At 34.6% G+C, this 60,948-nt stretch overlaps 1 protein-coding gene across 1 annotated transcript; it reads left to right on the top strand.

Moving 5' to 3' along the window:
• The first annotated feature begins 8,846 nt into the window (after positions 1-8,846).
• On the top strand, positions 8,847-30,867 carry slbo (CCAAT enhancer binding protein alpha slow border cells). The gene is made up of 2 exons (XM_076129310.1): positions 8,847-9,892; positions 27,842-30,867. The coding sequence occupies exon 1, from the start codon at positions 9,053-9,055 to the stop codon at positions 9,884-9,886; it is 834 nt and encodes a 277-aa protein (XP_075985425.1). The 5' UTR covers positions 8,847-9,052; the 3' UTR covers positions 9,887-9,892; positions 27,842-30,867.
• The last annotated feature ends 30,081 nt before the right edge of the window (positions 30,868-60,948 follow it).

Here is a 60,948-nt window from a genome sequence, read left to right as displayed (position 1 = left end):
ATTCGCAAACGTTTATACCATTAAGTACGTTTGAAAAGTCTTAAGTACTTAATATCTTTTATAACTATTACATATTAATTAATAGCTTCTCCCCGCGACTTTGTTTGTGAAAAGATTTTCCGGGGTAAAAGGATCCTATAAGCTAATGCCAGGTTATAAGCTATCATTGTAACACATTTCAGTAAAATTCGTCTAGTAGTTTTTTCATGAAAGAGCAACATACATACATCCATACTTATAAAGTTTTGCATTTGTAATATTTTTTTCAGAATTCCTATACTGTCCCACTTGCCTATGATAGAAAGGTCAAGCTGTGTGTCTACCATGCTGGAAGGTAATGTTAAGAGACCAGACCTCAATAACAAGCTTCGCTTCTAACTTTTTGCTTAGTTCTTTAATGAAAGGTAAAGTGCATCCTATATGACAATATGTATGGAAGTGAATGAGACTAGGAAAGTTTGTAAGGATCGTACCAAGTGGCGTTCTTTGGTCTACCTCTAAGAGAAAAATTCGGGATATTATGTATTAGGTCGGGGAAAAAGTCTTTTCGCATTATAGTATGTATGAACTTGTAATAAAAGCTCTTTGGCTTCAAGAATCACAAATGAGTACACGGTTCATTAGGTTTCTTTCAGTGAGCTCGTGAAGTACCCAAATATCGAGCCTTTTTATGTAGAGAAAACATTTTATTACAAGTTCATACATATGTAGGTACTATAATGCGGAAAGACTTTTTCCCCGACCTAATAATATGTACTTTTTTTTTTTTTTTTTTTTTTTTTTTCTTTTTTTTTTTTTTTTTTTTTTTCTTAAAAAAGACAACTCCCGCACTAAGAATTGCTCTTGTGTCGCGGGGACTTTTACAAACATACAAACAACGGACACAAAGCACGACCAGACCCGAAGCAATTATTTGTGGATCGCACAAATAATTGCTCCGTGTGGGAATCGAACCCACGACCTCCCGTTGCAGTGGTATCGGCGTGGCGACCTAAACCACTGCGCCACGGAGGCAGTCATGATAGTACGTATGATATTTGAATCCCTATTTTTAAGATAATCCTGATTAAATCCAAGTATTTAATAAAATGTTAGTAATCTTCCGAGGTAGTAGGAAATACCGTATCCCCTCCACGGCGCGGCGTGTGGGTATGACACACTTTCGCTTGAAACGATCACGTTCCACTCGTATTTGAATATGGCGTACACAATGTTTAGGATGTATTTGATGGAGTTGAAGTACTTCTTCACTGAAGAGACGCTTTGTAAGTAATATATTAATATGCGAATTAACGAGTTCGTGTAATATTTGCCATGAGTCACCTGATGTTCCAGCCAGGTTGGTTTGGCTGTAGTTGACAGCAACCACAAGATTTCTGGCTGATTTTATTAAGTACGTAAAATGTCCACCTTTTTAAGAAAATACCTGCACTTTCATTCACTCATGAAGAAGTTTAGGAGTAAATCATACATAGGTAAGCATACTACAAGTACTGTGGGAAGATCTTCAACGATTATTAGTTCCGTAAGAGAATTAGGCATCGAATTACATTTCCCAGCGCGCATTGAAAGGGACTTACGACTTCATCGATCATTGTATGAATACCATGGAAATTGCAAGTAAAGATCAGTCGTGCAGTGCTTATATTTTTTTTACAGCAAAAATAAATAAAGTAAATTCAATTGTGAAATATTAAATAATATCTAATATCTATGAATGAACTACAAAACAAACAAGAAATAGTAATTGATCCAAAATAGTAGAAAAGATCAGATTAAGCAATCATTTCACAAATCACGTTTTTGCTTTACTTTTGTAAAAAACAACGGTTAACATAGTAGCCATAACAAACAATAAATTGAATAAAATAATGCTCGGAGCAAAAATTTCGAAATACGGTTATTCAACAGTTAATTTATCGGTAAGTTAACCGTTTCAAGATGGACGAAATCGATGATTTTTTTGTCTTTTTTGTTATTATTACGAAGCGAGTCAAGTACTAGGCGATAAGCGCGCGGTAGGAGGTTGATGATATTAGACCGAGGCACAAAGCTCCGCGCGGCCTCACCTCGCGAAAGTGAGAGTAGGCTTGTTGCGTAACACCGTTCGACTCATGACGCCTTAGTACTTGGCGTGGTTACCTACATTCGACATCTTTTTGTCTAGAACTATTTTGATGGCTTAGTTTTTGTATAGATCTAGTTTTTGTTTGAATCTAGGTAAAACTAGTTTTAAATTAACTTTCGCGCTTCTTTACGTTTTTAGGATAATTGAAACTTTATTTTAGTTTTTGTTACTAGAAAATTGATAAGCAGGAAAATTAAGTAGAGACATTTTGTAAAAAGATTATTTGAGGATTATTTATCGGACAAATTTTACCTGCTCTTAACTGACAGTTCCTGAAAATAGTTTTTTACAACATTACACATACAACCCGAGGATATAGACCGAAGTATATAAAGCACACATATTATACTTCAATAGAAATCAGGAAAATCGAATATAAGACTTGATAACTCAAGATCCTGTTATCAACAGTAGTTAACACTATTCGGCCCGTAGTAGGACAGATACAAGCAGTCACGCTGCGTACTTTCCCAGTATATTACACAATATGGTGACACGTCCATTATAGTGCTGGCCAGGGCTGAGACGATTCATCGGCGAATAATTAAGATCCGTATGATTATTCTATGTGAATCATTTAGGTTAAGTTAACGGTAGTTTTAATGAGGATTTGGGTCATATTTTGATCAATGCAGTTGTTGAAAAAGGACGTTTTTTGATAGAGTTTGGAAATGTAAAAGACAGAACAAATAGCAGTAAGTAAACTTTAGGCCTCAAGACGTTGATAACGTTATGACCCAGTACTTATAAGTACTACAAACAACTACACCTCTTTCCCACGAGGGTGGGTTAGCTTAGGTAGTGACCTAAGAATGCCACTTACTACGATACTCATAAACTTCCTCTGCTTTATTCACATTAATCCATCTTGTCATACAAGATATTAAAGTCACATATTATTTATAGCAATGTGTTTTCAAAAGCTGGGATTTACAGTTTTACTAAAAAAATATACATATTTTTGTTACCCTTTTTGAAGATGTTCCGTTTACATGAATTGTACTTAATTATGATTTATTGTATTAATCTGCTTTGTCTCCAAAGAATATACCGTGAACTTGCCGAAATCATAGAACACTACCAGGATATCATGATTGGATAGCGTTATAGCGACAATGTGTCAAGGGTCACGTAGACAGAGTCGGACCTACTCAGTGCAGTTGTAGTACATAGAGAAATATAACTCCTTGTTTCCTTTAAATAGAAACTACAGGCACACCGTTAATATGTACCAATTGACTTAACTTCTATTGAAAAAACCATCACTATTAAGGCAATAAATAATAAAAAAACTATGGGAATTCTTATTTCAGTTTTATTTTCCTTCAGTCTTGTTCCACGTGACCTTCAACACATCTTCATTACCACCTCTTAGTCATAGTTTCCTGGTACACAGATCATCATTGTACACAAAAGTCGGCCGCACTTTCTTAAGTAAATCACCATCATTATTCATTGATGAATCGCTATGTATGCCAAATGAAATGGAGAGTATATAAGCACTTTTACTTGCTAACAAGATCATGGTTATTTATTTGTTTGAGAGTAGGCAATTGTGAGACGAACTTAGTGCCAAAGGATTCTTTATCTGAATATTGGCATCAAAGGAAGTCAGATATCTCTTATTATTGATAAGTTAGAAGATAATATTAAGTTTATAGCTCTGATCTTTTCTTCTCTTTATAACTACCAGTATTGAAATGTTCTGCAAAATATCATATTCCCGGGAATACAATAGTCGCCGAAAAGCCTCCATTGCCAAATATTTGGATCGTCTGATAGATACTCGAACTTAAGTAAACCTGGTACATAACTTAAGTGACCATTCGAGACTGGGTGTGTACGTTTTCATTCCGTGTTTAGGAGACTCCTCCTACAGGATATGTAACCTCCTCGTACCGATATGCTAACCTGAACCTCTTCGTGTGAAAATACCCAATTTTCTTAAATGCTTTGGATGCTATGCAGCTAAGTTGCTATGTATGGCAGTCGGTTGTTCCAGCGAGGGCCTGAGAAATCCAGGCCCAGCTGGATCTCCCCTCCAGTGACTCGAAGACTACCATCCTCTTGTACGGCACGGTAACTGGGTTACTGGCGTAGTTGAATACTGAATGTTTCCCCACGCATAGAATATCTTCCTACAGGATATGTAATCCTGGTAGCTAGACACTAAAGTGGAAGCCTCATTTGCAGAATATGTGGAATTATATGCATTCTTCCTGTAGAGGATTGCTATGTCAACAACCTAAGGGTTGTTGTAGGTTGTTCCAGCGGCCTGAGAACCCCTGACCCAGCTGCCTCCCCCCTCCAGTGACGTGGAGACCACCATCGTCTGGTACGGCACGGTGACTGGGTTACCGGCGCGGTTGCGTCACCACAACCACTTTCTGCGCTGTCGCTCGCCTACTTATCCATTCACTGAGACGTGAGTCCGCTGTAGGTTGGCCGTGGTTGCTGCTTAGTAGGGCATTTAATAAAAGTAGCCTAAAAAGATAAAGCGTTAGGTAATTTGTTATTTTTTTGGTTACGTAGAGTACTTTGTAAAGGTTTTCTATTGTCATGTAAATACACAACTAAGATTTTTTTTGATAACTTAGTTTTTCTAAGCATTGTTAGATTAGCCAGTGAGTAGTTTATAATACTGTACTGTATTCAAGCATAATCGTAAAGGTAAAGTTAATATAATAAAAAACGTGATAAACGTATAAGGGAGGAGATTTATGCCCCTAGTGGGTTTGAACAAGCTGCACATGATGTTGATAAAAGTGCTATAAGATAGATTGTTATTTAATCCAATTTAGGTCTCCTAAAGACCTTACTTATATTATACCCTTCCCCGCTTGGTAGGATACCACTGCCTTGTAGTGGGACAATAATGGGTTAAAAAAGACCTTACTTATGTTATACCCCTCCCCCGTTTGGGGGGATGCCCTTGCCATGCAGTGGGACAGTAATGGGTTTAAAAAGACCTTATTTGAGTCAGCCCCTCTCTTACAACTGTACCTTTTCATAATAACCATAAATATTTTACCAACTTAACAAAAATCAACGTTCCACCTAGCCCACGTAACACCGTACCAACGCCAACTCAACTCTCGCTCACTACATAGCGCAGGCGCAACATTGCGTCACAGAGCGCAGTCGGGCCGCTCACCGCACCCCCCTCCCCCACGCTGGGGGGGGGGACTGTTACTAGGTCTTAGTATTCACTGGCTAAGGAAATTGTGCTATAATATCGGTAATACCAAGTATGAATGTGGGTTTCAACTAGTGGAGTTAGGTTCGATTCCCAGTCGATGTAGGCCTTGTTGATATTGTTTTTAACTTAGTACTTAAGTATGTAACGATGAATGTTTTTCGTATTAGTTAATGTAGGTTCGATTTGATATTCCTGATTCCCAGTCTTAAGATAATTAAGTAATGCGTTTTCCTCCTAAGTTTGATATCGCAGTTACAACAAAATGCTGAAGCAATTTTGTTAAAATTTGACTGACGACAGATTATGTGCTAGGAAATAGACAGTCGTGTGGTACTTCTGAGCCAATACTAGTGCTTTAATAAAATAAGGACTCATAAATTGGCCATTCGATCAAAGGTCAGAAGTAGTTCCCGATCGAAACAACGTGTCCAAATATATGATACTGTTCTCCGAGGCACGGAGGTCTACAACCTCAACTTCCTAACTCCGAGCAGTTTCTAAGAAATTCATAACAGAAAATCTCATAAAAGACTTTTTGGCTCGACCCAGGATTCGACCCCAAACCTCTCATGCGGCAGTAGCACACACTACCGACCGCGCCACAGAGGCAGTTTTATTCTATGTAGTGATTTATATTTGTTTAACCCGGTAATCGAATCCGGACACCACGGGAACTGCAGTCTCGTGATCTTCAAAAAAATACTCAAAAATAATTGTTTTATGTCATGTACGAATGTGGTACAAATAAAAAAGGTGTGTATATTCGTAATACGTGACATTCCACAGTTTTTGTTAAATTGCATACATGTATGAAATATGAGAATTACAATCATTACATTTTTAAAAATTATGATTATTTTTTTCAAATAAAGTGATATCGGTGTTTTATCATTGAGCTTGTTATACCCGAAGGTATAGACAGATATATATAAAGAAGGACCTTGTTATGTATTGTAGGGAAAAAATACAGAACATTTTAAGGTCTACTAAAGTATCGTGACAGACCAATCGGGCTGCTGTAGCCCGCTTTTCAAAAATTTTGGGACCATTCTATCAGGAAATTTCTACCTATAAATCGATCCTACAGTCCTCTCGCTTAAAATACAACAGCACGGGCTAGAAAAAAACAGATGATTTCTTTCAACATCGTATAAGTGGAAATAACATAATAATATACGTGGAATAAATGTTCGGTCCTTAGATTAGAACCTTAGACCAGACTAGCCAAGACATATGCTTAACCACTGAACCATCAGCTTACTTTTTAAGTAAGTTTCCTCACTATTATATAATAATAAAATACCTAAACAAATAATACTAATTGTACAATTCACGTTAATCACGTTTTAATATCAAATTGTGCACATCACGCACTATGCAGTGTTCAAGTGCTAAAATTGACATTGTAAGTAATATACTGGGTCAACACGTGTTTAGTTAGGTATTTGTTGCTATATTATGTTCTATTAGTACAATATATTTGGGGATTCTAATAATATCTAAAGTTCTTTAGTATAATGACTTGTACACATAATACTAAATAGCTAAACAGGTCTCATAGATGAGTGTTTTCAGGTTAGCGATACTTTTTTTACAGCCCAGTAGTGATTAACAATTATTGGGCAGCAAATAAGGTATCGTTAATCTAGTATTCACCAGATTGCCGTGAAAGCGTCACAAACAGACATACATATATTATCTTCCTATTTTGTATATTATACTCGTAGAAGACTTTTTGATTGAAATTGAGGGCAAATTACGCCTTCAAAAGCTATTTAAAGAAAACCTAACACAACACCGAAGGTTTCCCTACAATGTTTTCGGTTACCATAAAATATATATTTATTTTTTAAACATCATGCAAGAAAACATATCGTTACCTTTTAAGAACCGTTTAGTTACGTATTAAGAATTTTATATAAACATTTCGAGCCGTGTACCAAAATCTCTCACAAATCGATTACCCACGTACAACGCGATAGTGTTGCTATATCGATTGTTTTACCGATTATATCGATTGCGTAGCTCGCGTACTATCGATAGAGCGTTCGTGATGATAACTGTATTGTACGTACAGAGGGTAGGCACGTGTGCCAGTCACATGTTGCCAGTTACAGGAATTTTAATTGTTTTTGTTAATTGGTGTTGATTATGATTAAGTTAAGGTATGCTTGGTGAGGTCTGTTTTGAGATGGGTGACCGTTTTGAAAGAGGTTTTTTGTTCTGTGTTTCGGAGGTACAAAAATGGTTTTTAATTAAAATATTTTGATTGTATCTGTGGTGCTGTTGGGTATTCGACTGGTGATCACTATTTCTCGAGTTCGATTCCCGAGTCATATTCTTAAGCTTTAACTTAGAGTATATTTTGTTATTGTATTAGAGTATGTTAAGTAGTTATACGTTTGACTGTCAGTAAGCTACGTTGCTAATGTCAATTTGAAATGGGTGACCGATTCAAAAAATGTTTTGTGTGGTGTTTCGAAGATACAAAGGTTAAGTGTTTACACATTTGTCCGTCTGTAAGTTACGATTTTTAAGGTCAATTTTGAGATGGGTAAGCGTTTTAAACAAAGGTCCAATGTGGATATACAAAGAGTATACCGCCACAAGCTTTGAAATGTTTCTATTTCTTTACCGAATCATGTGTACGTCAGACAGATTAGAAGGAGAGGAGGAAGACCTTTGCCCAGCATTGGGACACATAAAGGACTAAAGAATACGAAAGAAGAATCAAGACAGTGCAGTGGTTAAAAGTTACCATGTGTGTACGAACGTGTTTGTACATGTCACCAATTCGATTCCCGTGCGTATAGATAAGTGTTTGAGTCAGAAATAAGGACTTCCGTTTTTTATGTTAGGTAGATAGATTAATTACAGTTTTATACAATAACATGTTCACAAAAATCCCGACCAAAGAGTTTCTATTTTATCTATAGAAAAATATCTACTCCATTTATTAAAATTAACTATTAAGTCGGAAATCCGAATCATATTTCTTCAAATTCGTTTAAAATGTCTCCATAATTAGTTTTACTGAACTTAAATTAAGTGATAAAGGTTTGACTATAACGCACTAATTACGACTTAAGACTAAAGTACTTACGTAATTGTTTCTACTTAACGCAATTATTTAATTACTTGTTCTTATATTTTATACTGTTTAAAACCTTTAGAATAAATCTAACTTACTGATAGATAAAAGCATTTAAAAAAAAAAATTCTAATAGTGAAAAATGCTAGCACACAATAAATATAATAACCTACTTACATGTTTTTACTCAAAAACTGATACAGAATTCAAATCAAATTTAAAAGCCATCCAACTCTACAGTAGTCCTTTCTCAAACAAAACTAATAAAGAAACACAAAAATCTAAAAATAAAATTTCGCACCCATTGATAAATTAAAAGGGTAAACATCGTGGGGCGGAGGCGGCGCGCAAACTTTTACCGGCGAACTTTCAGCCGTAACTTCAGCGCTTCCTTCCGGCCAACCTTGCGTGTAGTGCGCGGGCGGCGCGGCGCGGCAGTACGCGCTCGACCGCCGTAGCGCCCGCACGCGCGCCATCGCCCGCTCCGCCCCGACACGTGACTACACGCGACACACACACACTCACAGGATTTACCCGCGGTGCATGTTGTGCTTTAGTGACGGCTTCTCAGTGCTTTGAAGTGGAGGCACGGGCTACCAGCGCCGCTGGGCCCGTGATAGGCCCGAGCGGCGGTATGGAATCCCCACAGATGTACGACGCGGCGGCAGCCCCGCCGCCACCACCACAACCGGACCTCAAGAAGGCAGTCGAGGATAAACGTCAAGCTTTCCCGCCGCCAGACCTAGACGAGCTCAATGGACAGGAAATTAGTTTGGATTTGCAACACCTCATCGAGGACCAATTCAGGAGCGAGGAGAGCATGGCTCTCTTCCAGGAGATACTTCCTGGTGGAAAGTCTCCCCAGCCGAGGTACAACCGGACGACGCTGGCGTACATGCCGCAGCCGGTACACTCTGGGGCGTCGTTCGCTCCCGTGCAGGCCAGCCAGGGGCACGAGCAGGCACCTCCCATAAAGGAGGAGCCTCCCGAGCCCCATGACTACCGACGATCGGTGACATGTGCGCAATATACAGGCCAATACAATCCTCAGCCGACCGTAGGTGTCAGTGGACCCTACGGGGGAGGATTCACACCGCTGCCTCCTCTAGGGGCACCTCTTCTTCCTCCTCTCCTCAAACACAAGCCGGCGCCGGCTCGACGTTCCTCAGGGAAAGTGATAGACAAAGGCACAGACGAGTACAGAAGGCGACGTGAACGCAACAACATAGCCGTGAGGAAATCTCGTGAGAAAGCCAAAGTGCGTTCGCGGGAAGTCGAGGAGAAGGTGAAGACGCTGTTGAGGGAGAAAGAGGTGTTACTAAAGAGGCTGGAGGCGGTGTCTGGAGAGTTGAGCTTACACAAACAGATGTACGTGCATCTGATTAACTTGAACCACCCGGAGATCACGGAGCTGTGCCGATCGATGCTGCAGCTCGGAGCACCGCAAGCGCCGGACCACACGCTCTGACCATAGGTGAGTCTATTCATACATGACGTCTATGTGTGTGTCCACTGCAGTTCAAATCTGTAACAGTGTGCGATATATGTGTGTGTTTATTTTCGTGTAAGCATGGAAAGCCGTAAATCACGTGGTGTAAAGAGAAAAAGGTTTTTTGTTATTTTATGAGTTCGTTACGCAATTATTTTATTGTACTGTGTCGTTTTTGTTGGGTGAAGTGTTTGGTTGTAAAAACGATCAATGGATTTATTGAGGGCACTACTTTTACTAACTTGAAGAGCAGATTTACACATTATTCTGAAGTTTCTCATACTAAAAAACGATCACTAGACAACTTTTACGATGATTCAGTTGCATCAGAAATGTCATCATAATTAGTATATTGCTTAATTAAGTCGTAGTAACTCATTCATCATAATTATAGTAAATGAATGATTGTGCTAAACTAATTTGTGTCATCTTCGGTCTTGCAGTTATTAATTAGAGTTAAGCTTTAAGTTGAAAATTATCCAATTACTAGGAATCATATTAGGAGTATAAATAATGACATTTTGTGAGAAAATTACGGGATTCTATGTGATAATTTTAGATTGATTATGGCTAAGTTAACTACAAGTTTTTCAGTTTTTTAAACTTTGTTTATGTTTTAAATGTTGGGAAATGCAGTATCAGTAGCGCAGTACAATAAAAATCTCTGCTTATATTTTGGTTGAGTCTGTAAGCCACTTGCATCATCCACATTCATAAACCTTTGTACATATTCCATAGTTCATCTTTCACGCAATGATGACAAGAAATTTTCTCCAATAAGTTGTTCAGACAAAATCATTAGCTGTACCTAATAGACTTATTGCAAAGCCGTGTTGAAACTAGTGATAGATTGATAATCAACTCTAGTAGTTAGCTTTTTTCGTATAGTATGGGATAGAAATCAATTTTAGTGTTAAGTAACTTAGAATAATTATTTTTTTGGTCGTACGTCGATTATCAAAGATTTTGTACTTCTAGTTCGTTATGATGTTATGCAATTTAAAGTACTGGCTACAGTTAAAAATATACTGGTTACGGTATTCCAAATTCTAAACCACTTTTAGAAAATATGTACAAAACGGATACAATACTAAAACCGGAACAACTATGCAAAATACAATTTTGCTCGGTGTGGGAACCGAACCGAAACAAGTTTGTTAGCATGCCAAATATAAAAACTTTTACTTTTAACAATTTATTATGTAAATCTAGGTTAATATTAAAAACAACGTGAATGAAATTGTGTAAGGTCAGTCTTAGTACATTGGAATCAAAGTACCAGGATGTTATGAAAGTCGAAGAGTAAACTAAATATTACTAAGATTTCCATTCACGTGTTTCACTCTCATAATGTTTTTTCAAAACTTGTATTACGTTATACACGTGATCTTCGTAATACGGTCACGTTTTTAGTTTTGAATCATAGTGAAAGTTTATAATATATTTCGCTAATGTTAAAGATCCTATAGAAGTATTTATTAGCAGTGCTTTGCGGATCACGACTTCGTTTTGTATGTAAAATACAAGCGTCGGAGTACTAGGCACTCATTAGAGCCAAGGAGTTATCTCTATAGCAACAATAGGCGCACGAATTAACAAGACGTTCTACTTTTTATTTAAATTCGTTGAAGTGCTAACTCGTTTTTTAATTGTGTTTGGGTTTATGACAGGTCGCTATTGTTTTCTAACGGTTGTTCACTTACGATAGCGCTACCACTTTTAACTTATAGAATCCTGGTGCATAGTTTCAATTTTAGACTATGTTAAGAAATAAAATTGTTCTAGACTTGTATTAAGTAGCGATTCAATTGTTTTGCTTCGGAAATGCAACATATTCAAAACGCATATTACAATAAACATCCTTGTCTAACTTACCATGTGAGACAAGGACACGAGATTCAAATTTGTGAAAGGACTTCACCTACTTTTGTTTGTTTATTTTTTCAATTTTACGATGTGATGAAAATCACGCATGCTTCCCATTGTTTATATTGGGTCTTATTGCAAGGGATTAAGGTTGAATATTAGTATAAATGTTTTAAGTATGAGTAGTACGCGCTTTGCGAACCAAATGAAGACACTGTCACTTTCGCAGCGACCATGTGTTGCTGTATGTGATTAGATTACAATATGGGCTTGTCACATTGTCATACAAGCTTCAAGGATTATAAAAGTGAGAATTGAAGTCGACTATTCTAATTTTATCGTAAAAGTTTGAAAAATCAATGGAGTTTATGCATGACGAAAATTCATCCACTAATTACAAAAAAATGTGGTGTATGTTTTGTTTTTCTTTCAAATAAACAATAACAAAACACGATTAGAAGAGAGTAAACAGCTATCCGTAAAACATACCTCTTGAACAATCATGCTATCCTAGTACACTTACTACAAACATTTGCATCATCGAAACAAAAAATTAGCATTATAAAAGTAAAAATAACACTGTTCCAAATTCCAACTGGAAAATTATCAAGTAAACAAAAACTTGTTTTACTTCCTAAATACGGCCTTAACCCTACATAGATAATTCAGGTGTTATATAAACGATAAGTGAGTATTTGCGAAAACGATTATCTACGAAATGGCAATGGCCTAACGCGATAATACTCGGTAGCGGAAAATTGGGAATAAACTGTTTTTAAACTTCCTTCCTTCCTTCTTATGCTGTCCTAGTATCCTGAAATGAATTTTCCTTTCATTTTTAGTAAATTGCACTTATTTGATGCAACGAAACGATATTTGCCGCGTGTTTTCTAATTCTTATAGTTAACTTTATAAAGCCTAATATTTATGAAAGAAAGAAGTGTTCTTAATTAATATTCAAGTTATAAAAAAACAGTTTGTCGTAGACAAACTGTTTTAAATAGGTTTTCACTTGTGCAAGGTTACAATTTATTTCCTTTCTTATACATAATATTTTAAAAGTATTGCATCAAATTAGAATCGAACGCGCTAGTCGGTCGGTCAATACCACTAGGCCATCTTTGTCTTACGTAATAGTCAATCACGCTTACTATACGATCATTGAGGTTAACAGGTCTTCGTGAGTATTGATTACATATTGGTGCTTGAGTTGAGCTTAAGTTCTTTTGAGGGTACGTAAATATGTGCTTCTCAAATACTGTAGGAACTATACAGGACGTTGCTTTTCCAAAGCTGAAAATTCCATGAAAAAGTAATTTATACTGTAATTTTGTTTTTAACACGACTTTTGTACTAGCAATGGTGCTTATTCGTCAAGTATATACACCCTTTCTCAACTCACTCTCATTCCTCTCTTAAACACCTTCACAACAATTTCTGCATCACCCTAAGGTAGACTGGGAAAAAATGCCCCTGGCATTAGGTACGCCTTTATACAGCTCTGTATATAAAGTTCTAAATAAATAACTTCAAAACATTCAAATTTTGCTGTAGTGTTGTTCCGCTCTTAGCACATTTATCACTAGGTGGAAAGGATACTGACCGCCAGATCACACCAGTCTTACTCTGCCATTTTTATCATAGATTCATCTCATCATATTTGCAGCACTGCATGTTTTCTCATACACAAGGAACACCTTCTGTCATTGCTTCATCTAGCTAAGTAGAGTACTTATCTATATTACAATTTTATATTACTTTTAATTTTCATATAGGTGTGTGTATTTTTAGGGTAAATAATGGTTACTTTTGATAAGAAAGAATGTAGTATTCTATCGTTAACGGAGTTATTTAAAAATAAAAAATTCTCAAAAAAGTCAAGCAGTTTAGTATGCAATCGGATAAAAAACACACTATCGTAGTTATAATATTAGTACAGCTACGATTTAATCCTTACTTAGCAATAATATTGACGCACTGTGACGTCAAACGAATTGCCGACTACTAATTACAATAATGGGCTAATTGGGCTAAATACCTTCTTAACTTCAATATGTTTATGATGCAGTTATTATAAAAACTAGACAAATATTTGACCTTTACTCGAACATTAACATTAATCGAGTCGTTCTTATTCCTGAAAACAAAGTTAGAACTTTTGGTTCGTCCCAAATTAAGAAAAAAATAATTATCAAGTGAAAATTACATGAGCAGTTTTTATTTGTTTGTTTGAAGTAGGTATATAGTATTTTGAAACCTGGATAAACTGGAAATAAACCTTGTTAGGTTTGAAAAAAGTATTGAAAATGTATGAAAAAATATACATAATGAATTGAACAGAATCCATATATTTCAAACGTTTTTATTAACAACCTAATTTGAATGAAACGACAGAGAAAGTGATAAATGTTAATGTTATATTTGGCTTTGAGGTACCAGGCTGTCATGAATCGTAGAGAGCTTTATATAGGCTTTGTAGAGATCGAGAGCTTAGACGTGTGTTAGGCCGACGTGTGCGCAATTTTCATAAAGCTAGTTTTTGCTCAAGAATCACACATGAAAATAGTCTTTTCAATTAGTTATTTCAACCCTTATTTTAAAGCTGTTCATTAGAAGAGAGCTTAGTAAAAAACCCTAGACCGACTTTAGCTAAAAGTGCGTAGATCAAAATGACAATACTTAACCATTGACAATAGGATTTCTCTTCGCGATTGACAATGACAAACATATGTTATGTACACGTCACAAAAATACATTGTCCTTGAATTTTCTCCAAGACAAAAAGGACAATTTAGAAAATAATTATTTGAAAAACTATTGAAAAAACTTCATGGTGTCAAAAGGCCTATTTGAAAAGGAGCACTCTTTAATGCCGGATCGAAATATTTAGTATTCAAATTCGTTTGTGCAAAACGTTGTCTGACGGCAACTTTCGTTTTCACCGCTGTTCAATAGCCGAACAAAACCGGACCTTATCGTTGTAATGTTAAGTCACTTTTTCGACTGTCAAAGTTGAAATTTTCGCCTCTCGTGCCCTACTTATTGGCTTCCGTCGGTTTGACTTGTTGATTTTAACTATTTTATGTTTGCACGTTTATGGAACAATAGTTGGGCAGGATTTTGAATATAGAAACTAAAAAACCTAGACCTTAGGAAGAACACAGTGGACATCTCAATTTTAGGGAAACATTATTCCATCTCTTCTAGACTTATTTCACCCTGGTATCTTAGAAGAAGTTAGCGCAACTGCTGTATTCCTGGGGAACTCCTTGTCCACAGCATAGGTCAATATTTTCAGAGTCTTAAAGATAGTTTCTAAGTGAACTATTTATCCTCTTCTTTCCAAGTTATGTCTTGTAAATATTTTCCTATATTTTGAAATAAAAACATCAACAACTGTCATGTCAAACATAATTTTATTGAACACGTTAACACCATTCGAAGTGCCGCTATTCTAACCTAAAAACAAGTATGTCATGAAAATACTAAAGTGAGCCTAACAGAAATTATCACCGAAACATTGTTGCATAAAATTAAAAAAGAAAATATACGAATCCTCTTATCTGTCACTGTTGCAAATGAGTACACACTTTCTAGTTTAAATAACTCTTTTTCGTTCATGGTTTCCTGGTACTCTTTACCTAAGAGCGCTATATGATATACAAAAAATATTTATTTGCTTTTCGCTTTCTATAGCTAAAAGTGATATTACAGGGCGTTTTTTTATGATTAATCCAACACAACATCCCAGGTTTGATGTGTGAGTCAATTAGTAAGCATTTTCATAGAGATTCCGTTAACCGTCTAAAATTCATAATTCTACCTCCAAAATGATTTCGGTTGATTATAATTATTTTAGCGGAGTATGTGCTTGTATGTTGTGGTAGGTCAGTTTAAAACGTTTGCTAAATTCTAATTTGTACTACTTGAGCTGTGGACCCTAGCAAGTTAAAAGTCGGTCTCAGTAGTCAACTGGGATAACACGCGTTAAGCCATATCATAGGCATTTTGGGCGGCTGAAACTATTTGAAGTAGAACACATATTTATTTTACTTGTGGCTGGCTACCCCTCTCCTGAGCAAGGGTCTTCTCCCGAACGAGGGAGGGGTAAGGCCTTGAGTACACGAAACTGGACATAATAAATTACATAAATATTATATGATTTAAAGAGTTTTTTATAAAACTATGTCCAATTTTCTTCGTGTGCTGTGATACGCAAGTTGCATGCGCTATGGTCGGCATTAGGCAGTCAAAGCGAATAGAAGCGATTAAAAATTGCGCGTGGGCGCACAAAACATAACGGGACTTACTTTCGCGACATATCGTTTTATTTATTAGTAGTTTCTTTTTTATAGCTTTTTATTCAAACAAAACATATTATTTTGCGTTTAAAATGACGCCTTTTTTCCGTAGGTAGAGGCTAGGGAACACCACTTGGTACGATCCTTAACATTTTTTTTTTTGCTTCATTCAAATACATATTATAGCTTACGAGAACTATGGAACATAGTAGTTTTTTATAATATTAGAGGTAGAGTATTTTTTATTTCAATTATAGCAAAGTAAAAAGTACCAATGAAAAGTAAACGCTGTGGAAAAGTTAATAAAAGGTTATGTAGTTTTAATAGTCAAAGTTAAAAAAATAATATTTCTAGGTTTTTCCTCCTAAAATCCCTTAAAATAATATTATTACTAACTAATTAAAATAATAATATTTAACATAAACAATTAAATATTAGAAAAACAAATACGATTGAGCTGATTTTTCCGGATTATATTTACTTTGTAATCGATTTCTCACATAATCTTAGTTCATTATACAAATTCAAATGTACCGCATTTGCATATCTTTGTGGACATAATAAATATACTGCCTACACTCGATGAATCAACTATTACAGAGATTGTAAACCTTAGGCTCATTTAATTTGCAATATTATGACTTTGACGCTACGACAAAAAAAATAAGAGTTGATCAACGACCAGTATAACAAATATCGCTTCTAAAAATCACTTACTTCAGTTTATAAAGTCCTTTGTAGCCAGTTAAAGCCCGACTACGAATCGTCTATTTAAAAGTATCAATCGACTTATAAAGAGACGTTGTATAAACAATTTTTCATGTATTTCATTGCATACATTGTATTCTCAACTCAATAGCTTCAACAAAATTGTATAACAATTTATAATATCGATAGTTGCCAAGCCCTTTTCTATACAAAACTTGTTCCAAAACGTAATGTCAAAAGGTTCACGATCCCTGTACCGAGAGATTAACAGGCTATGCGTATACGTGCGTATGTGGGCGTGTCTGTGCGTGTGTGCGTGAGCCTCAAACCAACTTTCACTTTTTTTCGTTAATATGCCTTTTGTGTTTTTGGACGACGTTATGTAGTATGAAATCATGGCGTTAAATCTTTATTACTGTTAAATTAACCAGTTTTAAATGTTTTATAGCTTTATGTGGTATAATTTAATTGTTTGACACGGATTGTGAAAAACAATGGCAGTTAAAATGTACATAATAAAAAAAACTTCTTAATTGCACTAGTCTACGGCTATATGCTTTTCCATGTGATCAAAATTGGACTATAAGTGTCCAACAAAAATATTTCAGAAAACGTGAGTGTAATTATTTTCTTTTTTACAAAACTATCGCCGCATTTTACGGCCAATTTAGATTCTAGAATCCACCAGACATCCGATTACTTACAAAACTTGCTAAGCAGAACGTACAGGGCCGACGGTTGGTGCCAGACGCCGCCGCGCGCCGTTTGCGCAACGCAATAGAATGTGTGTCAAACGATCGACGGACGACTTATGTCATCCTGGTGAATGCGTCGAGTTTATTTGTTTTGATTTGATTGTTTTACGATATGTTTGATTAAATTTATTTATTTAATCGATTAGACGTATTAGAAAAAGTAGTTCATTTCGCAACCGACACAATTCGGTAGACAGTACCTGCGCAATACACTAATAATTATCGCTGTTTTTATCTTTTGTTAATAAAGGTTCTCCTGACCCCTAAAGAGCTAATTAGGCAGTATAAATTCACATTCTAAAGCCCTCAAGTCCCAAGTTTGTCGGTATATTCTTAGAATTATCAAGATTTTAATTTGTTTCTTATTTTTTTGCGAGTCGATCCAAAAGTTAACGCTAATAGTTTTCTTTTTTTGGCTTTTTTTTTGTTTCAATTTATACTATACCAAGGTATAATAAAACAATACAGGTCATTATCTACGCCCATACAAATTCAATTTTAAAAAACTGTCATGGTTCAGTTATTGCATAACACCGGTGGCGCAGGAGCGGCGCGGTTGGAAAGTTTTCGGCGATGTCCGGGGAAATCTGTGACGTGTATTCGCTTGTGTATCTATCAGTCAACTCTTTTGTCCTCTGCGCGCCTGGTAGTGGGAGAAATATGCGTAGGTTTTTTTTAAGGATGTTGAATGATTGTCAAAATTAAAAAACGTTTTTTGAGCAATTTGGAGCGATTGTTATAAATTAATATAATGAGAGAGATAGTCTATTAATTGCTAAATTCTCTAATATTCAACAAAACTATGTCACTTGATTGACAGTTATTAAAGTAATCGAGACTGTTTTCCAAACTGTCATATAAAAATTAAATTATGAACTTTTAAAGCCAAAAATAGGCTACAAAGAAGTATGAAAAACATACAATCAAGAAATTACAAAACTAACAATTTTCTGTGATTTTGTAAAAAAACTATTGTTGATTGATGTACAACAACAAAACACAAAAACAAAATGACAATAAAAGAAAAACAAGAGTACCTGAAAGTTTACAAGTCCCATATTTAGTTTATTAATTAAGTTCCTTTTATCAAATTAAAAAGAAAAATAATAGAGTCCAGATAAAAAATACGTATATCAGTAACAAACACGTACAAAATACGTATTTAAATATGTCACTGGTTTTTGCAAAGCTCTGTAAAAACTGCAAAATCGAAATCGAATTATTTTAAGCACAAGACTAAAATAGTTTCCCTCTCTCAAAAATATACTAAACTAAAAAAGCACAATAGCATTTCGTAACTTCCATAATATCTTAATAATCAAGTTACAAATATCGGAGCACTTGTATGTATTTAGCGCGGTACGGCACAACGTGTCTCCACAGACCGAGCTACAACGTGATCATTCTTTACAAATACGTGAAAACTCGGAAAAGAAAAACCCTTTCATGGCTTCAGGAGTTTCAAAGTAACATTCGTTAATGTTCACCACAAAATATTTGTTTGACGAAGTTATAATTGGTTTAGTTGAGGCTTTTTCGCGTATTGTGTATGTCTAAACGTGCTAAGTTTTTGTTTTAGGTCAAATGTTTGAGATTTATATAAGTTGATTTTATTTTCTTATTTTTAATATAGAAAAACAGATTACACCTATGTATATTAACTGAAATTTAACTTAGAAGTGAACAAACACCATGAACTAGATAACAGCATTTGCAAGTAAAAGTATGTATGTACTGACAAATGGTCTGTTTTTATGGCCATAGAAAAATTAATAGTGGATGTAGGTACACAACTCCACAATCCAACTTAAAAAGTTGCTCCTTGCAAAATTTTTACCCTTCTTACCGTATACATAATGTATTGTACTCATGTATTTCTGTTCTGCTTTTATATTGATAACGATTTTTGTAACTACGAAATCTTAAAATCACTTTAAATTTAAAGCATTATTATTATTTTATTTACTTTATCATATCTTACTTTAAATACCCAATTCTACTTTCAAATAGACATTCAGTATCGACAAAATTATATGTTTGCGTTCTATCGCGTTTACAATAACTCTCTTTTGGAAAACTTCGCAAATATTTGCCGACTTATAAATAAATTTCAGTATTATTTTAAACGCAAATAAAAGCCTGCAAATACCAGGGTAACATATCTAAAAAGGAGATCTATGCATAGAAACAAGTGATGTCATCGCAAATCAGGAAGTAAAACTAATTAAAAGTCCTCGCCGAGGTCCGCGTGACAATTTCTTACATTGTCCCTTTTTCCCAAGACTTCTCCACATTTCTATAGCCGGCGTGGCCACCACGTGAACAAATGTTTTGCCAAATTTCGCAATGTTGCCTTGTTTTTTGTAATTTTGCGAAACGGAAAACATTTCGGATCGATAGGACGCCATTTTGAGTTGTTGTTTTCTTCCTTCGTTTTCTAGAGTTTAATGGAACTTTGAATTAGTAAATGGGAATGTTTAGGGAATAGATGAATGGGGTCAGTGAACTTTAGAGCAACAAATTAACGTGTATCCTATTTGATTAAAACATGTCCGCGTTTTGTGGTAAGGAAATAATGCTGCGGGGCCATAATGCTGACTAAGTATGGTGTAAGGGACTTTGCATTCCTATAAAAACTATTTGAAGAGCTCTTAGACATGCTAGATTTTCCCAAGATCTTTTTTAGCAAGTAAATCATTCTAATACACACATAACTTGGAGATGTCATAAGTTTGTTAGATCTTTCGACCATTTGAATAAGAAGCATAAATGCTGTTTTTAGACGATCGTAGCTAGCTTAGCGGATCCATAAACGATCTTATACGTTAAGCAACCTTACTGCGTACTTTCAAAGATTGGTGGCCGCTTATCGGCACGTAAAAACTATTTTTTTTATAAAAAATAGTAAATAATTAATTAGCAACTAGTCCCATCCTAAATAAGGGCAGAGCACATGTCCCGAATCTATTTGATTGGCGTGTCATTGAAATTACACTACAACTCATATCAGTTCCTGTTTCTTATCAAGTAGTCTGTCAAACGACAATTATAATAATAGGCCTGAATCATTAAACATTGTGTGGTATTGTTAAGTTATGGGTACCAAAGGAGGGTAGGAAAGGAGTTGTTAGCTAAAAATTTTGTTCTGAGCTTGAAAGTAGAGATAATGTTATTTTAAATTAGATGAATCTACATTGAAATAGGGCAATATAAATGGTATTTTCTAGTTCAAAATATTTTGCTTAGTATTTCAAAGTGTAGTGCTAATGATTTCCTAAAACTTAAACTTTTTTCGTGTAGTTGAGGACTGCGTATTCACCCATGTATTTTGATACCATGCCTAAAGTCAAATTTTATTTACTTTAGTAAGCAATTAAGATTTTTTTTGCACAAAAAATAGCTGCATATTTTTTTATAATTAGTTTATCTTTCAAAGAAATATTGAACACTATCATTGATGTTGAATTGACGTAGGAAAATCTTTGTATAAAGGATAATCAGTTATCTTAAGAATGAAAATACCACAATACTGATTTCAAACAGTGTTGTTTACGTGTAAAACGTGTAAGTGATACAATTATCACTTAATTAGTACGATGACTAACTTTCGCTCTTGGCGTTTTTAAGTAGGACAATGTTAAACTATGTTTCATATTGAAGTTTTTGTTAGTTTGTTTGGTCCACTGCTGGACAACATTAGATAGATTTGGAGTAACGTAAAATAATATAAGTTATCATATTTCTCATTTAAAGAATACTTAACATTTTTTGCTAATGTTGTTATATGGTTTATAGAAAGCATTTAATAGTGAATAATTAAAACAAACGGATAGAAATAAACTGGTCAATTTCAAAGTATTTTTGTATGAACTAAGTTACCCTATTCTAAGATTAGATATCGCGTCGGAACTAGCTGTAAAAAAAGAAAAGGGTTAAGCAAGTAAAGCCGTGGACAAAACCTAGCTTACTACTCTTACTACAGTTACAGATACTTCAGTAAAAGAATCCACTTGAACTAGAAAACTAGAGTTAAGTGCGCACTCATTCAATAGAATTTAGGCCAGCCAGTGATAATAATGACACACATTCTTATCAAAAACGATGGACAAACAAACAAACATGATATCTGATAGATCGCCGATACAATTCGGGTTCCGCAGCTAACGAAAATAGATAAAAAGCAATATTCTTTGCACCCATCGATAGAAAAACTGTTATAGATAAAAAAAGCAACATTTTAGATGCCCAGTAGAGCAAAAGTTGTGTAAAAGCAGCATATTAGGTACCTAAAGATAATTTTGTCTTTTGTTTCTTTTCAATTATAGTGGATAAAAAAAATAATGCCTGTATTGTTTCAATTTAAAGTTGATAGTTAGAGAAAATTGCGTTTTCAATTTGCCAAGTTGAATATGGGCTGGCCGACCCTCTGAAATACAGTATTTACGACTGCTGAAATAAAATTAGCATACAAATAAAAATATGTATCAAAAAAACTCACACACATTTTCATTTCAGTTTGTTTACAGTTTATTTGAGGTCACATAACAGTAGGCTATTGAAAGTACCAGGAGTTCATAAAACAAGAGTGCAAAAGAAAGCGAAAGTCTTGGTCTTGTTGAATGTCAAGTACTAGGCGTTTATAACTTTGTAAGAGTTAAAACTTGATTGATGAACTTTTGGATAGTGTTTGTAGATAGCATCTCACCGCTTATGAGTACCTGGTAGTTAAATAGCAATGTACCTACCTACCTTACCATTTTTTGTGGCAGTTTTTTGTTGTCATGATAATAGCTGATATTGTATTGCCATTTTAAGCAATTAATTATAATTTTGGTGATAATTTATCGTTGGAAAAGATAGCTTTAGAATATTTTGAAAGAAATCAAATTGATTCAGATTTTAAACTTTAAATCAGTCAAAATATTGCTTTTTAATCCAAAATTGTTACAATGAAGCACTATATTTTAATGGACAACTAATAACGTTCGGTAGACTCTCATAACAGGGAAATAAACTACCTACTCTTTGTTATATATTCCTGGTATCTGTAAATGTAAATACATCTCCTAAATACCACTTCAGTTTTCAAATAACATACCAGGCGATAACAGCTTGCTTTTCTTTCTGGTACACCAAAAATAGAAAAAAGACAAAAGATTTTCCTGTCTCAAACAGACCCTTAATTCTTCTGCGTAATCATTAAAGTATTGACAATCAATTGTCTCTCTTATCGAAGCATTCCATGAGAAAAGTTATTACTCATGTACTTATCAGTTTATCAATGATATTAGTAGAAAAATGCTTGTTTGTTTTCAAGACAAACTGTTAACAAGTTATTTTAAAGGAAAATCATGAATTTATTGTGAAATTCTTTCAGAGGAAAAAACAATGGTAAATTCCATCTATCAGACTTTAATTAAGGTTACAAGACTTAAATATTTTTCCAAAGTTATAATACGTAAATACACTTTAAATAATGAGTCCCGGCTGTTATTTTCAAAGATCTTTAGCAGATGTTACCTATAATAAGAAGCTTGCAATTCTGACAACCAATCTTCCTACTCAGGTAACTGGGTTGTGAAGGTCCGATAGGCAGTCGCTCCATATAAAACACTAGTATTCAGCTGCATCTGGTGAGACGGGAAGCCGACTCCAACAAAAGAAGAAAGGCTAGACTGAAAAAACATTCTTATCACTTCCGTAGGGAAATAACATAGTTATCAATTTACAATTGTCTAGATTTTATCAATGAAATTCGCGATACGATTTTACTCATTCATAAAAACTACGAAAATAACTTGTTATCATATAATCAGTTCTATTTCGGTCGACACGTGTGAAATTTGTTTATTCATGAGTCATTTGATGTATGTTAAAATATGCCTTTTTCTGATAGTAAATATTTATAAATATGGACCTATTTTATTAGTTGTAATTCATTGTTTTATGTAGAGCATTTTCATGGAATTATATCTAGTACTTATCAATGTTTAGGGGATGTACCTAAACATATTGAACAAATACATAAAGATTCCAAGTAAATTATTATCAAAATAGTGGTTAAAATTATTCTTTTGATTGCTTTTATTACAGTGAATTTACAGCCAGTTATAAATTTGATACCTAGCAATGTACCAGTTCTTGGTCTTAAATATTTATTTCATTTTACCTATGAATCGTTAAAATATATTTTATTTAATATTCAGTAGCATATTGGTCGTACCAAATAAAAACAAACATCACGCATTTTCCCCATATAGGTAAGCAGAGACGCAAGAACAATAAAAAATTAAACAGAAATATTACCACAAAAAGGGCATACATTGACCGAAAAACAGTTTTAAATCATACAAAATCACATTACATAAGGCCATCTACCCAAAATATTAACCACTCATATCTACTCGTGCCGGCATAGAACTACCGGCTAACTTTCACTAAACACCATAGCACGCGTATGCGTCGGGAGGTGTGGCTTATTTTTTTATTAATTTGGCCCACATAGGACTGCGTGACGTCATAGTGCGTCGCGTTGCATAGGAAATGTTATGCCAATGCCACGTTGTATAATTGGCGTTATATTTTATAGTGCATGTATGAGTAAGTAGGTTGAGTTACGAATGTTACTATGTATTTGGTTAGAATTAGTTTGTTACACGTTCTGTACTTAAAACCGTCGTGTTTATAACCGCTGACCTCAAATGAGTGAAGAGGGTTTTATTTTGGCCTGGAACTTGGTACAAATCAAGCGAAAATTCATACAATGTATAATATCGTAATTATATTTATAGCAACTTTTTTAAATAAGAAGTATCACGTTTAACAAAATCTGTACTACTAATTGTGCGGATTAAAAATGTTAATAATTATCAATATTCCCCCGCCCCTGCTTAGTCCGGTTTAGACAGTTAGTTTACAAAAACCTTTAAAAGTTATTCACGTAAACCTTCCTTTTAAATCGACCTTATCTATAAAGAAAACCGCATCAAAAATCGTTGGGTAGTTTTAAAGATCTAAACATACATACACACAGACATAGGCACAGACGTGGGAAGCGACTTTGCTTTATACTATGTAGTGATTAATATAATGTACATCCGTTCATCCGTAAGTCAAAAAAACAAACTAAAAATAGTATTTTCTCAATTTCAAAATATAAAATTCTCTTTTCTACATTTGTGTATACATAGTTTAATGTATTGTACCAGTTGAATGCATTGACATAGAAATGGCGCCGGTACATTGTCAACGTACAATTGTATAATCTATTGATGTCAGCTCTGTGTTTTCGGTAAAAGTAATTGTATTATCACGCTGTTTTTTCGTTTGGAGGAAAGCAGTAGAATAAAGATTATTACGTTTGGAGTATGGTAGAACTTAAGTAGAGGCGATATTTTAAATAGTAGAGTAAATGTAGAGTCTTTTATATAGGTATGTATGTATGTATATAGAGTTATAGAAGTAATATTAAGATGAAGAAAATTAAAACGTGTTAAATAGGAACATACATAAAATCATGCCTTATTTATTTCTCATAAGTATTTTTATTTAAACATTTTTTCAAAGTCCCATAACAGTTTGACACTAATCCCATACATACATGTATGTTTGTATGTAATCTATTTCATCCAAACAACTTGTACTGAATGTCAAATAGAAGATACCATCTCGGTTTTCTTTTTATGTCACCGACAGAATTATAAGTAGTTCTATAAAGTAATATATTAAACAAAAAATAGTGAAGGGCTCTTATATGAAGGGTTATTCATACTTATTGTGAATGCAAATATAACTCTACTGTTTGTTTATGCTTTTACGGCGAAACTACTGGACCGATTAAGATGAAATTTTGGTAGCTAAATAGCTAAACATTCTGGGAAAATATCTTTCGCAAAAAATAAGTAAAAACTATAGGAAACAGATATTATGTTCAACCAAATTTTCCTTGCAGCGTAAAATCAGAAACATATACCAAAGTTCGTAAATTTAGTCACTAAGAACTAAATTCTCACTAAAATCAACCAAGCACTTTCCAAGTAACGCTCTACCAAACAAACTAACATTAACATACCAAGTTAAAAAGAACATCGTCTAAAAAACTAATAATCAACTTAAAAAAAAACTTTCGACAATCTGCTTCCGAGGTCATACTACCAAGCTATCATAAAAAAATCACACAGCAAGGGTCAACGACCTGTACCCGAAACGCATCGGGTAATGCACTCGGCACGCCCGCGGGATCCGATAGTAACCACGAGTACTTTAATCTTTTTATGATCGAGTGACATTCTCGCTTTTATGTTCGCCTAGTACTTTTGAGGGAGATTCGTAGTTTGACAGAAAGAAAAGTATTGAAAAAACTGGATTTTGTTTTGTTTATGTCTGCCTAATCGATACTTTGTCTCTTTTCCTCTCCTTTTATGTTATAAGAGTGAGTGAGACAAAAAATAATAAATTGTTATAAAATGTTGTAAGCCTTGGTCCCTATTTTTGTTATAGCACTAAGTTAAATTAGCTAAGACAATTTAGTTAAAGTAATTTATTAGAATTGTTTTGTTTTTAATGTATTGCGCTAAAGGTTAAAATCATTATTATTTTACTATAGGTCTGTTTGTTAGTGCATTACTCGAAAATTGCGAAACTTATTTAGAAGTAAAATAATAATCATTAAATGTATTATAAAGTTTCATGAACTATTAGGGATTTATTAGGTTTTAAATTACTAATAAAATATTGTCTTCACATGATTTTGTATATAAAATACGAATGTTATTTTTCAGATGTATTGTAAATTACACTATTTAGAATATTAAAATGTTTTGGAAACAATCACATAACTATCACATAGAATTACTTAAAATCTATTTTATAACATAGTAGCCGGCTATCAAGTTAACTATGGAAATATTTTCTCCCTCGGTATAAAATTTCTATACGATTATCTAACGAAGAGTGCAAAAAATAAGTTGACCACAAAATTGAATGCAAAAATCACGCAAAATAGTAATTTTAATTTAATATTCAGGTCAATATAATTTAATAAGGTATTTATATCAAAAATAATCAAACCATGCCATTGAATAGACCGCTTATTAGCGTTGACATTTCACACGGCACACTTTCTATAACATTCAACTTCAAAATTACTAGTGATGTAATCCAGTGGGACATTGGGTCTCGAGGGCATTACGTAAGCAAAATTTTGGCGTTACATAAGCCGTGAAAGTCGGTCGCAAGCTTCCGCAGTGATGCAACACTCGGCACACTTGTAAGACCATGAAACCGTTTTAGCTTGGTCAGAAGATCGAAAGTTGTGTAGATATTGAAGACTGTATTATGCCCGCGACTTCCCGAGAAAAGAATTCCCGGGGTGAATAGTGTCCTATGTGTTAATCCAGGTTATAAGAAATAAGTGTACAAAATTTAATTTAAATCCGACCAGTACTTTTATGTGAACGAGTAATAAATAAACATGCATCGATACTTACTTATTAACTTCCGCATTCATAATATTAGGATCCTTTACTAGGATTAGGAACTTAACTTAACCATTCCGTTTAGTACAATTATTTATACCAAAAAAATCTTTTAAAAGGGAACGAAATCCTCGACCCCGTTAGCATCAATATTATATAATACATAATACATAGGGTCTTTTCATTCAAAAATGTTACAGTAGTATTATGCACGTGTGTCAAGGAATAAATACCAGGAGAGCATATTATCCAGACGGTGGTTTCGAATAAAATTGTTCAGATTGCCTCTTTTGTATTGAAGAACACATGGTTGAATTCTTTTTAGAAGGGCGTAAATGGTGTCAATTTATTGTTAAAAATGAGGTCGTCTGTTTTATAATAGTGTTTTTATTATGTAAATAATTCTCTCACATTATATGACTTATTACGTCTTAATGAACGGAAAGCGTAGTAACAGGTTTTACTGCCTTTCAGTCCGGACAGATGTCGGTGGGCCATAGTATCTTTTGTTAAGAAGACCCTATGGTTTCGTAATTCTTTTTTTCTTTACATCAATGATGATTGCTCTCATGTCTTGTATGGTTTTACACATTGTATTAAATTTTGTTGGACTGTGGTTATTGCACAAATTAATTTGTTGATTGTTTTTTTTTACAATTAGTTTCGAAAACATTCGATTTAAAAATCTTTTAACTTGTATTATTGTATTACTTATGTATGTGATATAAGAATATTAAAATTATGCTCATAAGTTTAATTGATGATTTATGCAACTATCTCAAGAAGAATATTGACACGATTCTAATGTTTTCTTTTTATTTGTTACAGATGGAGTAAAAATCCGGCATTCGGGAGTTCGTGTGATAACTGTGCATTAACTAAACTTAACAAAAAAAATATCGTGACGCCTCTATTAGTAAGTTTAGTTAGCGGAATTACTATGTGATTTTATACAGTTTAATTTTATATAAATATACACGGATAGTTTAGATTTTAAGCTAAATGACGTAAGAATGAGAACACGTAACAAACATAGATGCATGTTATTAAACCAGTTACATAGTTAGGCAACTGAACACGTAATCGTGTTAAAATTAAAATTATTTAATTCGACTATTCCAATTTTTATTTCGAATAAAATGTTTTAACTAATTTATTCTAAATCCCATTTTTTTAACGCACATCACTAGTGCTTGTGACAAGGGTTGTCACACAAATTAAATTTTAAGTTTATTTATTTTTAAATAATAAAATCTATGTGATTACGTGTTTTTAATAGTCTTACGTGTAATACCTATTATCTGATGTTACAAGCGTGTCCTGGCCGTAAAGAAGTGATCTCAAACGAAGGTAAGGACCCGCTTAGCTCACACGATCACTGCCATTGTTGTCTCGAAAATGTACTCTAAAATTATAACAATAAAGTCTAAGTTTGAATAAAGGCTGTACATATAATTTCGTCAATTCATTTATCATGATACTTCATCATTTGTCATCGACTTTTCTTAATACGACAACTCATTAATCGTTTCAAAATTATTGCAAAAAAGTGGCGGGAACAATTATTGATTAATTTGGTCATTTTTGTACGTCAATCTTGGCATAAAGTAACCAAAACCTTGGGATTGCTGACAGCTCGTTTTGGTTTCTGCAGATAAACGTCAATTATGGGCATATTTTGATAGATTTTGCATACATTCTGTCAATTTGAATGCCTAGTTTGTAATATTTGCGAGAAATAGTCAAGTTTTTTTTGTAATGGTCCTGGACTCGATTGTATTAACTTTGGAACGATTCCTAAGCACAGCTAGAGTCGATCACAACGCGACAATTTTGGCATCATAATCACTCAACGTACATCAAAAAAACTCATTCAATGACTGATCAGATTTTTGAAGACAGTAATCTTAAACTGATGTTTAACTCTTCGTTAACGTACTTTAGTATATTGTAATATATAGAATAATATCGATACTTTAATGTAAATTGGTTGTATATAATTTTGATATATAAAAATGTTAGATATAATTGTTTTTCGTAACTCCTTGGGTAGAAGAGGCAAACGCTTTGTGGTAGCTTAATCCTTGAAAATTAATCGTCTGTTGTGTTTGCCTGTTCTGATGTCATAAATTTTATTGATTGTTGAGAAAAACATCTATTTTTCTTTATAATATTTAATGTGTAAATAATTTCTACTTTAGACTAGCGCTAAGCGAATAGGTTAATGTTTCTATGGGTTAATATTATTTTGTTGAGTCTAAAATTTTTATTCCTATTAAAGTACCTTTAACTTTTTTTTTTGTTAGATATTTTTTCTTGTCTACTTACTTTTAAGTTTAAGTGATGTTTACGTTTTTAAATGATAAAATCATGATCTAAAATGGCGTCGCCAGATGGGAAGTACAAGGAGTTATTTATGATAAAAATACTTATTGATGTAAATGTTATGTGCTACTTAATTTTGTTTTACGGTAGCTACAAGCACGGGTTATAGGCTGCTTAAAACAGATTTTATATTATTTTAATTTAAAAAGTGCACATCAACTTTGACTCTCAGCCCTAATGTTAGCGATTAAAAAATAAAAAATGATATTTTTGAACATGGTTTTATAGCTAAGTCTGTTAGGGCTGGCAATCATTGTAAAACGGGTCATGAAACATATAGTTACCAGATTGAATCCTACAATGTAATTATGAATGTAAGAGAATGACATCTACACACTGAAATATATACCCTATAGTATAATAATATAATATCAATTGTAACGTGTCAATTATTATACAAAATATATATTTTTATAATCATATTCTAAAGGACTAGCTAAAAATGTAACAATTATTATATTAAGTGAATATACAAGCATAATAATAATATATAATTATACAAAACTGTTTATATAAACGTTTTTACAACACTTTTAATAATATTATAACTTTGCTATTGTGTGTAGACGTCATCATATTTTTCACTCTACTCCGTCCCGTTTATAACTGTTTTTATTTAATTGTATACAAATTATATATAAATGTACTATATTTAAGAACCTGATCACTAAGCCTAGGCACGCGAAACAATTCAATCTTGTATGCAAAAGTTAGTTAATAAAATGTTATAACTAAAAAAACTGTTTTGGCTTCACATTACACTAAATAAGTGCGAATACAAAAATTACAAATTGTCAAACGTCGAAGCGAATTTGTCAATTTGCAAAATAAAGTCAAAGTTTGCAATTCTTGCTTTGTATTATTATTATTTTGTTTTTAAAGAGCCTTCGTTTTTGCTTCGCTTTGTTTAAAATTTGTTGATTTTTGTTTATTATTATTTTTTTATTCTTTTTCTACTGCCCGGTTTCTGAGGTACATTTAGCGGTAGTTTGTGTATTCAAACTGTCATGGTTTTATGAGTATAAACACCATTGAATAGATAAACTACCGCTAAATGTACATCAGAAACTGGGGGTACGTCGTCTAGATGGTGCTACAAGATCAAATCTTTCTATACTTCTGAGCCAAAGACTATTATTTTTTCCTCATAACTTTGTTGTTTAACTTGAAATCGTTGATTTTTATGGAATAAAGATGCTAAAATTCTCGAATAAAAAATCATTCGAATTAAAGTCCTATATTTCAACGTATTTCATATTTTTGGGAATTTATTTTGTATAAAAAATGAAGTTTATATATTATTTTGGTTACAATACTTTTTGTATATGTTGCTTAAATAGTCTTATTTAGAAATATTTGAAGCCTTGCTATTTTTTTTCTGACAATAATGTTAGTGGTTAGGGAAACCGCGTAATTTCGATGTTATAGGTGCAATTAAATTTAATATATACCTATTTAATAGAAAAATATTTTATTGTTTTCTTTTGACAACCCTAAAACCTTAGTCTATAGAGACTGCACTACACTTAAGTCTTGGAGACACGGATCCTTTCTTTATTTACCAACGATAATAAAGTAAGGATCCCTGAATATAATTAGTAATGAACCCAACTAGCACTTGCCTAGTAAGGTGAACTCCTAACCTAAAATCTCCCTCCCTAATTCATAGAGAAGAAGCTCACTTCGTAGTGGACAGTTATAACATACTTGAATTTGATAAAAATCACTTATTCTGTCCTAAAATTAATTAATTTTCAGTTCTCAGTCTACAAGATACATTTATTATGACAACTTATAAAAATAAAAAGAAATGCAATTAGTGTTGCATTCTAAATAGAATATTGATGAGTAATCGTCTGCTTGTCGAATGTCTGTATCCGGTGCCAACTCTATGCACCCAACACGCCAATATAACACCAATGTTTGAACCAATATTGGAGATAGTTCACTACAACATACTGATGTCGTCCTGGCCGATTTCGGCTACGGTGGCTTTTTCATTGAAACCAGCCAACTGTGCAATTGTTTATAGTGGCCAAGTGTGCGCACAATACATGGGCACACTCTCTATTCCTTTACTCTCATAGTCTGGTAGAACGGCTAACCAACACGACCAGAGAGAAGTCAGGCGCAGGATCAACGGCTTTACATGCTCAACTTCCTAACTCCGGGCAATCTCTGAGATTCGAACCCGAGACCTCTTGCTCGGCAAACGCATACACTACCGACCGCGCCACTACTAAACCAATCTATCGATTTTCAATCAATAGCATCGATTAATGGTAGAAGAAACTAAATCGATAGTTTTTATTACACAAATCGATATCAATCGATTAATCTTTAAACGCTACCATCAATTGTCATTGATTGATGTGTAAGGTTAAGACACCTTAAAGTTAAAGAAGAAAGTTATGCTTAAGAATCAAAAGTAAGTATACCTTAAGAAAGTAAAAAATATTTTATTTTTTAATAGAATAATAGAAACCGAATTTTAAGAAAGCGTTTTTCTACATACTACACAGTTGATTTCTAGCCAGCAACTCCCGAGTTCAATTCTTGGGCAAGACCGTTCTTGAAGAAGAAGTATTTCATTCACATTATAGAGAAAATCGAGAACCAGACAAATTTAGACTATACAAGCCTCAGTCTTTATTTATTTATTAATAAAAAATCGGCTGGTAGGCGATACGAAGTTTGCGGGATCAGCTAATACACAATAAAGATTATTATTACGATGGCGCCAATTTCGATGTTGGCTCAAACATGATGCAACATTGGCCTACTGGTCTATTGGTCTATTGGCTCCAACCCTCGCACCTGGCGACGTCTATTGGCAGGCGATCGTTCCCAAAATACCAACATTGTCTCCCCGATCACCTTGACTGACTTATTATAACGTTTTAATTATAGATAACTTTCCAAGTGATGATTTTATTATTGTTTACAGTTGCCAATTAATATTTACTACCTGTACGAGTGTTTGGATTTAGATTGTAAATTGGGTATAGTTTTTTAGGAGTTTTTATTAAATTCTATAGGGCTTTTTCAGGAGATCACCAGCTGCATGGGAGTCAAACTGAGGACTTTTAAGTACTGGACCACCCTTACTACTGCGCTGTTTTCATTTAATTATTAAAATTATTATTAAGATCTTATTTGCCTGACGTTTTGGCCGGGTAGCTCTTGCAGTCGCTAGCTGACTGTAAGGCAGTTTTATCTGCGTTACAGAAAATTGAAGCAAACCTGGGAAAAATGACAATCGATTTACAACCGCTTGAAATCAAAATTAGACATAATTGAGATTTTTTTTTAAATTAACTACAATAAGAAAGTACACGACAAAATACATTTGAAAATAAAACAGTAGAGTTTTGGACGGATTGTAATAAGGAGTGTCTCTAAATCTCTACCAGTCCCTTGGAAACAATGCTAGTTTATATGTATGTATGTGTTGAAACATCAAATATACCTCAAAACATTAGGTACTACAATTATAATGATTCAGACACAGGTGTAAGCAAATAAAACGGTAATGTAAGTAATTCTTTGAAAATCGCTGCACTTCAGTAATACGATACGTAAAACGTATGATCGTGTTGTGTTACATTTATTGTCCAAAATTTAATTTGATATTTGGTTTGTTTTATGCATAATTGACCGAGAAAGAGTCGTAATTTATTAATGCACACGAATTTTCTTATTAGATATAAGATGTAAGGTAGAAAAGTCTTTCTATCTATGCTTGCAAAATATCTTACGTTATTTTCTTCTAAAACCGTGCAACCTGATAGTATGGCAATGCATAAGAGTTTATTGGGTATCAAAATTAAGTATGAATTGATTACTAATCGTGCTATGTTCGCTCGACCAAAGTTCTACAGTACCTAAATAGATTCGACATTTAATTAAATAAAATTTCCACAATTGTCTTTCAGCGAAAGTATCAAGGATTGGTATAGTACACTAGATCTTCTGTACCTAAATAAACTAGCTACTTGAATCCTACTAATATTATAAATGCGAAAGTTTGTGAGAATATGCGTAATAATATGTATGTTTCTTCGTCTGTTTCACGCAAATACTACTGAACCGATTACGATGATATTTGGTGTATAGGTAGCTGCAGATCCAAAATAACACATAGCTTTTATCCCGGAGTTCCTGAGGGATCGGGATTTACACGGGAAGGGTTTCCACGCGGACGAAGTCTCGAGCGGCCTCTAGTAAAACATAATTTCCACAATTTTCTTTTAGCAAAACTACCAGATAGTATTATAGTTTCTCAGTAGCTCTACGGTTCCCAAATACTCTTAATACTTGATACATAAATCACATTTTTCAGTGAACAAAAGGATCAAAGCAATAGGAAGTATGAACCCGGAACACAGGCAGCCTTGTTCCATCCTATAATAACTAATAATTTATCGGCAAGTGTCGAACAATGGAGTGTTTTCCCGGCGGTGTCACGCGAATGCTGTAGAAGAGCAGCGAATTGTATGGAAAATAATGTAATATTACTTGGTTTATTCATGGAAATTTTATCAGTATTCATAGAACTGTTTGAGTCATGAAAAGCCTACTTACTAGATTAGTAGAGTGATTCTCTACAGTCGGTACTATCGAATAACGACATTTTAACGTTTAAAATGTCCTACAAAAATAGTTCTCTAAGCTCCCGCTAGAGGCGCTGATCAGGTTTTCTTTGATCACTTAATTGTAGGTCTCGGTTTGATTTCCGAGTAAGGCAAAACGTAATTGAGTTTCCTGAATTCTGATAGTAATATTTTGATTTAAGCTCGTAGTGTTGTTACGTGCCTATGAACCTTATAATTACTTGAGACGTAAATAATTGCTACGCCTGAAAAGGGTACTTCGTTTGTCACCACTCCAGTATAAGACCTTTTTGTATTTTTATTAATGTTTTGATTGGGCCAAAAATAAAAACGGCGGTAATTTTGATTTTAATTTCGAGTAAAATAGGGATATTTTTTCACTCTTTTTTGATTTGTAAACGGTTTTTGTACACAAGTACATGCCAACCAAAATATAAAATAGGGATGAAGTAAATTTTCACGACCAGGGCAAACTATTCAAAATATTTCTTCCAGGAATCGAACTCCCGTCTATGCTACGACAGGTGGCAGCTACAAAATGGAATCTCATAACAATATTATGTTCTAATAAAGGTCCGTAATAAAAGATCTTTATCGTTCCATTGTGATGTTATTCTTTTTTATTCAGACGACGTTAATTGTGTACAATTATAATCAATCAGGAAATATCCTTATCATCACAATGAAAACTCGTTAAATGGCTGTTATCTAGGTGTATTACAGCTTGCAGTAAAAATACAACACCTTAGGCTAGTCTTCAAGAAAATACAGACAGTCGTTACCAGAAGTCAAAAGCTTGAATGTCTGTCAACCAGTCTTACCAAAGGGTATCGTTTTATAACCCAGGTTATTAGAGTAACTCCGATAGGCAGTCGGTGAGACTCGAACATAGTTGGAAGAAAGGTTAGGCTGATGGAAGCCAAAATCCTTGAGTGTCGGAGATTTGCCTAGCTTTGTGAACGAAGGGCCAAGAATAGTACAAACAAACTCATTTCGCGGGAAACACACCAACAACGAATCTAAAGTTTGACCAGACCTTAAAGGACTATTTATGGTTCGCTTAAACACTTTGTTCTGGGTATTGAAACCACAACTTATATATGCTACTACCCATATCTTACCGATAGGTTGGACGGACATCAGACTATCCCATACCTATAAAATGAACATCAGATTATCTACCTTTCCTACGGATAAGATCCCAAATCGAGTAATTTGTCGATAAATCTATCGATAACTCGGTATCGTGTACCAGGACTACATAAGCGCGAGGTGTGCGCCCGAGGGACGCAGGGCTGGCCCACAAACGCATCCCACTTTAGAATTTGGGCCGATTATAAATACGCACTGCACTTGCACCGTCGTCGCGTCGGCCAGGGGTGTCACGTGGTTAACACCGTTAAATTTCGTTTGATGTAATACCCTCAAATGCTGCTTTTAAATATTCGTATAGAAATTGCTGCATTCTAGTGTAGTAATTTATAACTTTAAGGTAAATCAAACACAATATTTGTAACAAACACGTTACAGTAGTAAAAAATAAACAATAGTGAAACCCACAAGCTTAACAGTTGTTGAATAAATTTCTTGAAGACGTGCAAAAGTTTTGGCCAGCTTGGTGGACTCTAGGCCAAACTTCTCGTTTTTTCGGGAAAAGATTCTTACCCAACTTACTACCTGGGTAGGTTGTGTATATTTCTTTTAGTTAAAACACAAAACAATTATTAATTAGTTAGTTTTTGGTTGGGTTACCCAAAACTTACAAATTATTATTTATTGTTCTCGTGGCTTAGTTGACAACAGCCGCACGGATCGATCTCTGAGGTTAAGCTACGCTTGCCGAGGTTGTTCCGTGGATGGGTGACCATCTTATACACATCGAATTCCTCCGTGTTTCGGAAGGCACGTTAAATTGTGGGTCCCGGCTGTCATTTTCCAAGATCTTTGACAGTCGTTAACAGTAGTCAGAAGCTTGAAAGTCTGACAACCAGTCTTACCGAAGGGTATCGTGTTAATACCCAAGTAAATGGGTTGTGGAGGTCAGATAGACAGTCGCTCCATGTAAAACACTGGTATCCAGCTACATCCGGTGAGACTGGAAGCCGACTCCGACATAGTTTGGAACAAAGGCTAAGCTAATATATATTTATTGTTTCCAAAATACAGCATTTCTCTTTATGCCAACCCTGGAGCCAGGCCGGACGTTACGCGTGCGGCAACCGTGCCGAGATCGTAACACTTATAACAGCTTCATTATATTTATTGACACTAATATTTACTCACCAATATATACTTACTTTAATACTCGCACGACGTACTTTAAGGAAGAAAATATTCATGAAGTTTTTTTTTTTATGCGGCTACTGTTATTTATAATACAGCTAAGTAACGTTTGTTGTAGCTATTGCTTCAGGAGGGTCCAATAATATTAATTTTAAATCCTAACGATGAAGGAAGTACATCATATTTTTTTAATTATATAGCTATTCATACTTTTATTATTATTAATGCGATAGTGTGTACCTAAGTATGCAAATAAGACGGATTTTAAAAATTTAATACACAGATAGTATTTTTATCCGAGATTAACACACAGGATACTTTTTGCAATGGGAAATCATTTCACGCATACGATGATAGTCTTATTATAAATCTTAATAACATTTATTGCAGAGATCACTTCTTTTCAGGAGGATGCAATAACAACATAGGCAATAAGACAGGGGGCGAATTTACCGCCAGTTTGGAAGTTAGGGCCAGCGAGAAGAGCTCACATGAAACGCTTGGCAACTAAGTTCAATCTCAAACTAGATTTTAATTTTTTTTCCTTTAAAAATCATTAAATATTGCAAATAGCTGCCATCTACAGTACCGAACGCAAGCAGGATATACAATAAACACAAATCAGGCTGACAAGTGGGTACTTGGTAACAAGCCTTATAATATTGCTAGAATTATATTGGGAGTATCGACGTGCATATTACTCTAAAAATCATAAGAGAATAGAATATTTATTTGCTTGAAACATGGTTACAATTATAGATTTTTAGTACAGCACGTTTCGCCAATGCAAAAATACATGTTACACATCATATCAACCTACAATAATATTAAATACAATGTCAATAGAAATAGGCATCTCAAAAGCATACAAAGTTCTAAAGGTAACTTGGTATGAAGCCGGAGTGGAACTTTATAATAAAGTATCAAGAAATTAACAGGGTTAAAGGTATTGAAGATCAAAATGTCATACTACACCCTAAACCAATCAGGGTTAAGCATTTGGCAAAAGCGCTGGTTCGGTCTTCGGTCGAGAATGTTCGTTATTTTTAACTGGCCCACTTGTAGACAACGCACGGTTAGACGGAAATTTAACTGATGCGCACGCGCGCGGTTTAGTTACGCCGATATGTATGGAATATCAGTTGCCTGAATTTCTAAAGTTCGTTCGTTCGTATGGTTAGTAGTCAACGTAGTGTCAAAGTTGTTTAAGTACCCGAAGGCCTTTGACAAAGCTTAACGACTGTTTACGTGTCTTATTTACAACAACCGGGAACGACTTTTTACGTGCCCTCCGAAGCACGGAGACGTTCAGTTCAAATTCCACTATGCGGCCACCCATCTATGGAATGTCCGCCCCAAGGTGTCTCAGGTTAGGGCAAAGTGATATTATCTTTAATATTAAAAATCTTCTTAACAGTAGTAGCCCGAAGTTTGGCCATGTGCCCGGAATATGGCAAAGGGCCCGCTTCTTGTTTCATGGGTCAACATTGTAAATATTAAAACGCGGATGCGCTTTATACACCTCTGCCTAAACCTTTCGGTAAAGTCTTTTAGTTAGTTTAATTTTAAAGGTGGTATTCTATGTTTCATGGAATACATGTCAAGAAAGTTCATGTAAAAGAGAGCGAGAGAGAGAGAGAGCATGATTTCATGTAGTCTATTAAAAAGGGTCATAAGTAAACAATTTTCAAAAGTGTTATGTATGCTGCCTGCTATGCAACAAAGAAATGCATTCTTTATAATATTCAACATCTCCTGCATAACCTATTCCCCTGGTACCTCAAAAGTAATTTCACTATGGCCTACGAAAAGTACTTCATTACAAATATGTAAAACAAATGACTTACCGATAAAATAAATTGGATCGCACAGGTGAAACATAAAAGTGGTATAGATTAAATTTTGTTTTACTGCACTAGTTTATTGTATTTTGACTGCATATCATTTGGTGTGTTATATTTCTTTTAAGTTATGTTGACCTAGTATTATTTTTATATATACTAACATAGATACATAAAATCACGCCTTTTTAAGCAGGAACTAAAAAACGCCACTTTGTACGATCCTTACAAACTTCCCTTGCCTTATTCACACCCACATCCATACATCTTGTCATACAAAACCGTCAGTTACAAGAAGTACAACCTGCCATTTTTGCAAATCGTTGATCACATTACAGAGTATGGAAAAAATAATCAATAGAATTTCCGTAATTAACATGTGAACCCTATATAGATAGTCGATCACAATCAAGGCGAATTCTAATAACCAACATTTTGAGAGTTGAGTGATTTAAGTTACTATACAGAACGAATGGATTTGCAGTGTAACCATAAAATACACATGCATTCCTTTCTGTAGATAAGCTTTAGGAAATTTCAGTTAAGTCGTTTTATTATTTTTATCATGTACATTTGACTTCTAAATCATCTAGAATCTTACTCCGAACATAATTATATAACACCTTCTTAATAAAGTCCAATAGACAATTTATTTGACTTTCTTTCTGTATTTAGGTACTTGACTCATAGTACGACAAAGGCCTTAAAAGGGTTAACGGTTTAAAGGCTTGTTATCTTGTAACATAAGGTGTGCGTCAGCTAAGATTTCACTAATTTTGATGCAGTGTTTTAGGAACTTTCTTTTAAATAACTTGTCGAAAATAGTCTTCATGGTCCGAGAATATTTAGTTTTTCTATATCTAGTGATTATGCATCACGCTCACCAATCAAACATTTGTAAAACTTGCTTAACTCGTTATATTTCAGTAGATTCACTTATGTTTAAGTGTACACACATACACATACACTCTCTGTTCTAGCTCTCTCATAGGCCGATGAGACGGATAAACGATACGACCGGTGAGCTCAGAAGCAGGACTGACGATTAGAAGTGCTCTCCGAGGCACAAAAGCCTAAAGTTTCATCTATTAACTAAGAGTATTATTATGTATTAATAAAATACGAGTTCGCCGACTTCCAACTGTCTGACCTTGATCTCTTGATGTTTTGATGTAGTTTTTTTATGGGTGTTTCTAAACATGCAGTGTAATGCTGTTCGAACTTCTCTTCCAAACATTAACTGATAAGGTGTCTGACCATTCAAGTTTGGTGTCCGTCTGAGGCGAGTTTTTACCATGACAAGTTTCTCTTGAAGATTACCCCTTTCTCCCTCTAAGCTTCGTAAGATTCTCTTGACTGTTTGTACGTATCGTTCAGCTTGTCCATTGGTTGCAGGGTGGTATGGAGCAGAGGTTTTGTGCGAAATCATACAGTCTTTTAGAAATTTTTCGAACTCTCCCGATACGAATTGTCGGCCATTGTCTGAGACAAGGAGTAGAGGTGTTCCATAGGTGCAAAATAGTTCTTTCAATTTTTGGATGCACCAAGAGCTTGTCGTTGATTTAGTAGGTATAATCTCTGTCCATTTCGAAAATGCGTCTACAACTATTAAAAGATAGTATCCGTAAACAGGTCCGGCAAAATCAATATGAAGCCTTTGCCAGGGGCCCTTTGGGTGTTCCCAGTGGTGTAGTGGTGCTTTCTCTGGTTCATTTTGTTGTAATCTACATGTTCTACAGGACTTAACTTTTGTTTCGATATCATTGTCAATTCCTTTCCAGTATACAAAACTGCGGGCAAGTAGCTTCATTTTCACAATGCCCGGGTGACCGAGGTGTAGTTCGTCCAGCACTCGTTCGCGTAATGTTTTTGGGATTAAGACTCGCGTTCCTCTTAGTATACATCCATCTTGTAAAGTAAATTCATTATCATTGTAACCGAGCGTTTTAAGTGATCGGCCAGTTTGTAATGCGAGTACTAATGGTGTATAATCGGAATCAATACTTGTCTCTTTCGCTATGATATTTGGGTTGACATCAATGGTATGTATTTGTTGAAGTTGAAAGCTGTAATTCTGGTCCATTTTGTTTGCCTTTGTGTTTTCTACTGGGAACCTGGATAGGTAATCTGCATTTGAGTTGTTAGGCGAAGTTCTGTATTCAATGTTGTAGTCAAATCCAGATAAGAAATGAGCGTAGTGGAATAATCGCATTGTACTCATTGCTGGTAACGTTTGATGTGGGTGGAAAATTATTGTCAGTGGTTTATGGTCTGTCACTAGGATAAATTTTCTACCGTAACAATAATAAAAGAACTTCTTCAATCCCCAGTATATGGCAGTAGCTTCTTTGTCAATTTGGCTGTACTTCTTCTCGCTATCCGATAGTGTTCTGGAAGCGAATGCTATCGGTCTTTCTGATCCATCTGGGAGTCTATGTGATAGTACTGCTCCGATTCCCAGTGGAGATGCGTCTGTTGCAAGAACCAAGGGCCTCTTGGGATCAAAATGTATAAGTACTCTTTCGCTTAGAATTTCTTTTTTAATGTGTATAAAGCTCTGTTCGCATTCTGTAGACCATCGAAAACTAGATTCTTTCTTGAGTAAGTTGTTCAGTGGATTCGTGATCGATGATAGGTTGGGTATAAATTTGTTGTAAAAATTTGCCATTCCAAGAAATGTCCTCAATTCTGCGGTGTTGACTGGGCGTTCTGTTTTAATTATTGCGTTAATCTTTTCTCTGTTTTTGTGTAGACCTTCTTTGTCGATAGTGTGTCCCAAATAGTCGATGCTTGTTTTGAAAAAGTGGCACTTATTTTTGTTTACTCGTAGGTTACTTTCTTTTAGTTTGTCTAACACGAGCTTAAGTCTCTGTAGTAATTGTTCTTTGTTGATGCCTTGAATGATGATGTCATCAAAGAAACATTTTACACCTTCGAGATCTTGAAGGAGTTTATCCATAAATTTCTGCCAAAGGCTCGGCGCGACCTTAACGCCGAACATTAGGCGGTTCACCTTAAAAGTGCCTCGATGCGTACTTAGTGTTTGTAGCATTGCGCTTTCTTCATCCATTGTCATGTTGAGATATGCCTGGGTGATGTCGAGTGTACAGAATAGTTTACCTCCGTTCATCTCTGCAAATATATCTTCTATCATAGGTATTGGATATTGTTCATCTTGTATGACTTTATTTAGTGTAACTTTATAATCAGCGCACAATCGGATACTCCCATTCGGTTTGACAACTGGTACCACTGGAGTACCCCAATCAGAGTGGTCGACTTTCGTGATGACACCCTGTTTGCATAGTCGCTCGATCTCTTCATCCACTTTGGTTTTTAAAGCGTACGGTATTCTACGTGGTTTGATAAAAATTGGTCTTGTGTTTTCTTGTAGATTTAGGTGTCCTCTGTAATTGGGTATTTCGCCTAAGTCGGATCGAAATACTGATGTCTTGTAAAGTTCCAAAAGCTGGTCTAATTCTAGATTTTCTGATTGCTGTAAAGTTTTTATATCTGCTAAATTTAGAGTTTCGAGTTCTTTCATCCAACTCCGGCCAAAAACGGGGTCAACGTTGTTGTTGATGATGTATAATTTACCGTGGAATTCTTTTCCTTGGCATCTGCATTGAACGTATGCAACACCTGCAGGTTCGATTACTTCGCCGGTATATGTTTTGAGTTTTATATTAGTTTTAAAGATTCTTTTGCCGATTTTCAATTTTCTGTAGTCTCGTAATGACATAGAAGTAAGTGTGGCTCCAGTGTCAAATTCCATTTTCATCTTAGCATGTTCAATGTGTACCGTTATCATGTATTTTTCGGATGTTTCACCAGATATAACATTAATATCATTCCATTCATCATCATCGCTTATCGCTGAGTCGTTTAATTGATTTATATCCGGTGTAGTCTTACTGGGCTTCGCATCTGAGCGCCGTTGTAGACACACACTAGCTAAGTGTCCGACCTTCTTGCATTTATAGCATGTTATGTTTATAGCGCTACATTTCTTGGTTTCGTGATTTAAACCACAGCGGAAACATTTCCCTTTTAAATCTCTTGGTGTGATTCCTCTAAAAGGAGATTTTTTTGAATTATTGTAGGAATCAGTGGAAATTTTATTGATATTGTCACTACTTGGTTGTTCATTCGGAAGCATTGATGTATTTTCTGCTTTACTCATTTCAATAGATGTTGCAATCTGTGTCAGGTGTTTAAATGTACATACTGTTCGGTCTTGTAAAATTTTTGTACGTGCGTCGCTATCTTTCAATCCTCTTATGAGTTGAAGAGATAAAAAGCTTTCTGAAATGTTTTTCTGGCAGTGTTGACATTTAAATTCGCAGTTGGTAGTGAGCTTTTTTAAATCTGCGGCGTATTGCGCTACTGTTTCATCCGATTTTTGAGTTCTCGATATAAATTTATGTTGTAGAACCCATTTGCTAGGTTTTGGGTCTAAGTAGTCGTCAAGTGTTTCAGTAATTTCGTTAAATGTCTTATTCAATGGTTCGTCTGGTGCTATTAAATCACATAATTTTTCATGGAGTTCTGGTGATAATGTAGACAGAAGAATATTTGTCTTCATGTGGGGCTCAGTAATTTCATTAAGTCTAAAGTACACTTCCAGACGTTTTTTAAAGTTATTGAACGTTTCTGATTCATGTAAAGGATTAAATTGTATTTTTGGTATAATCTTATGGTATTGGTATATTCTATGTTGGTCTTCCTGTCGCTGACCTTGAATAATGGTTTTTTTTGTTAAAAGTTTTGATACTAAAATAGTGTGAAGTTCTTCGAATTCGTAGCCGTAATTTTGTTCGTGTAAATACGCTGTTTCATCGTTATCATCTATGGTTTTGTTTTCTATCTTCTCTTGTAACTCTCGCAGTGCTGTTATGGTGTCCTTCAAGGCTGCGGAGCGAGCGGTGATGTCTTTGTCAGACATCGTCGCCCTCTGCTCGATGTAGGTATCGAGTCTGGTGAGCATCCCACGTAGGGTGCTCCGTTTTTTACGTAGCTTTTCCATTTAGGTTCAGTTTTTTCCTCGTCGCCAATATTATGTATTAATAAAATACGAGCATTACGTGTTTGATATATTTATTGACAGAGAATGCCAAATCGTTATATGATTAATATATGGCATCTACCATAGAGTAGAAGGAGTTTAGGTGGAGTTTAGGTTCACCACAAGTATAATTGAGATTTTCTCAATAGTAAATCTCAGGAGAGTGGCCTGACCCGGGATTCGAAAGCATACCGTTTACCGATGCAATTTCCATCACTATCACTATATTTTATAAACCATATTCGCCCTTTGCGTCTACCTGTTTGTTCGCGATAAACTCAAAATCTATTGTGCCGATCCGATTTACAGAAGAGACTCCCAAAATTGTTTAGGTTGACTCGGTGTAACCCGAGCGAAGACTTGATGGATCGTGAGTACGTTATGAATAGCGTCGCGTCGCATTGCATTGCATCGCATCGCACCCGTCACTCGCGTAGGACACCAAGCTATTATACAATAATTAGAAAATTCAGGTTTTACCTTGTTAAGTGTTTTTACATAACGTATTTAAAAGTTAACCACCCACGCTTTTATTTCGGTTATGTAAAGCTACTTTTAGTTTGGACCATATTTAAGTGGAAATTAAACCACTTTTACGGATTATTTTATTTTGTTTTAAAAGCGTGTTATGCTGATTGGGGTCGCGGTTTCGATTTCCGGGTTGGTTAAGCAACAGATGATCGGTGTTACTGTTTTGGTCGTTATGACGTTACGGCTCGGTCGTTGTTAAGGGTTCGATTCCCACTGGAACCAAAAATAGTGTAATTTAGATTTTTTTTAAAGACAACTCCCGCACTAAGAACTGCTCTTGCGTCGCGGGGACTTTACAAACATACAAACAACGGACATAAAGTACAACCAAACCCGAAACAATTATTTGTGGATCGCATAAATAATTGTTCCGTGTGGGAATCGAACCCACGACCTTCCGACGCAGTGGTAGAGGCGTATTGACCTAAACCACTGCGCCATAAAGGAGGCAGTCATAAAGATTTTTTTGCAAAATAACTTCTAAAACCGGGCGGCTCCTTAGTTAATATTACACATAGCTTCAAAAAGTTATTAAAGTATTTAATTCCTTCACCAATTCTACTGACTCTTCTGAAAATCTAAGATACTATTATTAATCCATTTTCATATATAAAAACATTCCTCTAGCTCTCTCTTTCATATCTATTTCAAAGAAAAGAGACAGAGTTCAATAGAAAACTCTTTAAAACTTATTACATATAATGTTATCAAAGAAAACTAATGTAACTCACACATACACACACACACACACACACACACACACACACACACACACACACACACACACGCACACACACACACACACACACAGTACATCCTCATTGAATATGTACATATGTATGTTTGTACGTTTGATCGTTCAAGTGTTTGATGGTTAATTCAAATTTAACTGGCGACTGAAAGTTGTATGTGTTTTGGTTGTTAAGTGTCGAGTTCGGTTTCCTGGTTGGGCAAATTTTGAGGAAAAATTTTGGGTGAAGTTTTACTATTACGACTTTATTCAATTTGGGTATGAAAGTGATAATAGAATAGGGAATTTTAATTGACTCGTTTTAATGTGAATTGAACCCTGGAACTTAAAGATCACTAAGATCTGGCAATTTTACAAAATAAGTAAGTAGAGGAATTACATTAAGCACTTAATGAAAGATTTTCAATTATGCTTTGCTTAATTTCATCAATTTTTGTTCAGTTATTTACCCGTAAAAGCGCTAGGGACAGACAGACCTTTGCATTATTAGTGATTAAAGTCTAAATTCTATTTTTAGCTAAATACTTTGTCGTATAATTCCCACGGAAATTATTTCATAGTAATATGTAATATAATAAAGTTTCTACATTTGACGTCATTTATCAAATGAATCATTTCCTTTCTAAGAACTGACTAATCTATCTGATGTGAAATAAATAATGCAGTATTCTATGAGGAAAAACGGTTAAGCAGTTTTTGAGAAACAGTTAAATGCGATCAGCTGACAATTATGTCACATTTAACGTCAAAAGATATGGTTTTGTTTTTAAATTACGTATAAAATGGTGCAAATTTTTCGAAATAGGTGCGAGGTTGCGAAATGAGGTTGAGGGTTTTTTGTGGTTCTAAAATTTTGAAAAATACTAGAGGCTCGCCTTAACTTCCTCCTGTTGAAAAAAAAGTTATTTTATAAAAAAAAAATTACACATTAACTTTTCTCTTGATTCACTGTATCCATTGAAAAAGCCGCATCAAAATCCGTTGCGTAGTTTTAAAGATCAAAGCATACATAAGTACAGACAGCGGAAAGCGGTTTTGTTTTGTATTATGTAGTAAAACATTTAGATACATTTGGAGTCGCGTTTCTCCCCCCTACCCCCTCTTCTGGACCCTTCTGAATTTACTGGAGGGGTATATGTATCTTTTTACATTAAATTTTATGTAAAGGTTAGACAAAATCAGAAAAATGCAAGGGAAAAAAATATCTTCATTTCAGCCTCATTTTCAATACTTTTCCATGATACATATAATATCTACATTATAACTCTAACTATAAATAAAAACAGACAAACGGACCAGCAGCACAAACCCAGTAATCCTAGATAAACTCACACATAGGCAATGTTTATTCCAAATTTTACTCACACATGCACATATTGACCGTCTGTGAATGCATACTAATGCATCGCTAATGTAAGTGAACAGCCCACGCACACACACATAGATGTATGGATGTGTGTGTAAGTGGGTCACAGAGATAGGAGGGACACGTGTTGGAGGGCCGGGCCTTTCTTCGTGTGCTTTTTTTCTGTCGTATTTATTGTTAAAAAGTAGAAAACGTGCATATGATTTGATGCGTATTCAAAAACGACGAAGTTTTTGATTGGAATAATTGGGTAGTTTAAAAATGAAAAAGTTTATAGGGTTAGGTCTATGTTTTTTTATTTACAAGGACAACGGTGATAAAAAATGTGATTAAATAAATAAATAATAAATCAAATCTTTATTAATTTCATCAATTTTTATATGAAATTAATTTATTTTTTAGAACAAAATTATGTGAGCCACGATTAACAAAATAATAACCATAATGAAATTTAATTATTAGTACTCGTAATGCATTATAACAAACCCAACCTTGTAAATCAAACGCAAAATCATTTTTTACATCTCCACACAAAAATACGCCCTTGTGGGCCCTTAAAGCACAGTAATAAAGGCGGTCTGCGCGGGCGCATCGCGGATGATAGTATGGAATAGAGAGCGTTCACCCGTCCCCCCACTCCCCGCCCCCCGCGCTCACCAGCCACCGGAAAATTGGGTTTTCTCATAGCCAGGAAGGGCATAAGCTTTGTTGATATTCATAATGAGAATGAAGATGTCTTTATGAATAAATAAGTTGAAACATATTTTTTTACGAATGTTTTTAGTAGTTTAAGGATAGTTTTCAATGAGATATGATGCGTTGTAGTAGTTGGTTTTTCTGTGCGATGGTGCGATTTGCTAGGTAGAAGGGACTTTGATTGCATAGTTTTAAATACAGAGCATAATATAAAAGAATTAGGTTCTATGCGATAGAAAAAAGGGTTTTTTTTACAATCATAATAACTTAGTAAGATTTCTGTGAAGATCCATAAGAAAATGTGGACAAGTAAAGCAAGATATATTTTTTTTATGTAATTATGAATTGGGGGTTTTTGTCCCAGCTATTGGGAGGATTAGAAAGGGATGGACAGGGTTTAACTAGTAACAAATGTGGTAATAGAAAAATTGTTTCATCGTACATAAATTAGTTCCGCACAATTACAATTTTCGCTTGCACAAAAAAATAATACCACTTCCATCCACTTAAAGTAAACAAAACCAACCGGACCACATTTTTTTGTGCATACTAATCGAGCCGAGGTACTAGGGCCACAGAAAACGAAGGTGTACAATGGAAAGCGGCGTGAAGGCCGCCGGGTACGGCATAACGCCGAATTTCACTGCGGCCAACGCCCTCTATAGAACTTCTTTAGTTTCTTGACTCCTAGTGACGTAGTTGATTTTGGTTGCTGTCGGGTTCAACTTTGGTTGCTAAAGGTTAATTAGATAATTAATTTGGTTGCTGCGGTTCTTTTTTGAAGTTAATAATTTCCGTTATTCAGTACTTAACAGTAATTTAAGCTTGTGATTTTTATTTAAATTTAAATAATATCTTCAGCTGCCTTTTTCATATTTACTTTTCTAATTATGAAAATTTTTGTTTGTGTCAATCGCCTGTACTTGGTGAATTTTACATGGAGCGACTGCATATCGGACCTACACAGGCCAGTTACCTGGGTTTCAACACGATATTCATCAGTCTGACTACAAGCTTCTGACTACTGTTAACGACTGTCAAAGATCTTTAAAAATGACAGCCTACCAATTTTACGTGTCTTCCGCAACAAGCAGGATCTCGTTGTTGAACTATAAGATGGTTACCCATCCACAGAACAACCTCGACAAAATCGTACTGTGCGGCTGTTGTTACATTACCATGAGTTTCTGGGTAAACGCTTAAAAACAACCCAGTTTTTCAATTTAAAATATTCACGTGAGAACAAAAAAATATTACATAAAATATACAATTTTTTTGGTTACGTGAAAGATCAATGGTACGGAGAGACGTGCAGTGTGTCAGTAGGTGAGAGAGTTGCGCAACTGTTGCGCAACTGTTGTTATAATTATTTAACTGATACAGTTTGTAATTGGTTTGTTACGTAATCGTTGTGTTGCCGTTTTCTGCTTTTTGAGTAAATGGGTAGTTTTTACTTTGCTTTTTTAGGTCTGTAATGAAATTAATAGTGTTATTTAATTTCGATTATTTTATTGTACTACTGTAATGCTTTTTAGTGGCTTTTTATTTTATGACTATTCATAAATGGTTTTACATTGAAACCTAAATATAGATGAGTATTGAGTTAAGAATTGTTTCTTTTTAGAAAAATACCATTTCTATTTCTATAGGTTTAAAATAATTTGGCAGAGCATTTTTTATAAAATTTTAGTCAAATGTCTATTAAAAAGGAAGACTTGTCAAATAGGACCAGAAAACAATCATCTATAAGAAATTGAAACATCTTTGCTTAAATGTCAAGATATTGATATAAAGCTAATTAGATAACCTTCCTAATCCCTACAACAAACAGACTTTCAAAAATAAAAGTGAAACTTAATCATTCATGTTCAAACATTCCGCACGGCCCAAATAACTAGCGAAAAATTCGCAAAACCTTAATTAAATCCGAAACCAAAAGAAACTAAAACATAATTAATCAATTTAATCTTCAAATAAATTAATTTACACCAAAAATCCTCTTACTTTTTAAAACAAGGAAATTTTTGAGTTAAAATGTCAATTTTCTGCATAATGTGAGGCATTAAGCATAAAATTGGTTTAATTAAATGGTGCTATGGAAGTGTTGAATAAACGAGTGCAGGCCAACGCGATTGTAGTTTGAAATTGCCACAAATAGGGGGGGAACAAAGACCAGCGCAACCTACATTCATCCCCCCTTATGATCTTAAGATTGAACAGGTAACGCAGAAGCGAAAGTAGGTAATATAGTCAATATACACGAATAGTTAAACCAAAGAGTGTTTAATTTATGTAAAATTGAAAATTATATTTATTTTTAATAATGATGAAAAGTAAAGACACCTCCTATGTATTTTTTTTTATTTTCTGCACCAAAAGAAAGCATTAAAATTTTTTTCAGCAGAAACTAGTAGTGTGACTTTGATGTATTTATAGGTTTGATATGTTATTGTCGTTATAGTAATTAATCAAATTTTAAAGATATTCGCGACAAAAATACATACAATTGATTATGTAATTCTTAACAGATACATAACTAAAGACTCGAGATGCTCTTTTCGAATTGTCGTAACTTGTCGTTTATATTATTATTTTTGTTAGGCCTGTAAATACTACCGAGTCTATTGCCATTTTCTCTAAATGGATAGGTACAATATTTTTAAATCTACCAAGCAATATTAAACCATAATTAGATCTAATACTTAATCAATACTAACAAATGATTTCGTCAGAATTTCCACAATATTTTTCCATGTTTTATCGTCATTTCTCTAACTGCGTAATATAAGATAACACATTGCATAAGACAGATACTCCACGAACTAACTTATCACTGCGCAATTATACGTGCCTTTTTGAAAATTGAATAAAATAGTTAAAATTTCGAATTTGCTTGTATTCCAAAGTAAAAATAGAATTGTAAGCCGTGGTTGCCTTGTGGTATAAGCAAACGTCTTGCCTAACCAGAGATAGAGGGCTCAAACTATCATACCAAAGATTTGTCTAAATAATATGTAATCATAGTGTATTAGAAGTAATGATCACTTTATTACGGTAAATGAAAAAGTAGTAAGTTATATATGCATGTATGAAAGTTCTTCAAATTCCTTTGAAGGAATATAGTGTCCCAACCGGCTTATACCCGCATGGATTAATACAAAAATCGGCGGGATACAATCTAGCAATAACAAAATTTTACTAAATCTGTTTATTTTCAAAATTTCGACACATAAAAAAATAGACAAACAGAGAACATTTTACTTTTACAATCATCTTTTGCAGAAATAAATAACTGTTTGTATTATAGGTGCGAGGTACTCGTAACCGGCGGTCCTATATGACGAGATGTAAGGATGTGAATGAGGCAAGAAAAGTTTGTAAAGATTGTACCAAGTGGCGTTGTTTGGTCTCTGCCTATCCCTATAGGAAATTTAAGTATGTAATAAATAACAATTAAAAACACGAATTTAAAAGAACTTAGGTACAAAACGTACACCGATCAAAGCCGTATCACTTCTGTACTTCAAGTATGGCGCAAGAGCCTCATCTCGTCTAAGCCAGCTTATGCAACCTTTCACTATTGCGCAACTGTTGACCGACATTCAGGCAACGTTATGTAACCGATTGTATTTTTGTGCCACCCCTTTAACTAATGGGAGGAAGTCAATTAAAGAATTGTAGTGGTTCAGTTTTTAAGTTAATTATGTTAATGAATAATAAAGTTATTTAGTTTTGTTTTTTTTTTGTAGGTTGGTGGAATTTTGTGGAGCAGAGGTTAAGGTGGTCGACGTCGCTGCTGTCGGTTGCCTGGGTGGTGGTTTGATTCTTATATTAAACAATTACGTGGGCGATATTAGTTGTTTGGCATCATATTGTACTTTGATCCCGCCGTTTGTGTGTATGTAAGTTTACTCAAAGCAAAAGTTGATAAAAAGTTTATAATCATTTGATACGTTTACTTAATTATCTTTTATTGCACTAGTTTTTAAATAAAAAAGAATATTATATCATTGTTTTAATGACTTCTAAAATAATATAATTTGAAACTACACAAAATACACAGAATCATTATACTTAACCCTTTCACCGTCACTTTAAACACGACAATAATTAATTATTACCAATACCTGTTGATAACTACCTGCCTGACACATAATACCTGGTGTCGCAGAGAAAATTAACTGACGCATATATCAAGTACTTAGCATTAAACAAGCATGCATGCATGCATGCATGGACTAGCTGTACCAAGAGATGCAAATTTGCATGCTGACAGTAACAGGTTTAGCCTCGGTTATGATAGAAGCATAACTATAAGAATACTATGCATGCATGCATGCATGAAGTTGTTGTACTACGAGATGCAAAGGTGCATGTTGACCAGGCTTTGTCTCAGTTATGATAGAAATCTAGTATTCCCAAAGTTTTGCTAATGTAATTGTATATTATAGTAAAATATAGTTCTATATAAATATAATATCACGTCCGTTATACTCTAAGGTGGGCAGAGGTGTATGAAATACATCCATGTTTCATCATAGTACCATGCTTTACGTATAGTTAGAGACCTAATAAAGAGAGATCCCAATAAACTTTACCTTTTTTTAGCGTTACTATCCCACAGGTGGGCAAGGGTCTCCCCCATAATGAAGAAGGGGTTAGGTCTTGACTCCACCACGCTGGCCAAGTGCAGGTTGGGGACTTTGCATGCCCTCAATAAATGTATGAAACAAAAAAAATGTCTAAATATTAAATATTTTAGTTTTTGTTAACATTATCTAAGGTTTATGGAAATTACGTGTTTTGTTATGTAGAGCGTAGGAAGCGTCGGTTTTGGGTTAAAATGGAAAGCGAAGCAGTCATTAGTGACGATTAATTTTTGCAAGATTATATTTTATGGATTTAAATATTAATATTTTTATGACTGCTTTGTGTATAACCAATAAATAAAGACTAAGAAAATAATTAAATCGATAAAAATAGAAATCGGAAATAAATTGCCCGTTTTTTTATTTTCAATTAATTGTTTTCTCATTATTTCCTTCAAAAAATTTGAGACTGCATATTTTCCACTTTTAAATTTCCTTACTATTCGAGAATATTTTTACAGCATTTAAAAACTTATTCAAACAGCTGTATCTTAGTAAAATGTATAATTCATGAGTAAAAATGACGTCAATCCGTTAAAAAAAATCCAAAGAGGCCCATATCCTGAAGTTAGTCAGCAGCCTCAGCGGCTGCATCTAACTCACGTATAAACTGAACAATAGGTGTCAAGGTAAAAGCATTTAATATTCAAACGAAAGCAAGAGCGGTGAGATCCTGAATCCGGTACACATCCGCGAAACTGCGTGTGTGAATCGTCACACCGCGGCACCGTAACGTAACTGCCACTGTGTTAAAAATATTATAAACTAGAATCCGCCCGCGACTTCGTCCGCGTGGCAACCCTTTCCGGGAAAATCCCGATCTCTTGGGAATTCCGATGTGTTATTTTGGGGTCTTCTTTAACATTTAAAATGCACTGCCAAATAGTTTTTACGACGCCCGCTAGAGACGCTATTCAGTACATTGCTGCTTTGACGTACTACAATCAAAGATAGAAAACACTATAATCACTATAATCAAATCACTATAATCAAAGATAGAAAACAATGTACAGCGTAGTAACTTTCAAATAGTTGTCAACTGAAATAAATACATCATGTAAATTTATATTCAAAAGTTTGCGAAAAGACAATTAAATATAGCCGCGAAAAGGATGACTAGATCCACCACAATTAGCATTCAACTTGTCACTACAGCACGGTGTGATCGTCGTCCAAGTTATAACGGGTTTTTTTCTGACTCACCCTCAGAAAGTAGGACATCTTCGGTTTCCGTTCAAAATTAACTTTAAATACATATCGTATGACACCATTCTGATTAAAAAATGAAAAATAAGGAACCAAAATTTTGAGAAACAATTTTTATAATCATTTCTTGAGAAGAAAAATGTGAAGTTTGTTGTTATTGATGAAATAATGAGTTGTAATCGGCCAATTGATATGAATAAAGGTGTCCAATAAACAAATTATTGGAAATCAATTGTACCTGTATACATTTTTGACTATCAGACGATGTTCCTATAGTTTATCATCAGCACCATTTTGCTTAAAAGAGAACACGCAATGTAGAACTGCTGTTAGCTAATTCTACGTATCTGAAAATGGTTTAAATCCTAGAATATCTTCTTTGGTAGAATATAAGCCCTAAACGCACTATACAGTGCACATGAGTAACTCGTAGCTTGCAGCATCATAGGTACAAATTGAATCTACAAGACTTATTCGAAGACTACATAGTATTTTAGTTCCTCGCGATAATTTCCATTGCTAAAATCATCCATCTCTTTTTTCATGCCAATTTTCTTGTAACTAAAGAATCAATAACTTAATGATGCAAGACCTGATTAACAAAAAAGTGGCGTTTAGTGAAAAATAACACAAAAGTCCGTGTCAATTCTGTTTCATAACACAAAACGTGGATCCGTCAAAGGCTCTGAATATCGGAACTCGCGCATCTTCTGCACAAAACATCTTATACACAGAACACATACGAAGAAATACCAACCTTATTTACATACAAAGAAAGTTTATTATCAAACGAAATTCGGGTCATCACTTTCGACTTTTGTCGTTCGAATACATCAACGAAACCAAGTTCCAAATACAAGTACTCTCTCCGATTTGAATTGAACTCTCACTGCATGCATCTAAAGTAGAAAATGGTTTGTTCGTGTTATGTTATAAAGAACTTTGTCAAAGTGAACAGTGTGCCCTAGAAATGAAAGTGAAAGTTTGTCAGGCGCAGGCGCATGGGGGGGATTCAGCGCACGAGTCGAATTTTAATGCGGATTTCGGTTTGATGAGGCACCGCACGTTTAGACCACTCATATTTACTACTATTTTTGGGTGTACAGATGAAAGTGTCCAGATTGGGAGAGATTTATAATATGTTAGAATTTTGTATGTATGACAAGATGTATGTAAGATTAGTAAAAAATTGTAGTAAATGGGTAGATTTTGCCTAAGAAATGTTTATGTTTTTAATTTATTGCGCAAACGCAATAACAAATGGGATTAAATTGTCCGACAACGGTATATACTCAGCAAGTCTCAAGAACCTTTGCCTTTAGGTATCTATAGGCTCCGGTCACCCATCCGCAAGCTATCCTTAACAAAGACTCCTTAACTTCACACTCCCGAGAACATTTGCGCTGAACTCTAATCTCCCATCCAAAGGCAATCATTGTCGAGAACCCCTTAACCTCTTGTTTAAAATAAATGTAAAGTTTTTAAAGTAAAAAATAAATCTAGAACAATGAGATTTGAGTCTAGGTTGAACTTACAACCTTTTGTTCAGACAATGGCTATCTTCGGCGCCATTGTATACGCCTACGTTCAAATTGTTACCTGAGAATAGATACGGTCTAAACTTTGTATTAAACCGCTCTTAATTTTTAGTGTGCTCCTAAAACTGACTTTCTTTTTGTATAGAGCGACTCTAATTTTGTATCATCTTAAATACATTGATGACAAATATCGATAACTTTTGAACTCATTAAAATTGTTTCATATTTTTCAAAATACTGATATACAATTTACAAAAAGCCGTGACACAATACCAAATCTTTCATATAAAAATTTAGGACCCCACCCGGGAATAGAACCACGACCTCTTATTCAACAGTTACTTACGATACTGAGTTCAATAGTAATTACACATACATACATACAAAAAAAAAACTTCATACACTCTATGTACAATTGCACCGGTACATTCAATTATAAGTACCAGGAGCACATACTCAACTAAGAGGTGTTCTCAATCTCTCAAACTAATTACTTAAGGGATCTCTCTAGGGTAATAAGTAAATGGGATTCTCTAGTACTAAAATCTTCTTAGATATCGATCTTATTTTCAAGTTTAGTTGTATAATGGAATTTAAATTTCAGCCTTGTTTGAAAAGGGAAATGTAAATAAATTCTTCGTGTCTGAGAGCACGTAAGCCTCTTTGATTCTGTTTACAACTGTTGTTGGGTTAGTTATCCCAAAGTTTTAATGTATTTAAAAAATCTAGTTTCAGTGTATTTTCTTCTAAAATTTAACTTTGCCATTGCTCACAAACTAATATAATATCCAGTGAGAATCGAATCCATACTTAGTATCGATAAAGGTCGAACCATTGTAACCGCTGCACTATCTAGGCTTTCCTTATTTAAGAATATTGGTCATAATACTAAATTGGAATTAAAAAGCATATGATTTATATAACGTAAGAAATTAAATTTATTAAATTGTTTTTAAAAAAGATAAGAAAAATATATGCATAATGTTTCTGCTTACTCCTACAAAGCCAGTTGTGATGCTATTTTTTATTTCCGCATAAACTCATATAACACTAACTCAAACACAAGTACCAGGCAAGCATAATTCAATAGAAGTTACTAGTATAAAATTCTATTACATTTATTATCTTCTGGGAACTATCCCACGAGATCGGCGCTCCAGCGATAGTATGGGGCAATAGAAATACACCCACAATTAAAAGAAACTCTATGTTCGACAAAATAAAGGTGAAAATCGTTTGCTGTCGTGATTTTTGTCTCATTTCTATGGAATTGGACCAGTTGTGAAGGATAGGTCACACTGCAATGTGACTAAAGTTCTTCAAATTATGTCAAACGGAAATTATGATGTATTGACAAGTAGTTATAACTGAATAATGTAAGTGAAATATGAATTGCTTAAAATAATATCCCTGGTAACCCTGGTACCCTGGTAACAGTCGAATTGTTAAAGCATTTGTGTGAAAGTTTTGAATAAGTGTCGGATAACTGTTAGATAAAGTGAATAATAATCCTAATCCCTCTGATATCCTATCTAATATTTATACGAAAGTTGAAAAATTGTACCTTAAAATTCTATGTTACACCAATGACTTTTCAGAGTGATGTGTATTAGAAACTATTATCGCTTGTTTTAACGGTGAAGGAAAACATCGTGATGAAATCTTGCATGCCTGAGAGTACTTTAAATAGTTCTTGAAGGCGTACCCTGTAGTCTTTTGGCCAGCATTGTGGACTAAGGTCTAATTCCTTCCGAGAGTAAACTCTTGCCTAAAACTGTTAAGTACAGAGTTCTTATAATATTCTCTCGACTAGAGTAATAGATATCACAATAATTCTAAAAATCTATTTGGGAAATTTTTCTTTATTGTATTAGTTTGGGAATCGAACCTACCACCTCGTGATCAGCAGTAGTTAACTCTAGCGCTTGTACCACAGGTACAGTTGTGTGCCTATGTGCTTTAATACTAGAAATAAATCTAGGAATACAAATGAATCTGGAGTTAGACAACAACATAGACGAAGATAGATAAAAACAAAGCACTAATTAGCGATGCGTCACTCAATAAGGAAGATTATTGTTTATATTTCTTTTGTAGGGTTCCTTATGATAATATCATCTTAAAGTTGGCGTTTTAAAAAAACTTGTCTGCTGGCTAATGTGAGGTGGTAGTTTAAATCATAGATATACGGACATACGTACGAATATTTATATTGCTTCCGTGGCGCAGTGGTTTAGGTCGCCACACCGCTACCATTGCGTCGGGAGGTCGTGTATTCGATACCCACACGAAACAATTATTTGTGCGATCCACAAATCGTTGTTCCGGATCTGGTTGTACTTTGTGTCCGCGGTTGTATGTTTGTAAGACCCCGCAACACAAGCAATTCTTAGTGCAGGACTTGTCTTTTTTAATAAAAATATAGGTACTGTAGAATAGGGTAATTTTAAACATGTGGGATTAATCTGATTATAAAATAACTTTTTAAAAATATAATTTGACTATTAAAAATTGCTATAAATAATTATCTGCAGAACCAAACATAATGTTAGTGACTAATTAATAGTATAACTGATTTAATGACATAATTATAACGAACTTAAATCCTTGGGCTCAGCACGATAGCTAGTGATGAAACTAGAGGGAAGCCTTATTTATCCCTGTTCCGCGTTTCATCAGATAGTGTAGTTTATTTATAGGTATTATGGAATTTTATACCGCTTCATGTTATTTTAGAATAGAGATATTATCCTACTACACTATAAATGCGAAAGTTTGTGAGAATGATTGAATGTTTGTTACTCTTTCACGCATATACTACTGAACCGATTACTATGAAATTTGGTGTGTAGGTAGCTGATGACCCAGAATAACACATAGGCTTTTTACCCCGGAGTTCCCGAGGAATCGGGATTTACCCGGGAAGAGTTTCCACGCGAACGAAGTCGCGAGCGGCCTCTAGTAATCTAATAACTTAGTAGAGAGTCTTGTATACAAATTTAAACCTACAATGACCTTTAAGGTTGTTCAGTTGATGGTTTATTTGATATAACTACTGTATTTAAGAAATAAACATTATTAGTAATTATACCTAATTTAAATCAATTTATGCAGACTGAGGCTCTTTACTAAGTTGCCAGACTATAACAGTGAAAAAGACATCCTAATTGATTAATAAGATCTTTTTCCAGTCAAGTAACCAGAAATCTTATTTACTTATTATTACTGTTCTGCTGGGCAACGAAGGAAAGGTTGAGTCAAGTGCTTTAGGAAGTAAGTTTTCGTCATTGTTTAATAAAATACGGGAATTACTTTACAATTATTACATTTTACCTTAAAATGCCTAATGTTTCGATGCAGACTGCACTCGCTGTGGTCGCAGGCTGTTTACTAAGACTTCTCAATTTAATTTATTACTATTGTGCTTCAAAATAGATTTAGATGCATAATGTTAACAAGTGATAATTAGAACCAGGAACCAAAACACCTCTTCACGTTTCCTACATTCCTAGTACTTGAACTCCAAAAATTTCACCGTGTGCCGGGACATTCGGTGCAGATAAGTGCATCGGCGCAGGGCCAAGGGCCTCGGGAGAGACGTTCACCCCACCCGGTGAAAGTATGACTTTGGGAACATCTCGCTTATTTAGTTCATTCACTCTAGAATACGAGTGGAGAGGATAGAAAATTGTTGTTACTTCAAAAATAATATCTTAAATATTTCTATGAAACTTTAAATAACTTAACAGTTGGTTAGAGTTTAAATGTGTTATTTCGAAGAGTCGTAAAAAATAAATTACTTATAGTTTATAACATGTAGTTCAAAAATAATTGAGGACCCAAAAAAAAATAATTTACACGAACAATTTTCAGTAAAATCCGCTCATTACTTTTTGTGCATGAGGGTTTACTAATAAATAGGACTCAAAATCGGGATGTTTTAGACCATAAAGTAGATACAATGCATCTTCCACATTTAAAATTTCATAACAAAAGTATGATAGCATAAGAATGTATTCTTCCAGTTTAATTCTATTTAAGTACAAGAGTCAAATTTGAATCATAAAAATAATATTTCTTCAAAAAAGTTTATTTCATAAAAATTATAACTCACATAACAACACTAAATTAATTATATTTCTGGTACTATAACAAAAAGTACCTATAAATAGCACACTCATCGACTCCACGACACTCGTGCGCCGAATTTCCAAGGCTAGTCGGAAGAAAGCTCGGAAAGCGACAGTGGAATGCTCCGGCGCTTGCGCTTACCCCTCCCCCCTCTCACGGACCACAGGGGGGGAGTGCAACGGCTTTAGGCCATTTCTTTTTGGGAATAATACATAATAGTGGCTTTATTGATTTTTTGGAGAGGTCAAAGGACTGCTTTTTGAAGTAAGGCTGTTCGCTGGTATGGTTTCTTGGTCTAGCATATTTAGAGTACTAAGTTAAGAGTGTGTTTAGGGCTTTAAAACGTCTATTGGAAATTTGAATTAAAATTTTTGACTAGCTGACTCGCGCAACTTCGCTTGCGTCACATAAGAGAATGGGTCAAAATTTTCCCCGTTTTTGTAACATTTTTCTTTGCTACTCCGCTCCTAATAACCGTAGCGTGATGTTATAGCCTATAGCCTTCCTCGATAAATGGGCTATCTAACCCTGAAAGAATTTTTCAAATCGGACCAGTAGTTCCTGAGATTAGCGCGTTCAAACAAACAAACAAACAATCAAACAAACAAACTCTTCAGCTTTATAATATTAGTATTAGTATAGATTGGAGACCGTAGTTTGGTACCGTCTCTGTTGCAGGAACTTGTCTGACTCCCGGTTACTAAACTACTCAATTTTTTATTGAAAAGTGTGTATTTCGTTCTCGTCCACATATAAAATCCTGTTTGGAACCAAATAGTAATTTCTAAAATCCTCTATTGTGCTTAATACTAATTTCTACTTAGATAGATAAGATTTAACTTTTTTATAGCTACTCAAACGTCCAATGGAATGAAAACATGTTTTAGAGGTCTATAGTTATTAAATAAATGCGCAGTTCTCAATCCCCATATAGGTAGCTAGTAGGTATATTGGGAATTTTATTTAGACTTAACGCATCCCTCATTCTGGGAGAAGACCCTCGTCTAGGCCAGTAATAGGTTATATTTTTTACTGTATTTTACTATTAATTTATCCAGCAGATGGTTTACCCTCGACACTCGTAAAAACGTTATTTAAAAAAACGGATTTATTCTAAATCTAGGTTAACTAAGGCTCGGGGATCTTCGGCAGGGCTCGGTAAACTTCGGTGAAGTTCGGTAAAGTTCGGTAAAGCGCATAGCTTGTTGTTACCAAAACTGCATAGACTAGTGTCAACGCTCCGGTCGACGCACGCTACTGTACAACTCAATGATAAAATGGATCATGATTATTTAGACGAAAATAAAATTGTAAAATCATGCTGGCAAATTGACCGCAGAAAATTATCAAGATGCGTCAAGTATAAATACCAAATAAGAAGGTTGTGAATGACAAAATAAATATAAGGATTCTAATGACTTTACTCGATGTTCGAGTAACAAAACAGCGTTGACTGCTTCTGTGGCGCGGTCGGTAGTGTATATCATTACGCAGATTTTGGGTTCAATTCCCAGGTCTGGTAAAGGACTATGGCTGATTTTTTATTTATATTATGTATCACAATAACACTAACGTTTGGTAATGCCCCCAGTAAATGGCAGTAGACTCTCCCCTTATAAGGACTGGTGTTGTAAATAGCAAAACATGGGTGTATTTAATACACCTAAACCTACAGCTTTAGGAATGAGAAAAAAACCTAAAAAACTGACATAGTAAAACAATAACAACCAAACAATTGAAGTTATAATTCAAAATATCCTTTATTTCGTTTTTGAAATAGTCATATAAATATTTAACCATGTATGTTAAATGCAACCATCAGTAGAGTTTATGCAGAGAGCCCAAGTACAAATGATCATTATCCATGTTATCTGGTATGTGTACAGCGCACACGTGCAAGGCCGGCGCGCGGCGGGTCGCCGACCGACTCCGGCGCAGCCTCCGTAACCACTAGCGCCACGCGGAAAAACCACTGAACTAAAAGTAGCTCGAAGGAAATTGGTATAAGAGATTCCGAAATGTTTTTAGAAAAGTGTCAAAAAATAATTTTTAATTGAAAATGTATAATTCTGTATGTAGCCGTGTTACAATAATAGGGCCTATCATTGGCCTGTGTCCATCTATTGCAGATGATTCAGGTGGCGTCATATGGAGGAATATTTGTAATGAGGGAATATCTTCATTCGTGACTTAAAAGGTCTATGTGAGAGTGACAACCGCGACCGCATTTTTGACAGATAATAGGGCCTATAGGCATATGGAAACAATTAATTCAAATTTGTCAAAACTTTTAGGACTTGAGTTAATTGTTTAGTTTTTTATTTGATAATTTGGTTCCTTATTTTAAGGCTAACCTTATGAAAACCCGCCTGCTGGACCCGGAGCCGATTATAGACAGGTCCGAATCCATTCTGAACCCACATCAATGTAATAGTAATGCCAACCTTTCTTTTATCATTGCTCATTAACATGGTACCAACAAAAAAATGTACTCATAAGTACCCCACTACTGGACATAAGCAACATATAACTTTGAAAAGTCATTGGCGTGTTGCCCAGGGTTTCAAACTCTGCTTAATCGACAAATATGAAATCACCCATTTGGCTGACATAATATATCTAAAATGTAGAGTACCCGGTATATTTCAATAAGCTCGCCCCCTATAACATAGGACTAACATTGTACAAGGCGACACGCCGGTATATTTCATACATTTCTGTCTGAACCATTAAGTATAACAGGTGTGATGTTATAAAATTTCTGCATACAAATTTCTGAACACAGGTGGGTCTGACTAATTTATTTACATCGAAACAAAACAAACGGCAAATTTATTGAGAACATTTACTTCTGAGAACAAAACAATCGTTCATTTAGTG

Source organism: Anticarsia gemmatalis, chromosome 22 (genome assembly GCF_050436995.1).
Source record: "Anticarsia gemmatalis isolate Benzon Research Colony breed Stoneville strain chromosome 22, ilAntGemm2 primary, whole genome shotgun sequence".
NCBI classification, from domain to species: domain Eukaryota; kingdom Metazoa; phylum Arthropoda; class Insecta; order Lepidoptera; family Erebidae; genus Anticarsia; species Anticarsia gemmatalis.
Note: the sequence above shows the minus strand (reverse complement) of the source record. Positions and strands in the feature narration are given on the sequence as shown.

What these genes read in the sequence shown, in the direction of transcription:
- slbo (XM_076129310.1), top strand. Translation starts at nt 9,053, where the DNA reads ATGGAATCCCCACAGATGTACGACGCGGCGGCAGCCCCGCCGCCACCA.